Here is a 72,089-nt window from a genome sequence, read left to right as displayed (position 1 = left end):
TGAATTACAAGAGCTTTGGGACAGGGCAGAGCATACCGAGCGGAATCGACAATGGTTCCTCAACCGAGGGCTTGACTCCGTGAGTTTCCCTCATATGTTGTTTATAATATACTTCATGTTTATAATAATACTACACTTCTTGTAATTTTTTGTCAGGTCATCCGCCATGTCAAGGGGAGCACTGAACTTACTGAGTGTTTTGTAAACTTAATGACCGCTTCTTCTCAAGCTGGCAGCGTGAAAGGCTTTAATGAAGGGATGGAGTATGCTCAATCCGGTCAAACCTTTGAGAATCACCCACTTCATGGCCATGATGCCAAACAATAATATGACATGCGGGTTAAGGAGTATGATAGTCTGATCTTTCCGCCACAAAATATGCTTCCGGAGTTTGCATCCGCTGATGATGGTGTGAAGCAACTGCGGGACTATCTGGATGATGAGTCTGAAGATGCCTCGTCTGTGGACACTTCTCCAAAAGCTCCGGAAGATATGCCAGCCCCTAACCCATAGAATAGGTTTAGAGTTTAGGGCTAGTAAATTTTTTTCCATATTTTGTAACCATCTTTTGAATATTAATGGAAAGAAATTTTTACTTTGTGAATTTTACACTTATTTGCGAAATAATATCTTTGCAAATAAGATATTTTTTGAATTTTGAAATTACGCAAGTTGGATGACACTGATGACGTGGCGGAGAGTGGAATTTTAAGCAGCGACTGATAAGACGTGTATGACGCCTTTTGACAGCCTGTATACACTTTTTGAATCTCCCGCCTGACGTGTCAATCATCCAATAGCCCGCATTTTCTCTTTCTTATGTCAGTCAGATGGTCGCATTTATTGCAATGAGTATAAATAGGTCCTTGGTGTCTCCAATTCATTCTTATTGCTTTCAAACTCTTCTTCTTTCAACTTCCAAATCTTAAAGACTTCTTGCATACATTCATCTCATGGCAGCTGAGAAGAAGGGTACTCTGGCGATTCATGAGGTTGTCCTGAATCAGAAGAAAAAGGACTATGATGACGTCGTTAATGTATATGGTTTAGCGCCGGAGTGAGGTCCGGAGCGTCCGGCTGACGGTTCCATCGCTACTAATCCTCCGGCGGGGAAAATGGCAGTGTACACTGATTTTTTCACGATGGGAAACATCTGGTTGCCCATAACGAAGTTTATGAAGGCCATACTAGTTTCCTACGGTCTTCATTTGTCTCCGATTCATCTGCTTGGGATGTTTCACGTTCGGCACTTTGAGTTCTGTTGTCAGGCTCACGTCATTGAGCCTACAGTTGGTCGGTTCGTCGTTTTTTACAAATTAACAAACCGTGATGGGTGGTACGGGTGGTCTTCCACCAAGAAGGGTCCGTTTGGTACTGAGTGGTATAGGAGCCTTTTTGAATGGAAACCCAAGTTTTTCTGGATTCGGGAGGATGTCATCCCGTTGACAATGAACCGTCGTAAGGCTACTGACACCTCTCCATCCTTGACTGCCATGACCGAGATTAACCTTCCTTGGTATACCACTTTGACCAAGACGTCTATGCCGCTGTGGGCTATTCACGAGGGAGCATTAGTACATGCCAAGATGAGCCGCCTATTGCCATTCCCTACCTTGGAACCATATTTTGAAAATTCTGACAAGAGTAAGTTTTTACTGTACTCTTCCGGATTTTTGTTTTGTCCTCCTGACATTTTTCAGTTGCAGGTGAAGTCTCTATTCTTTCCACTCTTCTAGACAAGGTAGGAGGTATGATGGTGCGCCGACCCATCACTCCGCATGAATTACCTTTCCTTGAACGCACTCGGCCCAACCTTTTGTTCTCTACCCGTCGCGCGGAACCTGTGGTGTCCGAGGCCATGTCCGTGAAAGGTGAGAAGATGATCGCTGAAGGTGAGGGCATTCTAAAACCTCAACCTCTTACTGCTATGACTCCTGACGGGGTGATAGTACTTCTGTCTTCTAGTGAAGAATCATCACCCCGTACTGGAGGAGCACTTACTGATACTACTGATTTTCCAACTGTCTTTCCATCATCTATAGGTTTGACTCGCAAACGTGGTAAGAATTCAGCCACTAGTGCTGTTGCGGGTGATTATGTTGTCGATGTCACTTATGAGGGTGATCATCAAACGGCCGATGATGTCATCGCTGATGATGAGCATCATGCCGTTGACACGGGGGTTTCCAATGCGGCTGGTAAACGCAAGGTGCAACCCGCCAAGGTTGTTCCGTCAAAAAAGTCAAAAAGGCGTAAGCCTGCTAATTTGGAAACACTCCTTCACCAAGTTGATTCTAAGGATATCTCCCTGGGCAAGTTCGATACTTCCTCAAATTTATCAATAATTATAAATCAGACTCATGTCTGATGCATGATTGTTATTTTAAAGTAGGCCTGAAGGACTTTTCTGAAGATATTTCAGGTTTGAAGAGTTCAACAGCACCGCCGCCCCCGCCATCTCCACCACCCAATATTACTCAAGATCCTATCACATTGACGGACACCTCTCCTCTTAAGGAGCAGGAAATTGGCGAGTCTGAACCATTCCATATGTCCCCCGCTTTCAACGTTCATCGTTTTAGGGATCAAGGAGGTGTCAGCACATTCGCTTATGGGCTCCAAACTTCCCCATCTCCTGGTGAGGAAGACACTGCCCCCACACAATCCGCGTTGGTCTTTACGTCAAAACTCAACGCTAAACGACGTGGATGTGTGTTTTGAGTATCTGCGGGAAAGTCTTCCTCCCGCAGAAAGGGAGCGACAACGTCGCCGTATTCGCCAAGAGTTATTGAACTCAAACTCTTATCATTTGGCGAATACTATTTCTACTAACCAGGAAATACGCCGAGGCTGGCTGGCGATGAACGAGGAGTGGGATGACCTGGAGCTTAACTTGCTTGAAGCCAAGAAAGAAGCCCTCGGAGCTTTGACTGAGGCTAAAGAAAACTATCAAGCTTTTGAAGCTGAGAAGGCCAACTGCCTTGCTGCTGAGGAAAACAAGAATATTCTCTAGAAGCAACTAGATGAACAGGCTGAGCTGATAAAAACTCTTCAAGCTGACTCAGCAGCTAAGGACAAGCGCTTGTCCGACCTTGCCGCCAAAAGCTAGGAACAAGCCTAGGAATTCGCCGGCCATAAAATGGAGCTTATTCGGGCTAAGGCGGACAAGCAGTGGCTGATGGAGAAAGGAATTCCTGAGGTACATATATCTTTCTTTCCTCCGGAAATGATCATATCGGACATGATTGATTATATTCTAATTTAACAGGTTATTACGTAAGTTCGAAACATTGACGATCTTGGTAATTGTGTTGTTGTGCTCCTGAATGCCTCCAAGCAAGCCGGTCGCCAAATAGGCTTTCAGGAAGGTTACAACTTCGCCTCAGAAGGAAAAGTTCCAGAAGAATTTATATAGCATGGCAAGGATACTGCTGCGATACTTATTGAGAAGATGAAAACCTATGACAATTTGAAGTTTTCGATTACCGAGCAAATATCTGAGCTTGCAGATAAGGAAGACGCTATTAAGCGATTAAAGGGGCTTCTTGATTTTGATGAAGAGGATCAAGATGAAGCAGATGATAATAAATCGGGAGGCGAAGATGTCTCCTTGTAAATGTACATGTATCTCCCTTGTGATCATCTTTGTAATCTCTTTTAATCAATAAATAAGAAGTTTGTTCCCTCCGGTATACTTTTTCTTATACGTTATAATATAAGTGTTTTGCCGGACCTTCGTTTTTGTCAATAAAGGATTACAAAATAACATCAGACTATCATAAAGTTTCCATAGATCAGGCATAAGCCATATTACAAAAATTGAAATTACATAAAATCTGCTAGTCTATTTGGGCGCGCGGGCCAAAATAAAAAACAAACGAAATGGTTATATGTAACACCTTTTTAACTGTGCCACATTCCAAGTTCGTGGGACCTCAGTCCCATCTAACTTCTATAACTTGTAATCACCCTTTGACAAAACTTTTTTTATCTTATAATGGCCTTCCCAAGTTGGGGCCAACTTGCCCGAAGGTTCTTGGCCAGAATCCTTGTTGTTGCGGGAGACAAAGTCTCCCGCATCGAACTCACATTTCTGCACCCGCGAGTTGTAATACTTCTGAAGCTGTCGCTTATAATTGTGTTCACGGATCGATGCTAATTCTCTTCTTTCCTCAAGTAGATCAAGATTCATCCGGAGTTCTCGATCATTATCATCAATCAACAAAACTCTTGCGGATGGAATCCCGATTTCGGCAGGGATCATGGCCTCGGTGCCATAGGTTAAACTAAAAGGCGTCTCAGAATTACTGGAATTCTTTTGGGTGTGAAAGGCCCAAAGTACATGGGGCAATTCATCAACCCATCCCGTCTGTTTAGTTCCTAACCTTGCCTTAATCACTTCTTTGATTGTTTGGTTGGTTCTTTTGACCTGACTGTTTGTTTGCGGATGAGCTACAGACGTAAAACTCTGAATGACTTGGAGTTCCTTCAACCATTCCTGTAGTCCGCTATCAGCAAATTGGGTCCCATTGTCACTTACCAGTTCTTGTGGAAGACCAAACCGGAAAATGATAAATTCCCAAAGGAATTTCTTAACGCTTGATGCTGTTATTGATGAAACCGATTTGGCTTCCACCCATTTGGTGAAGTAATCAATGGCCACTATCAAGAATTTGACTCGTCCAGGGGCTTCTGGAAATGGTCCCATAATGTCAATAGCCCACTTCTGGAATGGCCAAGCAGATGTTACCAGAATCAATTCATTTTTTGGACGCAGGGTATTGGGAGCATGACGTTGGCAAGGATCACACTTCCTGATTTCTTGCACAGCGTCTAAATGCATCCCAGACCAATAATACCCAGCGTTCATGAGTTTTGCCATAGTTATTCTAGGACCCGTGTGTAAGCCAAAGATGCCCTCATGGATTTCTCGTATTAAGTAGTTCGCATCTTCGGCATCTACGCAACGCAACAGTTTTCCTAAAAATAATCTCCGGTACAACACGCCATTATTCAATTGGTAATTCAAAGCTTTGTGCTTAATCTTCCGGGCCTCAGCTTTTTCTGTTGGGAGGACTCCGGATGATAAGTAAGCCTTGATCAGTTTCATCCATGACTTGACGCCGTTTGAATTACCAAAACTTGATTTTGTGAAACGGACGGGTGATCCAGGACTTCAACGCGAATATCTTTAGCAAAGTGCTCAAAATTTGTCGAAGCTAGCTTGATAAGAGCATCCGCAGACTTGTTCTCACTCCTCTTGATGTGGATAACATTGAAGGAGGAGAATTGGCGAATTAAGTCCTTTGCTTGCGAAATATAAGAAGCCATAACGTCGTTTTTTGCTTCATAATTTTCATTTATCTGCCCCGCAATCAGCATGGAGTCCACCCGTGCTTCCAAATGTTTTACCCCGAGCTTTTTGGCTATCCTCAAGCCTGCCCGGAAGGCTTCATATTCCTCCTCATTATTAGTATTTTTGAAGTCTAATTTTATGGCGTATGTGAACTCATGGCCTTCGGGGTTGACTAACCTAAGGCCTGCACCAGACCCCTCACTGCTTGAGGATCCGTCCATGAACAACGACCAGACTTGTCCCTGTTCTGGAGGTGCTTGGGGTTGTTGCTCGATTAAACATTCTTTCTCTTTGTGCTGCGGAACTTCGGTAACAAAGTCCGCAAGCACTTGTCCCTTGATTGCTGGTCTGGGTTTATATTCGATCGCATGTTCACCCAACTTAATGGCCCACTTTGCCAATCATCCAAACAATTCAGGTTTACTCAGCACATTCTTGAGTTTATACCAAGTTAACACATTGATGGGATGACCGTGAAAATATTTGTGGAGGCGTCGAGCAGCATAAACCAGTGCCAAGACTAGTTTTTCCAGCATTGAATATCTAGTCTCTGGGTCCGACAATGTTCTACTGACATAATAAATTGGTGTTTGAACATTCTTTCTGTCTGTCCGTAGTACAGCCCCGACGGCGATATCAGAAGCAGATAAATATAGTGTCAAAGGTTCACCCGCATACGGTGCTGTCAGAGTAGGCAACTCCATTAAGAATTTATTAACCTCTAAGAATGCTTGTTCGGCCTCCGTGGTCCACTTGAAATGTGCCTTTTTGAGGCAATTTCTTAGTGTTGACACGAATGGGTAAGACTTGGCCGCATGATTTGCTAAAAAATGATTTAGTGCCACGAGTCTTCCATTAAGTGTCTGAACCTCTTTGAGGGATGAGGGAGAAGGCATTCGGGCCACTGCTTGGACCTTGTCCGGGTAAGCTTTAAAGCATGTGCATGTAACTACAACTCCGAGGAACTTCCCTTTCTCCATCCCAAAGGAGCACTTGGCCGGATTCAATTTCATATTAATACTTCTTAAAGTTTCAAATGTTTCTTCTATGTCTCTCAACATCTGATCTTCTTCAATGCTATTTATCACTACGTCGTCCATATAGACTTCCAGGTTTCGACTTATTTGATTTTTAAAGGCTTGATCCATTAATCTTTGGTATGTGGCACCCGCGTTCTTTAGCCCGAAAGGTATCATTCTGTAACAGAATGTCCCTTGATCAGTGCGGAACAATGTCTTGTCCTCATCCCCCGCTACCATGTAAATTTGATGATAGCCTTTGTAGGCATCGAGGAAGCATTTGAACTTGAACGGGGCCACGGTATCTACCTTTAGGTCAATTTCTGTTAATGGGTAGCAATTTTTTGGGCAGGCTTTGTTTAAATCTTTGAAGTCTATGCACATCCACAATTTCCCGTTGCTTTTTGGAACAATAACCGGATTTGCCACCCATGTTTGATACTTGATTTCCGTATGATACCAGCATGGAGAAGATCCTACACTTGTTCATTCATAGCCTTTGTTTGTTCCGGACCCATTTTTCGCTTTTTCTGTACAACCGGGGTAAATAACGGGTTTACCCTTAATTTGTGTTCCGCATGTTCCGCGGGACTCCGGTCATATCCGCGGGTTGCCAAGCGAAGATGTCCATATTTTTTGTTAATAACTGTTTCAAAAAGGTCCTCACTATTTCTAAAATAGCGGGTCCAATTATAACTGTTTGATCAGGGAATTTCTTGTTCAAAACCCACTTCTCTGGTTCGGTTCTCTGAGCTTGTTTTGGGACCTTATTAGGTCTTGAACTCTCAGTTGCGAAGCAATGTCGGTTGACATAAATTATTGCCACACCAGTGCGAGTTGGGACTCCTACTACACCGTGGGCTGTGGATGGGTAAGCGTTGAAGTCACCAATCGCTTCTCGTCCCATAATGATGCCAAGTTTAGAGGTTGCTGGTAAGACCAAAAATTCAACTTCCTTAGTTCTTGAATGAACTCCGTCGCTGAGTGTTACCGGAAAAGATATTACACCCCTTGGGTGCATCACTTCCCCACCGAAGCCAGATACGGGTGCGTGAATTGGTTTCAGTCGCTCTTTATCGTCTTCATCAAGTTGTTCGAAGCACTGTTCATACATGATGTCATATGTACTGCCAGTGTCGAAGAACACATATTGCGACCGGTAGTGACCAAAAAGAGTAGTAATTATCAACGGATTCTTGTTACATGGTCCTCCTTTGATTCAAGAAAAAATCACAGGCTCATTATTCTATTCCTCATCTAAATACTCCCTTCTTTATCCACTAACCCAATGTCCACCTTGAATCATATGAGCGTTCAAATCTTTAACTTGCCTTTTGGCTGGCCCGGGCTGTCCCTTGCTGGAGGCTTGCCAGTCCCTGGTCGTGTGCCTTTGACCAAATGTTCGAGTTTGCCATTTTTGACAGCTGCTTTAATTTCACTCTTAAGGGCCATACATTCATTCGTGTTGTGTCCAATGCCATTACGATATGAGCAGTGTTTTTTGTTATCGAGGAATGACTTCCTTGGTAGTGGTTGAGGTTTCTGGAAGATCAAATTTTCAGTAGTGAGAATTTCTGAAGGAGTTTTCGACAATGGAGTCTAATTGTTAGAGGACCGAGCTGAAAAACTATGCTTATTCTTATTGTCGATCAGGGATCTTGCATCAAATTGTTTTGGTGACTCCGAAGTTGGTTGTAGTCTTGACCAAATTGTTCCCTTGGCCTGTCTATTTGGTAATTTCTTTTGACTACTGGAACCCAAAGTTTTTTCAGTTCTTGCAAATAACTTGGCTGCCTTCATGATTTCGTCCCAAGACTCAGGCATTTCGTCTCTTCCTGTGAGAGTACGGATCAAAGCATCACTATGAACATTCTTGCGGAATGCTTCTCTCAGCATATCCTCGCTAACCCCACCAATGTTAAGGTTCTCGTTATTAAAACGAGTAATGAAGTCTTCGATAGACTCATTATTTCGCCTTGCAACATCCAATATTTCTGAGGGATCGTGGGTATGTTTCTTTTGCTGACTGAAATGCTGAGAAAATTTTGCTACAAAGTCATTCCAACTTTAATCTGTCCGTCCGGTAACTTTTCAAACCATTCTCACACAGCTCCCGTGAATGTTAACGCGGACATGTGGCACCAATATGGAAGAGTCCAACCATTGACTCCTCCAACTGCCACAAATCTCAGCAAATGATCACTGGGATGTGTCATTCCATTATATGTTCCAACAGATGTTGGAATCTTTGCATTTATTGGAAATGGAGCTGTCGCGATGCTTGAAATAAACTTTGACTTCTCCGCAAAGGATTTTGGACGATATGGTTTAGAAAAATCATGCTCGGCATTACTGTAATACTCCGCCTGACGAACAACTGGTCGCGGGTAACTAGACTCTCCATATGAAGGGAGTCGGCTATCCTTGTTGTAATAACTACCTTCAGGACGATATGTTGAATCGTGTCCGTCCAGTTCGTCCTCATAAGATGGTACCCGCATATCTATGCGAGGGCGAGGACGCAACCTTCGGATCTCGCCCAAATTTTGTTCCATTGGCTGATTGTGTTGAATGTGACTTCCCCTTATGGGAGGAGAAACAGATCTCCTGGGAGAATCATCATATATCAGGGTACGAGCGTGGAAATGCTCGTTCCATACCCTACGTTCGTATTCGGCTTACAAATTATCTAGTTGGATACGAAGCCATTCGTCCGGAGACAAAAGTCGTTCAGATCTAGAGCTATTATGGCTAGCCCTTCTTGGATTATAATCGCCGAAATCTTCTTCCAAGCCTAACTACGAGTGACTTCGGTGGGCATCCCTCATAATTTGTTCCATATTTCCCAGATAGGAACCTCCTAGGGCCGTAAAATGTCCTTGGTCTGTAGGGGTAGGACCAGTTGGTGTAGTGACATTTCCTGTGTCTACCGAAGTAGCACCTACTAGTGAGGTGAAATGTCCCTAAGCCGTCGAACCACCTAAGGTAAAACCTCCAGGGTTTACGACATCGGTTCGTGTAGTAGCGGTGGTGATTCGAGCAAAAACAGATGTTTCTCCTTCACGTGTTTCTGGGTTGACATCACGTGAAGACTGCACCTGGTTCCCGTCGGCCCTTTAGCAAATTGATTCATATTGTAAAATGAAAAGAAAAATTTCTTGCTATTCTAACACAAGCACGAATGGCGCCAATGAAGAAACACGGATCTACTCCCTTAGATGGATCCTAGATCAAATGAGTCCACAGGGTAGGATACGGATAACTGCCAATACGATATGAACACAATTCCCAATATCCAGTGACGTGAACCTGCAAAACAGACACCGTGAGCTCGTTACGGGAAGGACAAGAGGGGGGGTCTTCCGGTAACCACCCTCCGGCGTGAGAATAAGTACAATTCTGACGAAGATAATGCACTTAAGTAAATAGTGAGAGTACAGTGAAAGTGAATGAATACCTTAAGAAGATTGAAAGGGTATTTATAGCCGAAGGATGTGGGAAGGTGATTGGGCCAACTGTCCCTTTGGAAGATGCTCTCGTAACCACCTGGACACGTGTCCTCGTATGATAGGTTCAATTTATACATTGCATGTGCATGCATAACAACCTGGACACGTGTCTCTATGAGACTGGTTGATGAATAACCTCCTGGCCATGTGCACAGTTATAACGGCCTTTCCAGGTGTCCTTCATTGGTTGGTCGAGAGATCTTGTATTGCCCAAGAAAGCATCTTGGTAGATCTTCTAGAATGTTATAAGTTGATGACAGCTGTCCCGAGGCATTGCCTCTTGGTCCTTTTCTACGGACGGGTGCCCCATCTTGAGGATGACTCTTGAGGGTTCTTGGATGCTTCCGCATGCGTTATGTAAGTCTTTCTTCCTCAGACGGTTAGGCGGGTGATCCGTATGTCCCGCGGGTGTTTTGTGAGGGGCCCTCAATTGACCCGCGGGTGGTACTTAAGGGTATTTGGGCCTTTTTGGTACCCTACCTCTATTAACCGTTTTGTTTTCCGTAGCAATCGAATAAGTTACAAAATAATTTTCTTATTAAAATGTAAAATATTTACAAACGAAATATCCTAAAATGAAAAACATAGAATAGAAATTCTTTTTTGTATTTTTGTTGAGTTTGAGCATAGAATCATATTGATTGAATTGCCCTTCCATCTCAGCTTTATATTTCAGCGATATTATGACTGGCGTTAAGTCGGTCATTGATATTGTTTCCCACCTAAATCTTATAACAAGCCCTCAAGCATTTTTGTGATATGATTAATGGTTCAATTAGTGTACAGAATATCAAATACTATCAGCCTCTAATCCCGATTCAAGCTTAATTTGATTTTTTCCAAATCACCCCAACTTGACTTAAACCATTATAGTGTTGATCAAAATTTTAAAAATTTTAGAACTTTTGAGCATTGCATCAAGTTTCCTTTACTGTGAGTGAGTATGCCCGAGTCCATCTGTAGGCTTACACACATTGTATCCCCTGGGGTCCGTTTCTTATTGGTAATGAGACGCGCGCAAGGGAGGAACAGATGTATGGCTAACAGCGGATTTTGATCAAGTCGGTAATTTAGATTGTACGAAGTACAGCAGTGATCAAGTTTAATGACTTTGGGTTTGCTCTAAAAGCGAGTGAAATATTAATGCTTATGAATACCCAGATGATTAAGCCGCATAAAGACTCACAGTGTCCAGAATCTTAACGCTTGTTATTTACTTTATTAGATTTTTGGGTGATCAACAGCTATAAGGCTTGAGTATGACCGGTTATTACATTTCTGCCATCCTCACCGAGATTTTGGCTAGAGACTAACACCTCTTTCAATTTGGCTTTTCTTTATGTTTGTATCAAATATTTTACTCTAACAACTTGTTTAAGACCTATCAATGCACCAATGATTAAGGACTCAGTCTTTTAAACTTATTTCTTGCTGGATTTGGGGTCAAACAATCAATGTATGATCATTTTCTCTTTTTGCTTCAAAAACTCAAAATTTTTAGGAGCATAAAATAAAATGAGTTTAATCGCCCCAGTTACTTTCAGTCTATAGATTAATGGCTATCCTATCAACCTACAAGTAGATATCAGGACCTAAACATGCAAGCATGCTCCACAAACTTAAATAACTAACATAGTTTTCAGCGAGAAAATAACATAAAAAGCATAACGAACGCCCCAATTACATTCCAATGTCAGGTAAATGACTATCCCGGATATTTACAAGAAATTATTAGGACCAAACATATACAAGTACATGTCCTTCAAATAGGAGCAATTGACATATTTTTCAGCGAACGTACGCAAAAATCTTTTTGGTTTTTATCTTTACATACATAAAACACATTCTTTTGTCTTTTTCGGATTTTTTTTTGTATAAACAAAAATTCACAATCTTTTTGATTTTTTCAAATTTTCTTATAAATAAAACTAAAATTTCACAATCTTTTTGTCTTTTTAAATTTTAAAATGTTTTTGGATTTTTCAAATTTAAATTTTGAACCATAAAGACATGAAAACTAAAGACTTGAAAACACACTATTTTTGAATTTTTTTTTATTTTATTTTTCAATGTTTTTGGATTTTATCTATATAAACGAAAAGCACAATCTTTTTATATTTTCTATATTCACCCCCTAAAAGCCAAAACAAAATAAAATTTTAAAGTAAAAATAAACTGAAAATAAAGATAGTTATCCTAGTTTCAGGATATCAGCAAGAGTCTTTAAGCCATTTAAACCAAACAAAAATTGAAAACGTGTTTTGTCAAATGCTTTAGTAAATAAATCTGCTTTTTAAAAATCGGTATGTACTTTCTCAAGGTCAATTAATTTCTTTTCAAAACAGTCCTGTATGAAATGATATCGAATTTTGATATGTTCCGTTTTACAGTGTTGTACGGTATTTTTGGTGATGCTAATGGCAGCAGAATTATCAATTAGAATGGGAGTAGTAAGAAACTTCAAACCGTAATCGCGAAGATGTTGTATCCACAAAACCTGGGAACAGCAACTCGAGGCTGCAACATACTCAGCTTCGGCGGTTGAAGTGGAGACTGTTTTCTGCTTCTTACACTGCCAGGAAACAAGCCGGCTTCCTAAGAATTGACATCCTGTTGTGGTAGACTTGAAATTAATCTTGCAACCTCCATAGTCTGTCAGAATAACCGGTAAGTTCAAAAGTATTGTCCTTGGGGTACCATAACCCGGTGTCAGGATTGCCCCTCAGATATTGAAGAATACGCTTGACCATTGCCAGGTGAGTCACTCGGGGACTAGCTTGGTACCTAGCATATAAACAAACAGCAAACATTATGTCGGGTCGAGAAGCAGTAAGATACATCAAAGAACCAATTATAGCTCGATATAGGTTAGGATCGACGGTATCCTCCAATTCATCCGGTGATAGATTGTGACCCACATGGAGAGGAGTAGAAGGGGTTTTTTCGGCAGTAATCTTGAATCGGCTCAAGACGTCGTTCACATACTTAGTCTGGTGAATGAAGATTTCTTTCGCAGACTAATGAACCTACAACCCTAAAAAGAAGTTCATTTCTCCCATCGAACTCATCTCGAACTTGATTTGCATTGATTTCTTGAATTCCTTACACAACGCGTCGTTTGTTGACCCAAAGATTATGTCATCTACATAAATCTGAACGAGGAGAAGATCATCACCAATGTTTTTGTAAAATAAAGTGCAGTCAACAGTCCCACGTATGAAACCATTATCCGTAAGATGGTTGGCGAGCGTGCCATACCAAGCTCTCGGGGCTTGATGTAGACCATATAGTGCCTTGTTTAAGCGATAAACTTGGTCAGGATAATCGGGGTCTTCAAAACCCGGAGGCTGTAAAACAAACACTTCCTCGTGAAGTTCACCATTGAGAAAAACACTTTTGACATCCATTTGATAGACTTTTATGTTCTTGTAAGCTGCATATGCCAGAAAGATTCGTATGGACTCCAATCTTGCAACCGGAGCATATACTTCAGTGTAGTCAATACCATCTTGCTGATGGAAACCTTGCACCACTAATCGTGCCTTGTTTCTCACGATCACCCCACGATCGTCTTTCTTACACTTATATATCCACTTAGTCGGAATCGCCTTCTTGACTCTAGCAGGTTTATCGATAAGATCCCAAACACCCAAACGTGCAAATTGCTGTAATTCTTCTTGCATGGCTTCTACCCAAGAAGGATCTTGAAGGACCATACTAGGAGTCGTTGGCTCAACTTGGAATAGGAAGCAAGTGAATTTAGCAAGATTTACAATTCCAGACGAATGTAAATCTGCATAAGCACACAATACATTATTTCCACTTAACGAAGCAACTTGATGACGTGTTTGAACTCCCATATCAAGTTCTCCAATAATGTTTTCTATCGGATGATAATTATAAATCCTAAGAGGGGGATTCTCAGGGACATCAAAATTTTCAAATAAATTAGTGTAATGTTCACCCAACTCGTGAGATGAAACATCACTACCAAGTTCAATAACCTGATCAACAACTAGAGTATCATCAGAAGAAGTAGATGCATTATCAAAGAGAACTGGAGAATCATTATCAGGATCTCCAGTTGGAGCATCAGTTGGGGCCTTAACATCATTTGAACTCGAAAATCTTGGAATTTCCAGTTGTTTTTCAAAGTAAGCACGAACTAAGTCTTCATCTGGTTGATCAGTTGTTGGAGTAAATGAATTAAATAAGCCATCATAGTCAAACATCCAGTCGGGACCTTTCCCTTGAGGAGGAGTAGTGTACTTTTGACAATCCACGTGATACCATTCCTCAACACAACCAGACGTGAAGTTAAATACTCTTTTCTTAGGAGAAGCATAACCCAAGAAATACCCTTCAATGGCTTTTTCATCAAACTTTCCCACATCCTTTTTCAACATCGTACAAGGACACCCAAACGGTTCCAAGTACTTTAAATTAGGTTTTCGATTATTCAACAGCTCATAACTTTTCTTCTTGAGTCTCTTAATCGTAAGAACCCGATTGAGTGTATAACAAGCAGTATTCACCGCCTCATTCCAAATTTGGACAGGAAGTTTTGAATCAGCAAGCATAGTTCTAGCAGCTTCAATCAATGTTCTATTCTTTCGTTCAGCAACCCCGTTTTGTTGTGGTACGTATGGGGCATTGTATTCTCGATGAATTCCCTTTTGTAAACAAAAGAGATCCAATACAGTATTCTTAAATTCAGTACCATTGTCACTTTGAATTCTCTTCACTTTCTGTTTGTATAGTGATTCGATCTTAGTGATTAGATTCTGAACAAGATTCGGTGTTTGATCTTTCGAACTCATAAATAAGACCCATGAGTATCTTGAATAATCATCAGTAACTACCAGGCAATACCAATCTCCAGAAATACTCGCACGATTCACTGGACCAAAAAGATCCATATGAAGTCGCTCAAGAGGAGTATCAATGGAATTTAATAACTTAGAGGGATGCGACTTTTTCTTCTGTTTGCCCTTTTTGCAAGCAATATAGTGATCGGATAACTTAAAGTTCTTCAGAGACACACCTTCAACTAGGTCATGTGCAATTAGATAGTTCATCTTACGAACATGAATGTGGCCCATTCTACGATGCCATAGAATTGAGTCTTTATTGGTTGTTTTCGAGATAAAACATGTTTCGATAGATGTTGATACTTTAGAGCTAATATTTAAGACATAAATATAATTTGATCGAGGTGATCTCATGATAACCATGTCCTCGGGAATCACATAACCCGGTTTCAAAATCAGACATTCTTTATCAGTAAATATTGTAGTGTATTGCTTGTCACAAATTTGTGACACACTCAATAAATTATGGTCTACCTTGTCACAATAATTGACTTTTTCAAAAGTAATATGCCCATTCAAAACATCACCTTCTTGTGAGATCATACCCCCAGAATTCCCAGCAAACGCCACATAACCCCCTTGGATATTTCTCACATTTGTTAAGAGGTCGAGATTTCCAGTAATATGACGAGAACATCCACTATCCATAATCCAGTTTTCACCAGAAATGGTCTTGGATGTACCCTACACACAAAGAAAATGATTAGTTCAAAAAGGCAGCCCAGGCCTCAGTCTTGGGCAACTTTTGGTTTTCTTAAGAAACATTAAACTTAGCCGAATTCAACTGTTGTTCAGAAACTTGATAATAAGTTACAGGCTTCTTAGACTTTCGTCTTAGATAAGCAGCTTGAACTACATTTGAGTTCACATTTTTGTATAACGGTTCAGTTGGAGTAAACTTTGGTTTATCATGACCATAAGTTTCATTCACATGAACAACCTTTCGAGGATTCACTTTTGAGAACATGATGTGAGTATCATCATCATACGACACAGGTCGTTTCAGAATCTCTTTTATCAAAGGAACTGGTTTTGATTGTTCTTTGACAAATGGGTGAAGATTCTGAGAACTCTTCTATCCACATTTTCTCACCACATGACCTTGTTGACCGCAAAGGAAACAGCTTCGCATGTCCACATGATTGTGTTGAGATTTAGCAGTAACGTATGACACAGAAGGATGATGATGACTCACGTTCTTGGTAAAACTCTTAGCTAAATCATTAGATGACTCCGATTTCTTTCTCAAATAAAAATCTAGGTTAGAACAATTTGAAAAACTTGAGCATAACCTTTTTACTTTCAGCAGTGTTACCCATACTCCTCATACGAATGTGTTGGAATAATGAGGCACAAATCTTTATGCTACTAACTTGAAGAAAGATGTTTTCGGGTAAAGCCATAGTGAGAGTAGGATAAGCTTTCGTTTCAATTTCTTATGCTTTCTTTTCTTCAACCGAATATTGCGAGATAGTTTTAGGTGTAAAACCAATGGTCTCATCCCCAATCATTGGAACGGTGTAAACCTCATCTAAGCAATATGAACAGTCATGGTGAACTGACCCTAGATGAGCACGGAAACGGGGTTCCCATTTAGCAAAATCGCTAAATTTCATTAAACGTGGACACTTTGAATGTGAACCGATCTCGGTATCCAGTTGCAACATTTGTTGCATTAACCTATTTTGGGAAGCTAATGCATACATACCAGCCATGTTTGCTAAATGACAATTTTCTCAAACTCCAAGGGTTAAAATTGAAAGTTATATTAACTAACTGTAAACAGTAGAAGTAACGAACTATGAACAGTGGTTAACGAATCACAACTTAATGAAGTTAAGATTGTTCAGATGACGAATTAGGAATGATTTTAACGAATTTGAAACAGTAACTTTGACGAATCTGGAAAAATCTCTATAGCAAATTGGTTAACTAAACAGATGGTTTCCTTTAACGAATCACTAAGTGTAATCTTAGCGACTTAAGTAGCGAATTAGCTACAACTGATAACGAATCAACTTATAGCGAATCAGGTAGTTACAACGGTTGTAACCAACTACTGACAACAATTGCCACGTGGAAAAAGTTGTTATAATAACAGTTAACGAGGTGAGACATGTGTCACACGAATTGGTTGACACGAATTAATAATGTAACGAATTGAGTCACGAATTAGCTGATAACCCTAATGAATCAGCTTAAGACATTAACGAATTAGCCAGAAATGTTAACGAATTGACTTGAATCTTCAAACACACATTTCCCAGATTTCTGGAAACGTATGAACACTCAACCAAATATCAAATCTGTAATACTCACTCGATACACAACCAAATTGTCTAATTAAACTACCAATACACTCGGAAACACCACGCGAATCCTAATCGCACCATCTCGTACATCAAATTATCATACATCACAGCCAAATTGACCAAAACGTTTACCCTGTTTTCGGCCAAATCCAAATCCAAACCAACTCAGTCCAACATCAAACCAAATTCCAATTCCTTCCAACCAAACCGCACTAATACCTTAATAATCTCAAAACTAATCCAATCAAGCCATATCCAATTCCAAATTACACTCATTTCGATCCAAATGTAACCCGAATATAAAATTAAACCAAAATACCAATTAACAGTCCATTAATAACCAATTAACACTCAAATCAAGAGCAATCGAACACCGAAAGCTCTGATACCACTTGTGAATACGTTAATCCAACCTCAGACCTCAGATCTGATATATATAATTAACAAGATTACGGATCTAGTTCATGATTACGCTTGATTATATGTTATACGTTATATTAATTGTAGATATGTGTATGTATAATATTAGGTTGAAGCTTGAGAGAGTAATTCGGAAAAGGTTCGATAATGTAAACTCCAAACTTAAATTAACAGAGGTGAACACCTCTATAAATAGAAGATGGATCTAGTTCGTTACACATTACGTAACGAACTAGCTTCCACTTCGTTACATACATAAAATATGATTAACTTAACGAATCACCCCCTGATTCGTTAAACATCCTTAGCGAATCAGGAGGGAACTTAACTTAAGTCTAGTTCGTTAAACATCCTTAACGAACTAGATGTTAAACATAACAAACTAGAGAAATAACTTAATATTTATTACATAAATAAAACGAAAAATGCATTAACGATAGATACAAAGACTCGAGACGCAAAACCGTGTACTAACAACCAACCTATTTCCAAACACTTTGCTCTATTTTTATCCAAAAAAAACTTAACACCTTTATCTTGTCGAGGTTAGTTTCGATCTTCAATGGCTCGTTCTCGAATATAAGTTTTTTCCTAGCTCTCCAAATGCTCCATATAGCCACCATCATAATCAACTTCACAATTTGCCGCTGATGTTCATTACTAATCAACATCATTTTGAAGTTGGGATTTTTAATACGGTTTTGGATATCCAAATTCAAAAATTTGGAAATCAATTCAATTAGGTAACAACTACTTTGCTAGAAAATATGTCGGGTTTAAATCCTTGTGACCGGATTTCTAAGTTAGACATATCTAAGATAGTGACATTTTTTAGATATATCTGAATTATTTTAGTACAAAATAAGTAATACGCAATCGAATGGATGATAATTATTTGAACAATGCTCTAGTTTATGCAATCAGAAGAGAAACATTTGATAAAATAACGAAAGACTATGTATGACTCGATTCCCAGCTTTCAAATGCCAAAGAGGAGAGATCATCTATTATGTAGCTGTTTATTTGTTATCGTCTTTTTTTTTTTTATTTACATGAATCTACGATAAAAATAAATAGGTTACCTCTGAAATTTTGTTCTAAATCCGTCACCGCCCACGGTACCAAAATCATGTTATGTTCAATACTAAACATCTACATGGATTACAAAATTCCTCATTTGTGATCAGGAAGATTATTGTTACATATCAATTACAAGTATTTATTCACATATTTCAAGCTTTTTAATGATCGTAAAATCCATGACAACTTTTATATTTGATTTTCATTTTGTTCATGATTTATGTGTTCACGTCCTGAAAGAATTGAAGTTTCTAGTCCAGACATGTCTCTGCCCGAATTAATATAGTTGTTAGATTCTCGCGTTAATGGAATTAAATCAGATAAACAGCTTGAGAAAATCATTCGTGAAAAGGGTGATTCTCCACTTATGAGATTTGGGATGCCAAAGCTTGTTGCAGCCAGAAAGCCCAAAATGAAATGTTCTGGGATCGGCCCAAGAAGCATTAGAGAAAGACTATAAATTCGTTGGATGGACCCGAGTCACTAAAACTTTAAACTTGCTAAGAGTATTAAGATTTTATTAGAAAGCAATGTTTGATGGAGGTAAATAGTATATATTAGTTGCTATTTTAGTATTTTGGTTTTTTTTTTAAACAAATTAAACTGAATATCATAATATAAAGAAACATAGATATTACATCAACATAGCAGGTAGGCGGGCAACAAGTTGCGCCACCACCTCTTTCTGAATTGCAAACCTTAAAATAGTCATGTATAACTTGTGATATGCATGTATAACTTGCAGAAGATGAGAAGCTGCATAACCAGCAGTGAGATATTACAAGAAGTATGAGTTGACTGATGTTGCACAAGCAGATGAAACTGTTAAGCATTTGGCAGCTCATAATGGACAAAGCTCGATGACTACCGATTTAATTCTTTTGTTATGGGAAAATCACCAAAATAGTCATTTTTAACAACCTTTTCCAACTTCAGCCATGGTTTTAAAAAAATAACCAAAATAGCCAATTTTTTTGGTCGGATCCAACGTAAACAGAACCTTCTCTGTTGGATTAGGCGGGCCTCTAAAATCTCACCATGTGTCATGATGCATGGTCTACTTACAAAACATGAAGTTGTTTCGTCATCCAATGTAAAAGTTTTTCATCTTTCCACGTAAAACTTCATCTTCCGACGTAATACTTCGTATTCTACATCTCAAACCTCAAACATTCGTAACCAACCTCCAACTCCATCTTTCTTATACTCCACAAAATCAAGCATATCCATATTGTAAATCGTTTAGTTTTTCAAGGAGAACACAACCATAGTGTTTGTTTCCATGAATAACATTTGTTGTTGAGAAATTTGCGCGAGAAAGTGACGAATCCTTGAGTTCCTTTTAGAGAAATTTGATGGAAGATTAATCCGTCGGATCCGAGGGTAACATGAATTAAACCATAGGACTCGACGGTTTACTTTTATGTTGGTTCATCACTTTTTACGTCGTATGATTTTTTACGTCAGAGGTCAATACCCAGCTTGGCCTTTTTTTGTTACAAAAAATTCCCTTCATTTTTATATTTATAGGCAACATACTCTAAATAGCCAATTTAGTATCCGTGTAACAATTTCCGTTCTGAGGTTTACATATACTTATCATTTTTGTTATAATGAAAATTGAGAATGATCTTTGATTCAAAAGAATAAATCAAGAAAAGTATAAATCAAGTATGTATCAATTTGTATTTTTTTTATATCGTTTGGCAAACCAAATTATGACTGGTCATTTGTACATGTGATGACTTCTAATGGGCTGAATTAATTGACTTAATTCATCGGACGGATCCGACGTAAAAAATTGGCTATTTTAGGTTTTTTTGAAAAACCATTGCTGAAGTTGAAAAAAAGTTGATTAAAATGGCTATTTTAAGAATTTTCTATTTTATTATTCATGACATAGTTAACTACAAATATTTTTGTGCAACAAACATGCAATTGTTGCTTTGATGAATATATTTTAGGCTCGTCTCTACAACTATGTGCCTCTTAAATATCCATAATTAATAAAACATGTGAGATCGTGTGTTTTTTTACCCAACTATTCAGAATTCAGTAACAAGTTATCTATCAGATTTTATACTTATGCATCGACATATATGCACACATACATTCATACATTTGATGTTGATTATAAATTTCAAATTTACTTTAAAATAAAATTTATATTTTGAGAAATCATACATATTTTATGATTTCTAATGTTGGGTAAGGCAATGTATATAACTCATAAATCATTCACTTGCCACGGATTACATGGTGAAACAAAAAACAAACTCAAAAAAATATTAGTTAACACGTCAAAATACAACAATGCATACACTTACCGTTCCCTACAACCCTAGTATCTTATCCAGACTTGCTTGAATTATGTAATCGTTATATTTCCGCATTAATGTTTCCGTCCAACGTACCGGTAAAGTACTAGTTATAACGTAGTTTTAATGTAGGAAACGTAAGTGTATGTTGCTTTTGGACTTCAAAATCTTGTAAATAGGGTCAAAAGAATAATATGAAAGCCACAAATTCAAAGTTTCTTAATACAATATTACAATGTAAATGGGCTACCAATTTGGTTGGGCTAGACCTAGGCCCATCACAAATTAACAAAGGAAAGGAATTAAAAAGCACGTCACAAATGGGAATAAAAGGGGGTTACACTACTGTTGGTCGCGAAGTAGCGAGGTCGCTGGAGGCAGAAGCCTTGGCTGCGAAGCGGAGAAGACGACACTAGAGTGTTTGGTGCAAGGAGATCGCAATCATAACCAACAAGGAGAGTTTTCTCATTTCTTTGTGGTCTTTGTTTCGTTGAGCAATTTAAGGATTTGTAGTTCATAATTTTTAGTGAAGAATTCGATAGTGGCATAATGTTTCCTTTGTTGTTATGTTTGGCTCACTCTTTTTGTAATAACCATAGATTATACAGTAGAAACTCTATAAAATAATATACTTAGGACCATCAAAATTTATTAATTAAAAGAGTTATTAATTAATTGATAAATTAATAATTATTAATTTATATATTAATTAATATTTTATTAATTTATAGTAGAATACTTAGTTTACAAACACCTTTCAAGTTTTCACTTAATTACTGTATACAATGCATGTATATCAAATGAACGGCCCAATTTGAAAGAAACCTTCAATCTCCCACCTTATTATGTTTCTTGTGTTCAATGTATCACTTTATAGACATTAAAAATATTTCTTGTTGAGCTATGAGAAAACAACACCAGAAATTATTACCATGCTAAGGAAAATTAGAGACGAGATTCAAGGGGAAATTAATTTTAACAAAATACAAAAGAAAATTGAATCATTTTTCAAGAAACCTTCATAAATCATTCATGTAATATGCTATATATAAAGAATTAGCTAGAAGCTATCGCTTCGGGTCGAAGCACTAAAAGAAAAGGACCGGGAAAGGCGGCGCCAATTGGAAAGCAAGAGTCATGCTTTTAATCCTCCCCTTTGAGATCTCCCAACCTAAACTTTATTCAGAGGTGGTGGGTCTTTCAACCGCCTACTCTTATTAATTTATATTTTATATGGGGTCTAAAAAAATTATCAAAAATGTATTATCTTATAATTTTAGCGAATTATTAATTTAGCACCCTATCCTCGAGTCGGGACCGGCAAAAAATATTATCTTAGAGAGTTTATTAAATAATCGAGTATTAATTTATCGAGTTTCTACTATAGGTTTTGGATATACAAATCTATTTAATATAACTTATGAATAACGCTAAAAATTTGAATGCATGTTTGTTATCTGCTAGTGAATAATTTTAGTATATTCACATGTTTATAGTTGCGATTAAATTTTGTTTTTCAAGAAAGAAGTTAATTTTGTTGAATCTATTGTCATTCATCTGTTATTGTTGTTTACATAATTGGATACGAGTAATTGAGATTTACGGATTTCATATTACATAACTTGATTTTATCTAAGACGAATTCCCGGCATGTGTTCCTTGTCCAGTCATAGATTGAAAGGTCAACATGACCGTATTCCCTTAGCAAAGTTTTAAAAAATTATTATGTAACTTTTAATCCAACCTTTGAAAAATGTCATGTCTATGTAACCATTTCAACTTGGTAAATAAATAAGATTATACATAGGTAGCGTTTGGTATGTAGGAATGAGAGACGGAATGGAATGATCCATTGTAAGGGAATGGAGAAAAGTGTGTTTGGTTAATAAAAGGAATGAAATGACTCATTACCTAGTTCATTACATTCCCTCTAAAATACCCCCAATTTCATTCCATCCATACCCTATATATATATTTTTTTCATTTCATTCCCTCATTCACCTTACATCACCTCCACCACCCTCCCACCACCATCAACACCCACTACCACCAACCACCACCATCGCTGTCCACCAAGCATCGCCATCAGTGCTAGCCACCCACCACCGCTAGCCGCCCGACACATTTATCAACCATCGCCCCACCATCACACCCGCCGCCCACCATCATCGCTGCCCACCACCCGTCCACTGTTACCGCCACCACGCAAACCCCCCCCACCCCACTACCACCACCCACTTCCAACCACCGTTATATATTGTTGCCCACCACCACCCGCCACCGCCAACCACCATCGCCGCCCACCAATGCCACGACTGCCACCTACCGGCCACCCACCACCACCACCACCACTCACTACAATTTTAATTTTAGTTTTTTCTTTTTTTCCCTACCTACCAAACAATGCAAAGTAATGATTCACTTCATTCTTATGTGGTAACCAAACATTTCATTGGGATGGTAATAACTCATTCCATTCCTTTGTTAATTCCATTACCACGTTCATTTCAGTCCGTCGTCCATTCCATTACCTCATACCAAACGGACCATAGTGTTGCCAAATCCGAACCTGAAAATGATCACAGCGTGTTTCCCTGTTTGCTTCGGTTTTATCAGAATCAATATATCATTAAGTTTTAAGTTTAAGTTTTCATAATCGAACGAAACGTAATATTGATCACATACTTATTATGGATACGATACCTTCCTTACCCTATCTAGTTAAATTTGATTGGGTTTTTGCATAATCGAAACGACACAATCATCGTTTTGTCATTTGTATTTCTGTACTACTTCTTTTTGTGTCTACTAGACAGCATAAAGCAATGAATCATTCTATTCTCATATGTTAACCAAACAATACAAAGAAATGATAATGATCTATTTCATCCCCTTGCCATTTTATTATCTCGTTATTCTATTCCCTTTCCATTCAATTACCGTTTTCTATTATTAGTGTAGTTGAGGATTGATCAAGTTAATCGTATATTAATCGAAATAAGTCAAGATGAGAGGTGCACACTTATTTGATCTTGTTATGTATTAATGACCTTATTAGTACTTAGGAGCAAAGCCCTAAGTAATGGAGGTTCCGCGATTCATTCTACCCGTTTGCACAAGGATGGCAAGATGGCTGGAAGTTCGGTTCGCGGCCCTTGGCAAAAAATCTTTAAAATCGAGAAGAAATTTTTGGATTTGGGTCTTAATCTTAATTGTTTCTTTGAAAGAGAAGTAGGAATGGGGAACAATACTAGATTTTGGCTTGATGCTTGGCTTTGCAGGTTCACGCTCAAAGATATATTCCCTAATTTGTACAAATTGGAGGTTTTTAAAGGGTGTCTTATTAGGGATAGAGTGGTGTTTGATGGGAATCGGGCGGGGAATTTTGTTTGGGGCTGGTCAAAATTGCATCTTTCTGAAGAGAACTTGGTTGATGCAGAGGATTTGCAAGAGATGGTGTGCGGCTTTTCCTTTAAAGTGGACAAAAAAGGCGGTTGGAGATGGACCGGTGACTCCTCGGGTTTGTTTTCGGTGCGCAGTTTGAGAGGTTGTATGGCTATCATTTATATGGGGATGGATCTCCTATTTGTAATTGGAGTCTTGGATTCCTATAAAAGTCAACTGCTTCATTTAGAGACTTTTGTTAAATAAGATACCGGTAGCGATTAATCTAATTGCTAAAGGGTTGAACTCGATATACCCTGAATGCTCAAGGTGTCACTCTGCGCCTGAAACGTCGGCCCATGTTTTTCTAGATTGTCCTAGAGAGAAAGAAGTTTGGAGGGCAGTCTCTCTATGGTGCCATTGGGATTTAACTGGCTTTGACTCTTTTGGGCAACTGTTGGAGGTGGCGAAACAACCAGATGACAACTTGGGCAGGCGTATCTTAGGCTCGATTATTTACTCATCTATTTGGTTCATTTGGAGGCAACGAAATGCTAAGTTATTCAACAACGGGATCTCGTCGACTTTGTTTACGATGGAGGAAATCATGACTAATCTTTTTGGTTGGATAAAGAATAGATCCGGTCATAAGGATATTGTTTGGCTTGATTGGATTAAGGCCCCTTTATCATGTTTTAAGGCATAATTGTTTTTTAGGTGTGCATGATTTTATGGTTGGTTAGAACTTAGCACATGTATTTGGTTTGGACTCTTTTCCAGCAACCTGCTGGTGTTTTCTCTTTTGTTTTATTGAATTCCAAATTGATGTTCAAAAAAAAAAAAAGATATTCAAAGATTACCCGTTTTCAGTAATTTCCCAACAATTACTCCATACTAAACAGAAGTCCGTGCGTGCGAAGTGGATATATGTGTGTATAGTTCTGGTACATTTGCTTTCACACAGGTTGCTTGATTATTTGCACCAAGTGTGCATCTATATATTAAACGATCATCTGGCTCGTAACCAAATTGAATAACATTTTCAAAATAAACTTTGCTTTCTCATTAAAATTAAGAAAATGATTACACTAAAGTGGCAGTCAAACGGACAACAAATTACGCAGCTACAATTACAATAAGTTTTGATTGTGTTCAACTATTTATGTAATAGACCAAGCCTGGTTTTGTGGGTCGATCGATCTCGAACTCATTGGCTTTATAGCTCATGTTTGATCATGTATTTTCGCGTGGGCGTTAGTAAAGATCACTTAGATATTAAGGCAAGAGTTTGTTGTGCAGTCTGTAGAGCCCTGTGCTTGAAGTTGTTTTGATCGAGACATGTTTTCTGTTGAAGCGAAAGTTTAGTTTTGTTAGCTTAGATTTGTATTATTTTCATTTTAAGTTTTATTGTACTAAGATTAATCCAAAGTTATAAATTCCATTACGTTAGGCTGGTATCGTTCGGTCGTAATTAGGACCCAATTTGGTGTGGTATGACATCAATCACTTGCAATTAAATTTTAATTTGTAACATCGAAATAACAATCTAACTCCAAGAAAACGGTTACATTACAGACTAAATCCAAGAAAACGTAAGTTTAGACTAAGTCGTAAGTTGACCCAAACCACATGGATCAATTGTGTAATTTATCAGAAAAACAAATAAATTATTTTAACGCATTTCTCCTAGAAAAGTAAAAGAAAAAGAAAAACATTATTATAACCATGTTGTATAGTTAATGGTTACCACAAACCTTTCGTTATCAACTAGCGAAATGAAATGATCATGCATACATTTAACATCAATAAAAAATAAAAGACCAAACCTGCCCCTATAAACATACAAATCCAATTTACTAACTAAATTATATATTTCAATGCTTATTGAGAATATCAGTTAAACTCAATTTGTCGCATTTTAGAGAGAATAATATGTATCATGAACACTTTAGCTGTCCAAACAAAAACAAACTTTAAAATATTCATGGTGCAAGGTCTACATCAACATTAATGTCATTATTATATATTTATATCGACATCTACCAAATTTTATATACCTTGTTATAAAATACGACAAATAATTACCACTAATATCCATCAATTCGGCAAAAGGCGTTACAATATACAAAAAGAACTTTGATACGATGCTTGTTAATCCATGATAAAGACCGTAGAGGTTATCCATTAAACACTCATCGTCAACATCGATCCTTCTTTCTTCAAAACCACTCTTCCATTTGCATGTTGCACATAAACTAACTACTAATTATTGTGGTAATTATTCGGTTAAGTATTATTACAATAAGATTATGATGTTTTTCAAACTTACTTACGGACTAAATATGCACTTTCGATGACATTTGACCCGTTTCGTTTCAATCGATAATTTCAGTACCAGCCCCTATGTACAACATAGTAAAGACCTAGCTTAGGGCCACCATATATTTAAGGCCTTTATTTTGAAAAAGATATATGCGTGTATATGTTGTTTAAAGATCTTTTGACCATATTGCTTGATAATTCAATCTTATTCCGGTGGTAAGATTTTATCTTTATTTTTATGAAGCCAAGCCCCAGGTTTCGAAACCATTTATATATTGCTTCAATAGGTTCATTGTTTGGGTTTTGTTTTTAATGTGATTTTGTTGGATTTAACAAGTAGGTAAAACTAGAGCTAAAAACATTATGTTTAGCAATAGCAAAGTTACTTGGTCGTTTGTGTGATAACAAAACAAAATATTCAAATCTGTTTGTGCAGATTTAATTTTGTTTTCCTAAAGCTGTTAAATCATCATCATCATCATCATCATCATCGTACTCAGTATATCCCACCAATAGCAAAACTATGGTAGGGTCTGAGAGGGTAAGATGTAGACAACCTTACCTCTACCCCGTAGGAATAGAGAGGCTGCTTCCGGTGAGACCCCCGGCTCGATAGTAGTTTTGCATCAAGCCTTGGACATAAGGCACATAACACTCAACCATCGGGACATCGCCGATTGGTGCATGTACCCTTGTCTTTCGGCTATCAACGCCACCACATGATGCCTGATTAACCTTCCGCCACTTTTAACGTTATTTTCACGAAATTAGTAAAATAACGTCAAAATTAGTGCAATTTCACTTTTGCCCACCCGAGGGTTCACACATATATACATTATATGCGCGCACCGCAAGCAGGGCGATTCCTAAAGCTGTTAAATGAATTTTCAAATCTTTAATTTGGTTCCATATTTTATCGTAAATTGTTGTTTTCTTAAACCCAAACCCAGCCAATTTTAGGTCAAACTCCTATGATCAACCTTTGCGATAATCATCTTTATTTACTTAGCTGAAAGAAACAACTTATTTATAAATAAGTTAGGTACTATATAAGTTCGTTCTACAATTGTTTTTGTAATAATTTTCATGTCAAATTAAAGTCAAAAGTACGAACATAAAATTGTAAGAAAAGGACCCCCAATTTTTATTCGCTTTAGGTCTCTAAAATGCTTGGGCCGGCCCTGGATACATTGGCGGATCCAGATACAAACGGGTGGTTCCCCGGAACCACCCGAGTTTCGAAATAATAGTGTACGGATATATATAAGACGCGTAGGAACCACCTTATAAATTAAGAGGGAACCACCTAAAAAAAATTCCTGGATCCGCCACTGCCTGGATAATTTAGTTTTGAAAAATTTATATAAGGGCTGTTTGTTAGTATACGACTTGGACACTTGAAATTTCGGAGAAGGCTCTGATCTTTCTATTTGCAACCTCTTTTGCCTAGACGTACGTATGGTGATTCCACCTATAGGTATTTGTTTTCTTATGTCACATTAGAAATTAATTATGCAGATATGTTTTATTTTGTATGCTATTCTGCTGTACAACATCTGTCGCAGCTTTGGCCGTTGTTGGTTGCTTGACTGTTGGGCATATGTGATGTACTTGTGATGATTTACAATTTCAACTTAATGTTGCACGGAATTTTTGGGTGACATTACAAAGCTTATTTTCATGGATGCGAAAGAGGTGTAGAAACAAATCTTGAAACATCTCTTGGTCTTTGGTTAATCGGGTCGGTTTACTAAGAGTTGGATTCGTTTTTAATTTGGTAATGTTGCAAGTTTTGAAGAATAGACTATGGAGTGATTTATATATAGTTGTGTCGATTTGATTGTCGGTTTATTTATTTGGTATGGAACTAAAGATAGGATACACGGGTCTCCAGTCGCATAGCACAAGAGACTAGCAGTTAGTTATAATAATAATAGTAGTGATAATAATAAGATAGTAGTAATATAATAATTACAATAACAATCAGTTGTTAGTGTAAATTTCAATAGAGTAAAATAGCAAGGAGGGTTAAAATGTATGGAGTAACTTTTTTAATAGGGCGTAGCTATAAGTAGTAATTACTAATTACAAATATATGGATTATATCGTGTTAATTATTCAGTATATGTAATATACGGGTACCTAATCTAGTTTCATATATAACAAGAGTATAAATGTTCCACGGTCTTGTCTAAGTCTGAAATCTTATGCTGAAGAATTATTAAACCGTCAAATCATTAAAGCCAAAGCATGGCTTAAACCGTTAATCCATCAGTTCCACTATTCCAACCATTTTCTTTCACTTTAGACGCTTCGATTAGTGATAACAGTTAACGAGCAATATTTCCAAATTATAATATGAGAAAGAGGGGGAATTTATTTGACTAGTAGAGGTAGAAATTTAGATGTATCGGTTATGCGTGAAGACACTATACCAGCCATGTCTTTAATAAAAGATGACAGTCCATGTGACAAAAGAATAGATAACCAACTTCTGATTACATAATTAAATTGTATTGATTTTGATATCTACATTAACCAAACCTTAGTCAAGAAACCTAACAATTCGGATATCTATTAACGTGTGTATCGGGTGAAGGTATTAACGCGTTGGGTTGGAGGAGTAGCAGGTTGATATTATTCAACATGAACATGATGTAAATTTTGTTTGTCAAAAACATCATACTTAACTCACACACACTTAATTTGAGAACCCAAATAGGTGTTGGAAAATTTGTTACGTGTGCATTAGTAGGTTGTTATGACACAACAAATGCACACTAATAGACATTGATGAATGAGATATCGATGTGTGATTGTGTGTATTTGAAAAAAAAATACTATAGTGGTGTATCCCACATCGGTGGGATGGAGAACTTGTGCCTTGTTTTTCCTCTATAAATAGAGAGGTAAACTAAGTTGCAACACATACCAAACCTTACACACAACACAAGCATTGTTGCAAGGTTTTTCCAACTTCTTCTTCTTCTACATTTCCGGTTTCTTTTATTCGAACCTTTTCAGGTTTACAGTTAACTCCGGCAGTACTACTACTCCGGCTGTTTTACACTGGGAAACAACGAGTTCTCTTGGGAGACTCGAAATATTGTTTTAAGGGCCCCGTGTTCAACACGATCCTCAGCCAAACCGTTTACATTTTTGTATTGTATTTGGTATATTTATTTGATTCTGTATTGTATTTCAGATTCTTGTATTATATTGTATGAGTAATAAAACTGTTTGTTAATTTTCTGTTTATTTACGCAATTCATGAATTCGGTTCCTACAATCTTAAAACAATATTTTTAAAACCGTTTCGTGAAAACTTTGTTTAAATTTTCAGAAACTATTCTATTTTGATCCAAACCAGTTTTGTTTCAAAATAGTATATGTTTTAAAAACAGTTTTTTCTTTTCTGTTTTGGTCTCAGAATCAAGAATTGGATCTTCAAAGTTGGATTTAGAGAGATTCGTTTTTGGTTTAGCATTCATAAATCAGAAAAGGCTCATTTTTTGGGCTGTTTTTGGCTATCTAGCACGAGATAGCTTATCGTGAAAACTTTGTTTAAATTTTCAGAAACTATTCTATTTTGATCCAAACCAGTTTTGTTTCAAAATAGTATATGTTTTTAAAACAGTTTTTTCTTTTCTGTTTTGGTCTCAGAATCAAGAATTGGATCTTCAAAGTTGGACTTAGACAGATTCGTTCTTGGTTTAGCATTCTGAAATCAGAAAAAGCTCCTTTTTGGGCTGTTTTTAGCTATCTCGCACGAGATAGTGTTATCTCGCACGAGATAAAGCTATCTCACACGGGATAAATTTATCTCGCAAATTTCAGAATTTTCTGAATCTTTTTTTCTAAGTTACTAACTTGGTCTGTTTTCTATGTTTAAGAATGACAGGACCAACCCCAAACACTTCTAATGCTACCCCTGCTGTCCATTTGACCCCAGCCAATGTGTGAGCGACCACAATGGCTAACCATGCTGAAAAACCCGAAAAGTTCACGGGTGTCCACTTTAAGAGGTGGTAGCAGAAAATGTTTTTCTACTTGACAACCTTGAACTTAGCACAGTTCTTGGAGAAAACATCCCCCATACCCACAGCCCAAGATGATGCCCAAAGTGTGAGTGCTTTGGACGCTTGGAAACATTCTAAATTTCTATGTCGCAATTACGTGCTCAATGGTTTGGCGGATCCATTGTATAACGTCTATTGTGGGATAAAGACTGCCAAAGAACTATGGGAGTCTTTAGACAAGAAGTATAAAACTGAAGATGCGGGAACAAAGAAATTTGTTGTGACCCATTTTTTGGACTTTAAAATGGTTGACTCCAAGACTGTGATCACCCAAGTCCAAGAACTACAAGTTATACTTCATGAAATTCATGCAGAGGGTATGACACTTAGTGAAACGTTCCAAGTTGCAGCCATAATTGAAAAGTTGCCTCCTAGTTGGGTTGAGTTTAAGAATTATCTTAACCACAAACGAAAGGAGATGACTATTGATGAATTAATTGTTCGTCTTCGAATTGAGGAAGACAATAAAACGGCTCAAAAATCAGCTCGTGTGGAGCCAATGGCTAAGGCCAACATGGTTGAACTTGGACAATCTTCTAGGGGGGGGGGCATAAGTGTATGGGTAAAATGGATAAGGGAAATGGAAAGGTGAACCTTGGACCGAAGAAGGAGGTTGTGAAAAAGAAACATCAATCTTCAAACTTCCAAGGTGTTTGTTACAATTGTAATGAGAATGGCCATCGTGCGAACCAATGCAAGAAACCTAAGCGTGAGCGTGCGCATATGGTGGATGAAAATGGTGAACCGTTGGTGGCAATGATCACCGAGCTTTCGGCAATGATTGAAGAAATCAATCTTGTGGGGGACAAACCGCAAGGATGGTTCATTGATACGGGTGCGAACCGTCATGTGTGTGGTGACAAGACCTCTTAAGCACCTTTAAGAAGGCTGCTAGTGATGCTAAGTTGTTTATGGGAAATCAAGCAACGGCCGACATCAAGAGTGAAGGGAATGTGATCTTGAAGATGACTTCGGGAAAAGAGCTTACTTTGAGCAACACTTTGTATGTGCCTGAAATTCGTAAGAATTTGGTTTCGGGTTGGTTGCTTAATAAGTTTGGTTTTCGTTTAGTGTTTGAGTCGGACAAGTTTGTCTTAACTAAGCGTGGAATGTATGTTGGTAAGGGCTATGCCCTCAATGGTATGTTTAAACTTGATGTAACCGTGATTGGAAATGAAACGAATAAGGCATCTACTTCTGCTTATATTATTGAGTCTTTAAATTCAAATGTTTGGCATGGTATATTAGGACATGTAAATTTCAATTCACTTTGTCGTTTAATTAAATTAAAAAGCATACCAACATTCCACATTGATACAAACTCGAAATGCGAAACATGTGTTGAATCCAAACTTACAAGATCATCCTTCAAATCGGTTGAAAGAATAACCAAAAAACTTGATTTAATTCACACCGATGTGTGCGATTTAAAAATGTGCCCAACAAGAGGGGGAAACAAATATTTCATCACGTTTATTGATGATTGCTCAAAATATTGTTATGTATATTTACTTAAAAGTAAAGATGAAGCAATAGAAAATTTTATCTTGTTTAAAAATGAAGTTGAGTTACAACTTAACAAGAAAATTAAACGTGTGAGAAGCGATCGAGGAGGTGAATACGTTTCACCATTTGCGGATTTATGCGCACAAAGTGGCATAATACATGAATTAACCGCTCCTTATTCTCCACATTCAAATGGCAGAACGAAAGAACCATACATTGAAAGAGATGATGAATGCCATGTTGGTTAGTTCTGGGGTGAGCCATGACATGTGGGGGGGGATGCCATTTTAACGGCAAATTATCTTTTAAATAAGATACCTCTCAAGAATAGGGACGAGACTCCTTATAAGTTATGGAAGGGAAGAGAACCTTCGTACAAATACATGAAAGTGTGGGGGTTCCTAGCTAAAGACACCGTACCACCTCCTAAGGCTTTTATGATTGGTCCCAAAACTGTTGATTGCATTTTCATTGGATATGCTCACAATAGTAGTGCACATCGGTTTTTGGTACATGAATCCAAAAATCCATATGTACACATAAACACTTTCATGGAGGCGAGCCCCAATATTGTCTCGTATTTTGAGCACATGTTTCCTAAGTTAGGACACACACATGAGGCCTCATCATCACGAGCGAATAATGTAGGTGCAAGCTCGTCAACACAAAATGACGACTTGGTTCATGAAGGAACACATGAACGGCCCGAGACTGAGGATGGTGATTTAAGACGAAGCAAAAGACAAAAGGTTGCAAAATCCTTTGGTCCTGATTTAGTAAGCTTTATGGTTGAAGGTAAACCTAATACCTACCATGAAGCGATGACCTCACCTGAAGGACCTCAATGGAAAGAAGCAATCAAGAATGAAACTGATTCGATCTTACAAAATCATACTTGGGAATTGGTAGATCTTCCAATTGGTTGCAAACCACTTAGATATCGTTGGATATTCAAAAAGAAGATGAAAGCCGATTGAAGTATTGATAAATACAAGGCGAGGCTAGTGATCAAAGGTTTTAGACAAAAGGAAGGTCTAGACTATTTTGATAATTACTCACCTGTAACACGTATAACCTCTATAAGGTTGGTGCTTGCAATCGCGTCTTTACGAAGTTTGGAAGTGCACCAAATGGATGTAAAAACGGCTTTTCTAAATGGTGATTTGGAAGAAGAGATATACATGGAGCAACCTGAGGGTTTCTCCGCCCCTGGTCAAAAGGGTAAAGTATGCAAACTCATCAAGTCTTTGTATGGCTTGAAGCAAGCTCTAAAACAATGGCACCAAAAGTTTGACCAAGTCATGATTGGCAATGGTTTCAAAATTAATGAGTATAATAAATGTGTTTATGTTAAAAACACAAAAGGAGGTTATGTTATTTTATGCCTTTATGTGGATGACATGCTTATCATTGGGAGTAATGATAAAATGGTTCAATCTACAAAAGACATGTTAAAGGCACGATTTGACATGAAAGACATGGGTTTAGTTGATACTATTCTTGGAATAAAAATCATTAAAACCAAAGAAGGTTTTACTTTGAGTCAAGCACACTATGTCGACAAGATTCTTGAAATATTCAACAAGGAAGAAAAGCGAGTGGCTCGTTCTCCTGTTGACACTACTCTACATCTATGTAAAAATAGAGCTGAGCAGGTTGCTCAATTAGAGTATTCAAGAATCATTGAAAGTCTAATGTATCTCATGACATGTACGAGACCCGATTTAGCATACGCGGTGAGTAGGCTAAGTAGATATACTAGCAATCCAAGTGTTCAACATTGGAAAGCTATTATAAGGGTGCTTAGGTACATAAGATACACAAGAGACTATGGTTTGCATTATACCAACCATCCAGCTGTGATCGAAGGGTATACTGATGCGAACTGGATTTCAGATATGAAAGATTCCAAATCAACAAGTGGGTACGTGTTCCTACTTGGTGGGGCAGCAATATCTTGGAAATCATCCAAACAAACTGTAATTGCTAGATCCACAATGGAGTCTGAATTCATTGCCTTAGACAAATCTGTGGAAGAGGCAGAATGGTTACGTCAATTCGTGGAAGACATTCCACAATGGCCAAAGCCATTGTCGGCAATTTGTATACATTGTGACAGTGAGTCTGCAATTGGTAGCTCTCAACGTTCAATGTATAATGGCAAATCAAGGCATATGAGACGTTGACATAACACGATACGACAACTACTGTCAACGGGTGTTATCACGATTGACCATGTGACGTCAGAACATAACATTGCAGACCCGTTAACAAAAGGCTTAAGCACGGATAAATTTTATAAGTTGTCGAGAGGAATGGGACTAAAGCCCGCAATAAAGTAAGTATGAGGGAAACCTAACTTTGCAGACTGGAGATCCCAAGAGCTAAGTTCAATAGGCAAACTTAATCATATGACCAGAGGCAGTCACTGTGGGGGAGTACCCCAAAACCAAAGGGAGTTTTGAACTTCTTAGTCCTTTCTCCTAGGGGAGTACCCTAAAACCAGTGACATTTGGGAGAGATTAAGCATATTAAGGTTAAGTGAAATAACCATGATGCTTTTAATGATTCATGGGAATCACCTATGTTAGAGAGAAGTGTGGTTGCTTCGAATGGAATTGGGGGGAGGCGCAATTTCCTAGAGCTCTCGCAGAACCAGGACCGTGATTCATAACCATAACGGACACAAGAATGAGGGGTTGACCAAACCAGGGAGAGTATTGTGTGAAGGCATATTTTCGTCTACACAAATGGGGGTCTGTTCAAAGTCATCGCGACTACAAACCGCTAGGAAGCTAAGTATGCTTCACAATGGAAGGTTCAAAGGGTAACACCTACTTATCCGGCAATACTCAACTGCTGAAACTTACTTCGAAGAATCGATTTCCATTCATGTGGGGGATTGTTGGAAAATTTGTTACGTGTGCATTAGTAGGTTGTTATGACACAACAAATGCACACTAATAGACATTGATGAATGAGATATCGATGTGTGATTGTGTGTATTTGAAAGAAAATACTATAGTGGTGTATCCCACATCGGTGGGATGGAGAACTTGTGCTTGTTTTTCCTCTATAAATAGAGAGGTAAACTAAGTTGCAACATACACCAAACCTTACACACAACACAAGCATTATTGCAAGGTTTTTCCAACTTCTTCTTCTTCTACATTTCCGGTTTCTTTTATTCGAACCTTTTTCAGGTTTACGGTTAACTCCGGCAGTACTACTCCTCCGGCTGTTGTACCCTGGGAAACAACGAGTTCTCTTGGGAGACTCGAAATATTGTTTTAAGGGCCCCGTGTTCAACACGATCCTCAGCCAAACCGTTAACATTTTTTTTTGTATTTTATTTGGTTTATTTCTTTGATTCTGTATTGTATTTCAGATTCTTGTATTGTATTGTATGAGTAATAAAACTGTTTGTTAATTTTCTGTTTATTTACATAATTCACGAATCCGGTTCCTACAATAGGTACACACCTTATAGTTTAACCTATTTATTTAAGTGTGTCAAATGGTTCGGTGGATAGTATTCAAGTTGTAAATGTGTTAATTAGATTAGTGAGTTATAATATCGTTTAATGGGTTAGCAGGTCGTTATGCTTAAATCAACAAGTTGATAAATTAATATGTTTAATTAAAGGCTTATGAATTTAAATGAAGGGGTGGTGTAGCACCCGTGATTTTTTTTCATTTCATAATACATTTTTTGTTTGTAAAATAATTAAATATGATTATACACAAGTATTATTATTTTTTTTTTAAACTACCAACTAAGTAACGTCGGGTATTCCGTATGCGGCCTTCATTGGCTAAAGGTAGCCCGAGCCGGCCACTAGTCCGGACGGACGGAGCCCATAGCGGTCCACCTATTGAGGGATTTACCGGATAAAACCCGACCCCCCACGCCCGTCAAATGGCACGACAACGAGGAGCCGGTAAAATCGGGTGATATCAGGACTCGAACCATGGCAAGCCATGTTCATCCCTCATATCTCCCATATAAATTGATGGTAGTGAGATTTGAGCTTCTTACCTCTCACTAGTAAAGTGACTGTTCTACCATTGAGCCACAACCAATTTATATACACAAGTATTATTAAATACTGTTAATTATTTTATATATAAATTCAAGATTTCCTTCTAGAGACTATTCATCGTGAACATATAATATTTGTATAATCAATTCGGACACATACTTACACAATAATATTTTAAATAATTGCGAGGTGTTTGAATTTACTTAACTTTAAAAATTTAATATTGAAAGCATTATGAACAAGGAATTATCAAGAGTTGATGAATGTCTTATTGATGGGTTATTTAAGCGTACGTTTCACGTGGTAACGGGAAATACACCAAATAAACCTTTACCCATTTTCCCGTGTCTCATAGAATCATAGGTTTGTTATTCATCTAACGTATACTACTTCTCAATATTTTTGTACAGGTTGGGTACTAAACTCATCCTTATACACATTATCTATACTTCTACCGATTATAAGAGACATGCGTCATGCATAAGCCACGGCGTCAAAGCGATTAATAACACGTCCTCTTATAATAAACATTCTCTGACACATCGGGAATGGGAGCGTCAAAGATCTCCAAGAGCATGGGGCAAAAAGGAAGGATATTCATCGTAAATAACGTCCAACCAATAAGAGATAAACAACACATAGTCAATAGTATTATATAGTACGGCATGTCAACATCAAATGGCCAAGACGCCCACCAACTTCCTGGAACACACGTGCAAGGGACATGAATGGTGGAGAGCCTGACAATGCAGTTGGTCACATCCTCTCTCTCCTCTTCAACGTCTATAAATACCAACCTACCTTTAAATGGTAAAAGATCTGACATCTAAAATTCTCAACTCTCACTTAATACTTATTACAAATAGTATATTGATTCTCACACCGGATGGTGGTTACGAGAGAATCCCTCCCCCACTCTCATTTCCCTCGTAACGAGCTCACGGTGTTCTATTTTGTAGGTATACTACTCATTTGCCCCAGGAAGGAATATAACCCATCGAAGGAAATACTAGATCATCACCATTGGACTAAGTAATTAGACCTAATGGGGGATTTCGTGTTTCTTCAATTCTCTTCATAAAAAATCTATGGGAGCTGCAATTTTTCAAATGGTTTGCCAAATATACAAATCTACGATTTTAATCTATTAGTTTCAAATGTGATATTTTCATATTTGAGGTTTGATTTCACTTTCAATCAACCTGACCTCGCCAACTCTGTTAAAATGGGTCGTTAAAGCCATCAACATGCCCCTCATGTAAGGGCATTTTTGTCATTTCTTTCCCAATACTAAAACCCAACCTAATTCCCAATCTCTATTTCATATTCATCTATCTCACTTCGTCTTCCACATCGAACACCAACTCTCAAACTCAATAAGAACACAAACACATGAACAAAAACCGTAGTTTCCACTGACAAATCATAAAAAAATGTCATTTGATTTTTTCTAAAATTTATAGTTAGCCTAAAAAACATTTTTTGGGTAAAAAAGTTAGGGTAAAGTTAAAATACAAAGAGAGACAAAAATGTAAGGCCCCGAACCCGGTAGCCTTACTTTAGCGTCGGATTTACTCATAAACACAGTTCTTACAAATCAGAGTTCATTAAAACTTTCGCGGAATATAAAAACTTTCATGAAACGTTACAACAATCCAAAACTTGTCTTAATTAAACATTCTTGTCTTTCAAAATAAACGTCAATTACATTAAAACATCTTGAGTCTTAAAATGCCAGTCTCCTATTCGCCCACCATGTGCCCGCTCAAGCTAGTTGTCTCGTTCTACTCACCTGCGTGCATACTAAAAGTCAGCTACGCTGAGTGAGTTCTAGTTAATCGGACGCCATACAATACATACACATACATACATATCCGAAGATACATATCCATACCTAACTAGTTACCCTTCTGTTCTACATACATACTTACTACCATACATACATACATATCTACAATCACTAACCTCAGTCTACCGAGAGTACGTTCATAGTCCGCCGTCTATACCTGTACTCAAGGTCGTGAACACGTAAAAGGTCCGCAGTCCTTACCTATGTTCACCATTTATGGTACGTGCAAGGTCCGCAGTCCTTCCCTATACCATCCTACATCCACAACACGTACAAGGTCCACAGTCCTTCCCTATGTTGCAACCTAAACCATAGCACGTACGAGGTCCGCAGTCCTCCCCTATGCTACCACAATACAAATACAGCACGTATAAGGTCCACAGTCCTTTCATATGCTGATGCCTATCTATAATACGTATAAGGTCCGCAGTCCTTAACTACGTTGTCGTCTATTATCTGTAACACGAATAAGGCCCACCGTCCCTATCTACGCTTACATCTATCATCTACTTTACGTATAAGGCCCGCAGTCCTTAACTACGTTGTCGTCTATTATCTGTAACACGTATAAGGCCCACCGTCCCTATCTACGTTTATATCTATCATCTACATTACGTATAAGGCCCGCAGTCCTTAACTACGCCATCACCAGCCGAGTCTATGTCCGACAAAAGCTAGAGGGATTTGCCATCCTAACTTACTATGTCGAACGTAGAACTCACATACCATTCGTGTACCTGTATACACATACTTCACATATACAATAATTACATTATAGCATAAGAACACTCTAGGCGTTCTTTACATCATTCATTTAACAACCATAACTCTTGTCGATACGTGCAATATCCGAAGATCGTTCACGCCCCGACAAGTATTCATTTGTAATGTTCATACATCTTCGATATATAATATTCGTACCTTTATTTTTGACCTGACAGTACGCGCAATATCCGAAGATCGTTCGCGTACCGACAAGCAATCATTCCTATCCATCACATATATCACATATGGCATACACTTATCACTTAGGATAAATGTATTAACAACACATCGAGTATGCACACAGCCCCGAAAACATAACACATAAATGGGGCTAGAAACTCACCTGAATCCTGTTACGCTCTCCGTTAATCGTTATTCCCTTCTTGAGCTGTGCACGGCTAACTGTATAATATTTACATGTATCAATTAACTACTACTACTCATGTTGTATTTCTATCTTTATACAACCCACAACGAACGGGGGTCCGGGGGCAGCGCCCCTGGCAGCGGGGTCTAGGGGCGGCAACCCCTAGCAGGGTCCAAGGGGCAGAGCCCCATGCTGGGGTCGAGTTGCCAGGTCAGCTTGGAAAAATTTTATTTACATTAACTGTCTTAACACATTTTCCATTAGGTTTTTAATTTATTTTCTAATCGAACTTGACTTTAGGCGAAGTTAAACCTTAGGCGAACTTAGCTTTAGGCGAAGTTAAACCTTATGTGAACTTAGCTTTAGGCGAAGTTAAACCTTAGGCGAACTTAGCTTTAGGCGAAGTTAAACCTTAGGCGAACTTAGCTTTAGGCGAAGTTAAACCTTAGGCGAACTTAGCTTTAGGCGAAGTTACCAGCTAGGCGAACTTGTCCATAGGCGAAGTTAAGCTTTGAAGGCGAAGTTACCAGTTTGCAGGCGAAGTTATCAGTTTGCAGGCGAAGTTGCCCAGTTCGCAGGCGAAGTTGCCCAGTTCAGCTACGGGTTTGGTTTTTATCAAGCATTTTGGCGATTTTAATACCCTTGTTATGGTTCGACATCAACCACTAACGTTCCCTAACCATTTCGTTCGTATATATATCCCGTATATACTATAAAGCTTGGATCTTTAAGCTTAAGGACATTCAATAAAACATAAACTTTAAAGGTCAAGAACATACCTTTTGTGCTCGTTTGGATCTCGTTTAACTTGTTTAATCACAGCTAATCGTTTACTCTCTCTCGGATCTTGCTAGTTTCTCTCCCTCGGCCGCCGGCCGTATATGGCGGTGTGTGGTGTGTGTGTGTTTTGGAGTGTGTAGAGATTATGATGGAAATGAAATGAGGGTTTAGGGTTTTAGGTTGGTTTAGGGGATATTTATATCCCTTAAAGCCCATGGACCTAAAGCCCATTCTCATTTAACCCATCTCAATTAATCTAACTTCATGATCCGTTCTTTACTCGATATTAATTAATTAATAACGCGGAAATCACTAAACGTAACTTTCTTTATTCAACATTATAAATTTTAGGATGTTACAAAAAATTAGAAGTGTGAAAATGAATTTTTTGCCACAACCCCTCAACAAAAAATATCTCAAAATATAAATAAAAATTGAAAAAAAATTAAAAAACCAAAATGTTTTCCCCGTCATTCCCAGTCCAAAAAAACGACGAAATGACATAATGTCGAAAATGAACAAACAACACAATGGTAAACAAAAAAAGACACAATATGTCACAAAATTTAACACAATGTCAAACAAAATATAACACAATAGTGAGTATTATAACACAATATCAAGAACAAAAAACACAATGTTAAGGAAAAAAAACATAATCAATAACGAAAATAAATACAACACAATGATAAATAAAAAGATACAATGATGTTTTTTCCTCAACATTGTCTTTTTCGAATTTTTTTTCTTTTCTTTTTTTTTGTGAACGAGGAAGACGGTGGAAACCTTTTTAGCGTTTTTTTTTTCATTTTTCGTTATTAAATTTAAGTTATGAGTTATTTTTATTAATTTTTTATTATTTTTTTAAAGGTTTTTTTTTGTTAGAAATCATTCTTATCCTTCTTATTTTTGTCTCCCATTTGTAGAATAACTTGACCCAAAAAGTTAATAATATGTTTAAAAATCTAATATATATATATATATATATATATATATATATATAAAATAAATTAAAATATAGGTTTTTAATAAGTTACAATAAACGTTTCCACAAAACCGGTCATGGAATAAACCACCAGAAAAATTAAGTTTACATATGTTAAAAGAGATAAACCACCAGAAAATATTAAAAACAGATGAAGCTTACCTTTGCAATTAAAACCACATTAATTGATTAATAACTATGTAATGTCCTATTTTGAGCCAGTGATTAAAGCATAACCTAAGATGTTACGGAATCCAATTATAAACTATGTTGGAACGAAATGAAGTTACCTTGCAAATGAAGCTACATCAAGCCTTTGTATAAGAGGTACATATTACTCCAACTATTAACAACAATTCACATACATATTTAGCATTACAATCCAGAGTATAGGGAAACTTAAGCCGCTATGAACCGTTACTAAAATTATAATAGGGTCATATTGGTTCAACTGTTAACAACAAGTCAATAACTACTTAACATTATAATCCAAAGTATAAGAGCAAATGGTAAACTGTTTTTCACTAATTTGTTTTGACCATCAGTAGCATACAGAGGAATAAACAACAAAGAGTATTCACATTTGACGACTACATTGTTAACATAACATAACATGAACAAATTGCTTATTTATCTAATTATAATCACCATGTACACCACCCTTGGTCGTGGTCTTTTTGTTTTGACCAATACCTGAAACTTGAAATTAAGTCAAAGTGACCTGTTAGTAAGTTCCCAAAATACTCGTAACGTATCAAAATCAACCTATAATGAAAATGTATAAAACCAAACTTCTATTTTGTAAACTAGACTCGTTTGCAAATCATGGACCCGAATGAAATCTCTAAGCCCGAACTTGATTGGCATTACCTACAATAATTTATTCCAAAAGAAAAAAAAAAACATTCTGATCCGTTTTGACTTTCACTTGGTTAAAAGCAAAGTTGAATTCACATGGTTATAATCAAACTTTATAATTGTTATTTGTTAATTTAAGATGTCGTAAAGGTAATTGTTTACAATGATTCGACGGTGCTCCACGAACCGTGTAGGGCCTTGCATATTTTTTTTTTCTGAAAGGCCAACATCAAAGAAAAAAAACAAGCAAACAAAAGAGGAACAACTTGCTAGGAGTAAGACACCCAAACATGCAAGGAAAAAAAATAAACAGCTATAACACCAAACAACCAATTCAACCTAAAAAGGAAAGTTAACAAAGTTGAATCGACACCACTTCTGACTTCTCTCATTCTAAGCCTGGATTTTCGTTCCTTTGTCCGAATAATAATAAATTATAATAACAATAATACATAGCAACCTCATTACAGTCATCTTAAAATAAAAATTCTAATGTTCATATTATAGAAATAGTATACAGAGAAATGATCAAATTAGTAGAATATATGGGTCAAAATTGGACATATATATTATGAACAAATTTAAATTCGGGATGACAGCTTAATTTTCCCATCCAAATGACCTTTTATTAGTACCGTCTGAGACAAAATGGTACCGCTTGTATCTTTCACTCAACACCACCCTCACAAAAAAAAGCAAAAAAAAAAAAACATGTTGATGGTGTATGATCTACACCTTTCATTAATGTCATCATATTGTATTGACATTAACCAAAGTCTACATGCCTTGTTAAAAGTACTAAAACAATTACTATCTTACATTAATGTCATTATTTTGTATTGACATCAACCGAATGGCGATGGATGTTACAATATGCAAAAAGAACTTTTATATGAAGTGGTGTGGTCAATCAATCATGATAAAGACCGTAGACATTATCCATCACAACTCGTCATCAACATCGATCCTTCTTTCTTCAAATTCGCTCTTTCATTTAAAAAGTATTTACCAAGTGTTTATTGAATAGTTACTTTTTTCTTACTCATAAGTCCTAATTTTATTGGGTAAATGTTCATTTTCTTAAAAAAAAATCTGGCCATGTCATAACAATAAAGTAAAACAGTGTTCGGGATTTAAAAATGTTTTCAAACTGGGAATTTAATTTACAGATTAAACTTACATAAAAAGCATTTTAAAATAAGTAATAAATTTATTTCTTTTTCCTAATACAAATGTCACATCCCGACCAAAGGCGGCGGAACATGTCGGGTGCAACGTGATTGGACAAATACACAAGACACTATTTAAAGTAAAAATATTTTATCATCTCATTTTATTTCATAAATCAATAAACAACACATCTCGTTCATACAAACAAATTGAAAACAAGTAACAATTATATTGTTCGTTTTACTAATATCCTAATAGTCTTGGTAACGTTTTTCGTTAAGTCCTCGAGTCAACAAAAGTCAAAAGTGTAACATTTCATAAAATAAAGTTTGTCAACACAAAGGTTGATGATCAATTAATAAGTTTGAGCATATAAATACATAGTGATTGTAACACCGCGTCTCAAACCCTATAGGTTTTAACTTAAAATACTAACTTTTATAAGTATAGGGGCTAAACTGCAAATTCTGAAAATCTTCTCCCTTCACGGTACGCGACGGGGTAACACTCAACCCATCGCGTAGCGCGATGGGGTTGCTGAGTCATGGACACGTGTCCAACCACGTGTCAACACGTGGCACGTTGTGACAGGCCACGTGTCACAACCAGATAAGGCGGCGCTATTTTGCGGCGCCGCGGTACGCGACGGGTCCCAAGGAACCTATCGCGTACCGCGATGGGGACACATTTTGGCTATAAAAGCGGGGATGACGGGCATGAGCTCAAATCATCCCAAAAACACCTTCACTTTCACAAACATAGCCTCGAAAGACGTGCCATGTTGCCGTAGCAAGCCGACGTGCTGTTTTCTCGTAATTCATGCAAGAAACAAAGTTGGAATTAAGCTAGCAATCACATAAGCGAGTAGATCAAGTCTTTCCTTATCTTCTTATCATTCTAAGCAACCAATCTAAGATAGGAGTTATGTTTAAGTTATTTGAATTATAGCTTAGACTATCAATCGAGGTTATGGCCTTTAACCTTGATCGTATTTTACAAACATTCATTTACAATTATGTTTTCATAAACGTTACTTCCTGATGAAGTAATGTTAAACGAAAGATATATTTTGACGAGCATGTAGTAACTGGAAGGGGGATATCACTAGTAGTAAGTTTCTTGCCTAAGAAAAAGTAATTCGTACAAATCCCAATCAACCGAGGGACCCGTTTACTTACCTGGAGAAACTTACCAACGTGATAGAACCTATTAGGCCAAAGCATACTATATCAAACGTCACATAAAACTAAGTGTTTTCATTCACAATCAAAGATAAACGATTTCAAGGTTAAGCTTAGTAATCCTAGCTTAATCAAGAAACACCATTCAAAAGCATTCATACAAACCTATTTATGTATAGGTTAATATCATTCACAATCAATCAATCAGTCAAGGTTTTCAACACTGACGGTACAGGTGAATACGTTAACCTTTTCAATCAGACAAAACATATTTATACTCAATAAGACGAACGGGTGTTTGTCTTAACGAGTCAATCAATGTCTACATGAGATCGAGTAATCTCTAAAACGTTATAATACAAAGTAGAGAATAAAATCAACTCAGACCGAATACGCATGTGTCTAGATCCAAACATAATTGTTAAAGCTCAATCAATCAATCAAAGGCAATGAAGCCGCGAGCTTAAACGGTCATGACCAGTTCTCAGTTCAGGGCCGTTTGGCTCGGGGAATACCGTTGTGTGTGTAAGGCAGTGGTACATATACCGGAAGTAGAAATATTTCCGCTGAGATTGTCAAGAAAACTACATTTGTATTGTAAACGTCATTCAAAATGTTTTATTGAGTCATACGTATTCACCAGCATATAGTTGACGTATTTTTCCAACCCATTGCAGGTAATTAAGTATAGGTAGCATTAGCAAGGATTGGAGTCTTAATGAAGATAGAAGCGCGTACAAGATGACTCAGTTTTTTATATATAATCCTTGTAATATGAAAACATATCTTTTGTAAACCAATACTCGGGTATTCAATTCCCGAGTAAATTTTCAATGTAAATTAATATTAAATTCAACCTAAAGTCTTCCGCTAAAATTAACCCATAAACTCTGATATATTTACAAAACAGGTACCAACTTGTGGTCACACGCCTAGGCCCTAAGTCGGGGTGTGACAGTGATAAAAAGCCACAAAACTTGTATACGAAACAATAAATAAAATCAATAACTTGGATAAATAGATATCGCTAATAGAATTACGTTAGCGACACCTAGCTATAAGGGGATGCCAAATAGTCTAGGATTTTATAATTATCGTTAATTGCATTACGTTAACGACACCTTGCTATAAAGGGATGCCAAATACTCTAGGATTTTATAGTTCCACCAGCCAAAAGCGATAAACACATAGGCATATAATCATAGAACACCAAATCGAGCAATTATTTAAGTAAAGTATACAATAATGTTTGTGGGTTAAGTTTCAAGTATAAAGCATTTAGTTGAATAAGTATGAAATGTCACCCCAAAACAAAAGATGGAAAACGGAGTATGAAAGTACTCACGTTCAAGCTATAAACTTGATTTGGTAAAAATGGCGAGTAACCGGAAGGATGAGGTTTAACGGGCAAAGTCTAGGTGAAAGGGAGTCTTGAATTAAAAGGGTTGTCTTGAAGGTCTTTAAATGAAATAAATGTTGAGAAATGTAAACAATTAAAGTTCAAGGTTTAAAAATGTAAATATTTAATAAATTGTAACAATAGTTCTTTAAAATGTAAGCTTGCTCGAAACCGAGTTAAAGTATCTAACCTTAATATTTACTTAACCTATGTTAAGTAATAAGGTGGGAGAAATGTAAAAATGCAAGTTCCTTTGGGATAAAGATACTAAAACGGGTCTTAACGAGTGTTTCGGGTTGTTGGTTCGTGTCTTGATAATTGGTCAAACCCAAAGTCAACTTTCCAAAATAATGAATGTTATGAGGTAACTCAATAAAACTTATTAAGACTTAACCAAGTATGTAGTTCTATTGTTTTAGAACTAACAACGCACGTTAAATGAGTGTTCGGTTTTGTCGGTCCAAACTATGTTATGAGATCAAGTTGGATCCAACAATTCCAAGTACTTAAGAAAATAATTAAAATCAGTTTGTAAACTATTTTTAAAGAAATATACAAGTCTTGATAGCTAAAAACACACTTGTGTGTCTTAAGCGAGTAAAAATTGGACCGGTTCGGTTTCCATCTCACAACAAGTTCATAGATGGTTTCCACATGCCCAAATATCATAGATCTTGTATAATAATATACAGATGAAAATATTTAAGTTTTACAACCAAAAAGTCAACACCAAGTCTTTTAAACAAAAGTTCGGTTTCCATCTCTCAACGAGTTCATAGATGGTCTCCACATACCTAAGACTTGTAAATGTGACAAACAAACTAAAATGAGCAGATTTTAAGAAAGATTAATAAATGTATAAACAAGTTATATAAGTATATATATATCAAGGACACGAAATCCTCCATGAAGCCTTGCCTTACAAGGTCCGAAACCTCACCGACCGGAATCGGAGAAGTAACTACCAAAGGTAAAAAGGGGTATTATATTATATATATGTTGTGTCATCATAAACAAGTATTAGTAAGACTACATAAGCTAATTAGAATGAAAGATTAAACTAAGTTTGACTTTTGGAAGTCAAACCTTCAAGAACATATAAATAAACAACTTTGGATCTTTGATGTTTTAGAGAGTTTTTGGAGATGTAGAAAGTGTAAAAATGAAGGATATGGGTGTGTATATATAGGGTAAGGGTCAAAGCTTCTTTGCAAGGTTCTCTTTCATATTTGCATGTAAAAGATTGGTTAAACAAACAAGCAAAGCACAAAACAACAAAAGAAAACCGTAGCATGTGCAAATACCACTGGGCGCCGCGCGACCATGCCTCTCTGCCCTGGCCACGCGGAACGCCTAGGGTGGGGTGGTTTGGTCCAGCTCGTCTTGTGTGGTTCGTTACGCGTTCCGGAAGTTCGTTTTTGATGTAATTTGCTTGTTTTAAAGGCGTTTTCGAATCCGTAAAAGAGGTTTTTCAAATTAAACAAATGAGAATGATTTAGTAACATAAAAATCCAATATTTTATATGTTTGAAACGCTCAGGATATAGATCGGGTCGGTTTACATGATAAACGAATACACAAACGAATACAAATAGGACCCCAAATTGACGAATGTCACAACAAAGATTTAGTCTTATATAAAGCAACTAGATTTAAAACCCGTGTGATACACGAGATGTTTAAAAAAATACAAGTAAGATATAGAAATTAAATAATTAAATTAAAAAATAACCTATATTTTATTAAATTGAATGGTTTATAAGCTCAAATTATATTCTCTAATGTAATATTCATACGAATACGTTGTGTATTGTTACGCAATTAATTCATAATCACGAGTATGATGCACCTAGTGATTTTATAGGTTGTAATTATAATTTTAAAGGAATAACGAATTCTAATAAAAGACGATAAGATGCTTCATTATGAATGACATAAAAAAAGAATATCATATATAAATTATACACGCTTTTGTATTACCGTTTCAAAAGAGATAGATGTAAACTTCATGGATCCATATAGATTGAAAGAATACGTGAGAATAAAATGGACATTCATTCATAATTTCTTCTTGTCTTTATCATCTTAGATGTTTAAATATCGTTTATTGAATTTTACCACATTCATCTACTACACTCAAAAGAATGTAAATTGATTTAATAAAATGAGGGTAAATTTGATTTTATTAAAGATATAAATATTTTTTTATTATATTAATATAAATACCCACATATTTTAATCCCTAAATTTAGGCAATTAATTATTTGATTAAAGAATGAAGGGTCAAGTTATCCTACAAAGAGTAACAAAAATTAGAAAGATGAGAATGATTTGTAGCCACACAAAAAAATCTCTTAGAAAAAATTTAAAAAATAAATAAATAAATAAACCATACTCAAAATTTAATAAAAAAACAAAAAAAGTAAAACTACAAAAATGTTTCCACCGTCTTTCTCGTTCTCATAAAAAAAACACAATGGTAAGCGAAAAAAGTCGTTGTGTCTTTTTGTTTATCATGTGTTTTGTGTTTATTTTCGTCATTGATTGTGTTTTTTTCCTTGACATTATGTCTTTTTGTTCTTTATATTGTGTTATATTATTCAATATTGTGCTATATTTTGTTCATCATTGTGTTATATTTTGTGATCTATTGTGTATTTTTTAGCTATAATTGTGTCTTTTGTTCATTTTCGTCATTGTGTCTTTAATCTCGGCATTGTGTCTTTTCGTCAATTTTTTTTAATTTTTTTTGAATGAGAATTATAGCGGAAACATTTTAGTTTTTTGATTTTTTGTTTTTTATTTATATTTTGAGATATGATTTTTTAATTATTTTTTTTGAATTTATATTTAAAGGGTTTATCGTGTGGTTACAAATTGTTCTCATACTTCTCATTTTTGTCTTTCTTTGTATATTAACTGATATTAATATGTTTTGATTACACTGACGTAAATACCCTTTACATAAAAATAGAATAATAGTTTGAGCGAAAAAATTTATGCTATAAATGAATCTTTAAGTGACATATGTCCTCAGTTATTTTCTTTTATTATAATAGATACGAGTTAGTGTGCAATTGGTTCATTATTGTTTTGTTTAAGAGAGCACACGACCATCATTGGTGGCTCCTTTTGAAGCATTGATTTGCTTTCGCATGTTTCTTATTCTGCAATTTTTTCATCTTCTAGATGATGGTTTAATGAAATCTATTGTTCAAAAAAATATATTTTTTACAAAACGCCACTAAATTTAATGAAGATCATCGGCGGTGACCTTCGAGTTCATCTTAGGTGATGGTTAAATCCAACTCTCCGGTAACCTTAAATTGCAATTAATATGGAGTCCATTGAATTAAACAATTATGTAATCAGTTGAGTGAGAATTTAGCTAACGATGCTGCAGGTTATATAACCCTAATCGCCTAACATCACCGTTCAACATCTCACATTCCTCCACTGTCGATGGCCACCACCGCCTCCCATCCCCACACCATCGCCACCAACCTCTTCCATCATCGTCGTCGTCTTCCATCATACGTTATTCACTCTAATATGAAACCCTTTCGATTGCACCAATATCTTCACTTTAGATGTTGCACCTGCTCAGCTTCATTTCGCAATTTCAAAATTTTATCATAAATTTTGCAATCGAGTATATAAACGTTAAATTATTGTTATTATGTATATTAAAAGAAGAGGTCGTTAGGATCCGGTGTAACTTTTGTTGAAAATGAAGTTGTATTCAAACTAGAGTTTTTTTATAATACAAGTTGTACGAGGTTCGGTACCAACCGAACAGCATCATTGCCACTAGCGATATTAACAATACATGTATCGGTACTCGTTTTTATGCTTCCAATTAATATAAACCTCGCTTCAATATGCTTTTGGGCACATTATTATTATTATTATTATTATTATTATTATTTTAAATTTTTTTTGGTATGGACATGAGATTGAGACACTTAAAATATAAACTTATTTTAAAATGGTCTAAGGCTACGCGTTATCCTTTTTCAACATGACCGCTTTTATAACAGATTTTTAAAAAAGAACATTTTGACCAAACTTTTATTCTTGAATATAAATTGTTTTCTTAGTATAGTTGCCTTTTTACTTTACATTTAAAACTTTTATTTATTGAAAAGAATTTCTAACTCAGAAGATCAAATCAAAATTAATTGGTTTTTTTCCCTATAACACAAAAGTACCTATTTACTTTTGACTATCTCACCACTAAAATCCACAAACATGGTAAGCAGGCGTTATAATATATATAGAAAAACAACTTTCATTATTATAATTATCCTATGCTGGTTAGTCCACGATAAAGTCCGTAGACTTATCTTCCTACTCACTCTTCTATTTACAGGTAAACAAACTAAAACTAAAACTACTATACAGTCATCACATCACGTTACGTCACGTCACTCTCCTCCCTATATAATAACATAATATCCGATTTCCGATTATTATTATTATTTACTCTACAGATTGATTGATATCTCCGCCGATAACAATGGCGTCTGACGAACTACAAGTCAAGGATTCAACGGCAACGGCGGTTTTTGATTCCGACGCTGCCAAGTGTCTGGTTAATGACTTGCGAAGCACGTTTCTCGCCGGAAAAACGAAGAGTTACGAGTGGAGATTGTCGCAGTTGAAGAGCTTGTTGAAGATGCTGGACGAGAACGATAAGCAGATTTGCGATGCTCTGTTTTCTGACCTAGGCAAGCATGAGATGGAGGCTTACATTCATGAGGTTCATTTTCTATTCAATTAGATTTTATTTCATATTAATTATTCATTAGATTAGATATAGCATGTATATAATAATTATTGATTAGTTTTAATTTAGTAATTATATGTTGTTATGAACTTGTAAATCTGTTATATAATTAATAATCTGTCTGTGTGATCAATTTGTTATGATGATCGGTGTGTGTGTGTCCGTACAGGCGGACACAGGCTTTTGATTATCAAAGTTTGACGTAAATTTCTATTCTACCTAATTTCCTGAACTCAGCAGTTTTATTCAGGTGTATAAAAATGGCGTTGACAGAATGTTGTGAAGGGAAATGATGTACGGACAACGTCACAACACTGATGTTGTGTTTCCTTAAGGCTGAGGGGTGTGGGGGGCTCTAACGGGGGCGCGAGTGGGGGCTCCAGCCAATAATATTATGACGTGTGGCAGAGAGAGAAACTGGATAAGATGGGTGTTGGAGCCCCCGCTGGAGCCCCTGGCCCTGGTGTGGAGGGGCGCGAGCAGGGGCTCCAGCGGATTTTTTTTTATTTTTTTATAAATATATTCAAAAAACGTATTATTAAAAAAACTCATAAATTATTAAAAAAAACACACATTTTTTTTAAAATTCAAATTACAAAAAAAACATACTAAAAATTAAACAAACAATAATACTTAATAATAACACTAATCTAATACAAGATCATCGGGTCGCCTTGCCCACAAATGTTCAACCAACTCATGTCGAAGCTTCCCGTGTATCTCACGGCTCTTGATCAAAACTCCCCCTACATGAAGAAGCAAATCATCCTCTTCGGAGGAGTCGGAATCAGACGAGTACGACGACATTATTTTTAAAAAAAAATTGGGAAGATGGGTTGATTTTGGGTTTTTTTTTGAAGTTGTGGTAATTGATTTATATGAAATTGGTTATATATAGGAAGAAAAAACTTTTTTTTTATTAAATTATGAGCCCAACGGCTCAATTAAATGGTCCAACGGCTCTTTCACGTCTCCCAAAGACCCTTTACGCCATATGCCTCCCGCTAGCAGGCTTGCGCCCGCCTTGTTTTTCGCGCTCGCGCCCCTCTCGCGCCCCTCTCGCGCCTCGGTGGTGTGGTGCTCGCGCCTGGGGGCGCGAGCAGAGGGGCTCTCGCGCCCCCGCTGAAGCCCCACACCCCTCAGCCTAAGATATTAATTGTTTCATTTTTATATGTTGAGAATGCATTAAATGCTTTTCTTTCTTATTTTTTTTAAGTTTTCTATACTGATGAATGCTTTTGTCTTTCCTTTTGTGGTAGTACTTTTGTGCAGCTAGAATTTGCAGATTGTTTGTGATTTAACAAACAGTGAGGTTTTTTGAACTGACACGAAACCTCTAATTTTAGCAAAGTTAATAAGTTTGTTGAGACTATGAATTTATTATATTTATGTTCAAAATTCTCTATTGAACACAAATAATTTCTTGTTTTCGCATTAGCTAGTAATAGTATAGCCAAAAGTTGCAGATTGTTTGTGATTTAAAAAATAACCAGTGAAGAAACATTAAGTGACCCCGGCAGATTACGGATAATCTGGGGGTTAAGTAGATATTTCCCACGAGGGTTAGGTCTGGCAAAGATGGTTGTTCTTCTGATGACCTGCAAAACAGACACCGTGAGCTCGTCACTGAGAAGGGGGGGTACCTCCTTGTGACCACCCTCCGGCGTGAGAATCAGACTAGATTGCTCTTGAATATAAGTGTATATTAAGAGAAATTGCTAGAGCAGATATCAGATAATATATGGAGATATAAGATAATGATACCGTTCCAAGGTGTTGGAGTATTTATAGCCGAATGTAGGTTTTCAAGCAGGTACAGCCAGCTGTATAATATTCCTTTTCTACCAACTGTGGGCTACGCACGTGCCATGCTGGTGGTTGGTGGGTAGGCAGCGGCTGATAGTGACATGGCCGGCTGTGTACTATTCCTTTCCCACCAACTGCAGGCTATGTACGTGCCACGACAGGGGTTGGTGAGTAGGCAGCGGCTGATAGTGACATTAAGTACTGGAGCGTGCTCCTCGTCGTACTGTTGTCAGTGAGCTGTCGTTGCTTTGGTCAGATCTTTTGTCCATACCTTGGCAGGTATAGTACAAAAGATCCTCCAGTAGCGTACGGACTGGCTCATTTGGGCGGGAGTATTCCCGGCTTTGGGCGGGAGTATTCCCGGCTTGCTCATTCCTTCTTCAGGTGACATTACTGAATTATTTGAGAGTTAGTGCCTTGTGCGTGTAGCCTTGTTGTTAGTGCGGGTAGCCTTCCCTGATGGCTAGTATCCGCAGCTGCGGGAACAGGCGGGGTACGTCACCATTGGGAGGCTTTTCCTGCGGGAACAGCTTGCGTACTGCGCGTAAGGACGTCATCTCTCTGAGCATGGTGGGTTCTGCGGATCCAGTTGGTCTTTGCACAGACGTCCCTCTTTAAGGTGAGTCTTGCGGGTCCAACTGCGCAGACGTCCCTCTTCAAGGTGAGTCTTGCGGGTCCAACTGGGCTCTGCTGGGACCTACCTCTTCAAGTCCCCCAGTCCAATGTTCTTCTCATGAATTGTTAATAAGTGAGGTGAACTTTTGGACTTAAGCAAAGGGTTTTGAAAAGGGTTTAGTCTTAAGGTTCTCCGCGGGGATTCTTCCCGCGGGTTTCCTAATGTCACGCAGAATTTCCCACTTTTCTGCTTGATCTTTGGGTATGATGTGGGTAGGTGTGTAACCTCCTCGCAAGTCAGGAGCGTTGAGTTTTAGTTGTATAGGTTCTCCACGAGGTTTTGGTAGTTTTAGACATAGTGATCAATTATGTTTAAACAACCAATTCCATCTTGGAGCATCAAACAATCTAGTTCTCAATGTTCCCGCTATGCGGGGATGTTATATCCCTTTCCACAAGCATGGCCCAGAAGATCCTTCTTGGTTTCAATTCCCTGCGAGTGCTAAGTATGTGAAGGGTTTCGCCTTGACACTGTACCCGCACTCGTCTTATAGTTACTTTACTTCCAAGGTATTCTTGGCTTCAATTCCCTGCGGGTGCTAAGTATGTGAAGGGTTTTGCCTTGACACTGTACCCGCACCCGTCTTATAGTTACTTGGTTGCCAAGGTATTCTTGGTTTCAATTCCCTGCGGGTGCTAAGTATGTAAAGGGTTTTGCCTTGACACTGTACCCGCACCCGTCTTATAGTTACTTGGTTGCCAAGGTAAGGGGGTGTATTCCCTCTTATTTTTGAATCTTTTTGAAATTCGAAGAGTTGGTGAAAGGATAAGAACAGTCCAACTGTTGAAGGGACGTCAGCGTGGTGTGATGGTTTCTTCTGACAGTTTCAGGACGTGCATGAAGTTATGGTGACGTGACCGTATATGGTCATTCCAGACGCTTTTTCAGGCGCGTGGGCGTGAGTTTTCGGGCGCGTGGGCGCGAAGTTTACGGCACGCGTCCTGTCAACAGCTGTTGCCTGCGTGCTCTTTCCACTTGTCATAGTTTCATTGCACATGCGCTTCCTCTCTCCGCATTAAATTCATCGCATTCATTGCGATGAGTATATAAAGGGAGGAGAGGATGCATCTCAACTCACAGTTTCACTTCTTCTTCTAAGCGATTTCCGGCGAATACTCTAACTTTTCCGTCGAGCATTCTCCTGAAATCGTTCTTTCATACCTCCAAGATGTCTTCTACTCATGATCCTGAGGCTACTGCCGAGGAGTCTGACGTGTACACGGAGAACCCAATGTCAGCATCTGACAAAGACGATAAGAGTACTGCTGGCGAGTGCCAGTGTGCTCTTTCCGTCGACCTGTATCACTACATCGTCAAGAATTTCATGCTCGAGCCTTTCGAGCCTGAGTTTCCTGAGCCTCACCAGACGGTGTACGATGCCCCCAAGGGCAAGATAGGGGTGTATGCTGCATTCTTCATCTATGGGAATCTCAGGTTCCAATTGACGAAGTTTGTGTACCGTGTTCTGGAGAAACACGGTGTACATTTGACGGAGGTGCACCCGATGGCGATCGCAAAGGTTCGCCACTTTGAATGGGTGTGCCACATTCTGGGCGTTGAGCCTCGCGTCGACCGCCTGATGACCTTCTACTCCTGGAGGTGCATCCAGGGCTGGTATACCCTGATTACTTGGATCAAGGGTTTGAAGATCTGTGCTACCGAGCGCAGTCTTCGGTCTTGGAAGCGGGAGTTTTCTATATCTCTGCCCGTGTCGTCCCCATAGCGATGACATTCAAGAACGGGAGAGCACTCCCGAACCTTCACGCCTCCAACTACCAGGAGGCGGAATGGTTTACCAAGATCTCCCGGATCCAGACTCCGGTTTATCGCTTTGCGGAGTCTGGGATGGTGATGCTTGGGATGAGCCGGGTATGGAAGGATGCTGGGGCAGAGGCGCCACAGAATCCCATCGTTCTTGAATACGGTTCGAATTCTATTCCATATGGTATGCTCCATCTCTTTTTGCTGATTTAGGGTTTTTCTTCTAACTACTTTTCTGTTTATTTTCAGAGGGGAACAATTTGCAGTCGCTTCTGCAACCGTGTGAGAGCGGTGGTCCCGCTCGGTTGGGTACTCGTGCTCTCGACGAGAACGAGTTGCCCATCTTGGAGCAAACGACGGATCGGTTTGTGGAGGTCTACCCGCCAGGCCACGAAATTCTGAGCGCCACGCGGCCAGGTAAGGGTTTCATTAACCCTCGCCCTCTTCATGCTCAAACCTCTGCTGGAGTTTCTCTAATTTTGTCATCTTCTGATGAGGAATCCGCAGACGGTCCTTTCTTCGTGAGGAAGAAGAATGCTGCCGGCGTGAAGGGCAAGGCGAAGGTTGCCTCCACTGCCGATCAGGGGAACCGGTCTGACTCGAAGACCGAAAGTGAGGAGGCGGCGGGGAACCCTGGTGGTGGTGAGACAACTGTCTCAGAGGTTGAGACAGCTGCCACCTCCGTGCGACCAAGTTCTACGACGGTGACTGGCGTGAAGAGGCCAGTTCCATCGGGTTCGTCCCCGCCCGTCAGAACCTTCAAGATTAAGAAAACTCGTAAGTACTTTTTATTTATCTTACCCGCAATTCTTTTCGCCATTGTTTTTAATATCTTGTTTTCATGCAGGCGTGGATGTAACCACATTCCAAAGTGATGCGGGAAGGAGCAGTTATGGACCCACGAAGGTAGGTTTGGTCAACCTACCCGAGGTGATGACCCAGGCAGCTGCGCCTGTTTGCAGTGTTGGTTCAGTTGCTCATCTCGTTGAGGCAACTGTTCCAATTGTGACGTCATCTCCGCCGGCTGTCAGTGCCATCTTTACTGCATCCTTCACTGAGCCGGCGGTGATTTTTTCTGCGGGCTCCTCCGCAGCGGCGGCCACGGTTGTGAGTTCACCTCCAGTGAGTTCACCTCCGATGGTCTCTACCGCGGCGGCTTCAACCGTGCCCCCGGCCGGTTCATCAGGTATGTTCGGCGTTGGGGCTTCTAGCCAATCTCTGCCTCCTTCCCATCTGCCTGACCTATTGGATGGATATCCCTTAGGTTCGGGTGATGGGTTTGGCGGCTACCGGCCTGTTGTCAACCCTACAGGTGCGTAGGGTTATTTTGGCCTATTTTTTAATCATCTTTTCCTAACTGCTTTTTGTTTTTGCAGTTTCGGATTCCAATGAGGTGTATGTTCCGAGGTGGAACATCCGCCGGGGAACAACCCTTCGGACGGCTGTGGACTGCGTCGAGTGGGCGCGTCACGCAGCCCCAAGTGGTGCGTTGGGGGAAGCTATGTCTAGCTACCAGGAGGGTAGGTTGACGAACGAGCTTCGGATTCTCCTTGCCCGGATGCAGCCGCGCGTCGAGTTGCTTTGTCGTGAAAACGACAAGTTAAAGGCAGCGCGTAGCCAGGAAGTGGCCCAGGCACGGGCTATCCGGGAGGAGAACAGGAGACTTTCCGCCATTGCTTCGGAGAAGGAAAAGGCCTTCAAGGCCCTCGAGGTTGAAGTTCAGGCCCGGCTCGAGGCCCGTTCCAAGGCTACCCAAGCTGTTAACGAATAGCTTAGGTTGGCTAAGGAAACTGCGCGGAATGCGACCGAGAGGGCCACCAAAGCTGAAGCTGTTGCTGAGCCTCTGCGCGCCGAGAATGAGGAGCTTAAAGCCAAACTAGAGAGGCTCCAGCAGGCTCATGATGCCTTGGCCATGGAAGACGCCAAGAAGCTCCAAGAGATCTTGGACCAGAGGGGTATGCTTGACCACACTGAGCGTAAGCTGAAGGGCGTTGAAGAGGCTGCTGCTAAGGAAGTGTTGCTTGCCAACCTTAACAAAAGTGAAGCTGAACGCGCCCGTGACCAAGCTCAAGCTGCCCTCCAGGAAACTCTGATCACCAAGGAATGGCTTCTACGAGAAGCGTTGTCGCAGGTATGCGTAGCTTCATAATGTCTTTACGATTTTCTTTATACTTAGAAAAGTTTTTGATATATTTTTTTTTCTTTTTGTAGGTTGTGCATCGGATCTTCACGAACACATCTTATGACGATGTCATGAGCGCAGCCCTCAACGCTTCCCATGAGGATGGGGAAAATGCTGGTTTCCTGCTTGGTCTGGGGTTTGTTGAGAAGGGCATCCCGCCTTCCAACTTCCCTCTTTATGACGTGGACACTGAAGCTGCCTATGACCAAGCAGTGAACCAGTATGCTGTCTTCCCGCATCCAGTGGTGGAGAAGGTGAACGAAATTGCTGCTGCTGATGATGGGCTAACCATTCTCAAGACTTTCCTTGAACCGCTACAGCCAACTGATGGTGCGGGTTCGAGTGGGTTTGGAGGGAGTGGTCCTGAAGTTTGAACCTTGAGATCCCTTCCCACCGTTAGGATAGATTTATATTTCTGTAGGCGGGTAGATACCCGGCCATTCTTGTAATGTTTGAATTTTTTTATGAAATATAAATGTTTGTGCGGGTAGGACCGCCACTTTCATTGGATGACTTGCTTTATAAACGTTATATGACTTGCTCATGCATATTATAATTTAATTTGGCACTTGTTTTGCCTCAAACAATATATGATTCGCTCGTGCATACTTCAGTTGAACTTAGCAATTTTCCAAGTGTTTTGAATAAGTTAACCGTTCGACGCGTGGTTGTCAATAGGTTAGTGTTCAGTTTCCTCTATCATGATTGTGCGGGTAGGACCGTCACTTTCATTTAGTGGGATGACCAACCTTTACCTATAACTGACCTACGTGAAGGTTTTCGTTAGAAATTTTTTGCCGTTTTTTGTGTTTATGCGGGTTTTGCCGCCGTCCACACGCAACGACTTACTTCCCCACTTATTTATGCGGTGAATACCGGCATCAGTGTTTTGAATAAGTTAAACCTTTCGACGCGCGGTTGTCAATAGGTTAATGTTCAGTTTCCTCTATCATGATTGTGCGGGTAGGACCGTCACTTTCATTTAGTGGGATGACCAAACTTTACCTATAACTGACCTGCGTGAAGGTTGTCCTCATCTCTTAGAAATTTTTGCCGTTTTGTGTTTATGCGGGTTTTGCCGCTGTCCACACGCAACGACTTCCCCACTTATTTATGCGGTGAATACCGGCATATCAGTGTGGAAAGTTCATAAGTATAAATGTAAGACCATCAGCGTCAATGTAATAAGGAGAATCATTTCCATAAGAAGTGGCTCTGGGCCTTTTCTTTACAAGTTTGGAATTGATCTACATGCAACCTGTGTAATTGAGCTCCCTTCCATGTTCTTGGGATGGGGGTGTCATCGAGCCTTTCGAGCCGATATGCACCTGGTTCGGAATCTCGTTGTTTACGCAGTATGTAGTCTCCAACATTGAAGCTGCAGTTTCATTCGTGTTTTCCCCAACTGGGGTTCTACACGCATTAGCCTGCTCAGCGTTCATTGCGCCACGAGGTGCGTGAGTTTCCCATCTCTGACAAATGCTTCGATGACGTCCTTCAAGTCTAAGCATTCCTCGGTGGTGTGGCCTTTTGTCCTGTGGAAGTCACAGGATTTGCTTTGATCAGAGTTTGGACGCTGTCGGATAATTGGAGCCTCTCGGTGGCGAATATCTCGGTGATGCTTTTGGTGAGTGGCGTCCATCTGGAGTTCCGGTTCGAAAACTGCATGTTATCCCTTCCGCCTAACCGAGGGTGTGAGCCGGATGAGGTGTCAAAGTTTACCCTTGACTGCCAAATGCCTAGCTTCCTCTTTTTGTTTAGTCGGGCGGTAATGACGTTGTTTTCTCTTGTTTTCTGAGTGTAGAGGTTTGTGCTCTGGGGAAGATCTCTACCCAGTTGCTTTTCCGTTTCCGCGAAGCGTTTAGCTGTTGTCATGATGGCATCCCATGTGGATGGCATGCCGTCTTTACCCGTCAATGTGCGGATAAGCTCTGGGTATTCGGCGCCTTGGATGAAAGCTGCGCGAACAAGATCTTCGCTTATGGTGCCCAGACTCAGTTTCTTTGAATTGAAGCGCGTGATGAAGTCTAGTAAAGACTCATCTTCTTCTCGGATGCAGTTGAGGATCGTCCATTGCTCTTCGGTATACTTTCGTTGTTGGCTAAAGTGTTGGCTGAACTTCTGCTGGAAGTCTGCCCAATCGTAGATGTGGTAGACCGGTAGATGGTCGAACCACGCTCTGGCTGCCCCAACAAGCGTCATTTGGAACATGTAACACCACGTGGGTTCCGTCCAATTGCTGACGGTTGCCCCCGCTATGAATCTGTTCAAATGATCGTCTGGGTCAGATATACCATCATGTGCCTATATTGGACATTTGTTTGGCACTTCTCGGGGCAATTGCTTCCGCAATGTCCCTTGCAAATTTGGACGTTCCCGCATTTGCAGCAGTTGGTCTAAAGGTTTTGGAGAAGTCACGTGGGTTTCGTCCCGCGTTTTTTGGTTTGAAGGTTTCTCCAAAATTCCTTCTCGGTTGGAAGTCCGTTTCTTTGCGCTTCCCTTTCGTTCTATGACGAGGGTTTGCGTCGCTGTCGGACTCCTCCCGATCATCGTCCCAGCATTCGCACTCATTGCTCATGTTGAGCTGTTGTCGAGTGCTTCCGAATTCTGTCGGCTTCTGGCAGTCAGCAAATGATCACGGATCTTGGCGATTTTATCGGTTGTCTCTTGAACAAGTTCGGGTCCTGTGATTTGAGTTTCACCCACTTCGCTCCAACAGATCGGGGAGCGGCATTTACGACCGTAAAGTGCTTCAAATGGGGCCATACCGATACTGGAATGATAGCTGTTGTTATAAGAAAACTCGATCAAAGGCAGGTGTGAATCCCAATTACCTCCAAAATCAAGAACACAAGATCGGAGCATATCCTCAAGAGTTTGAATAGTTCGCTCAGACTGACCGTCAGTCTGAGGATGATATGCCGTACTCATGTCCAAGCGAGTTCCTAGCGCAGATTGGAGAGATTTCCAATCGTTCATCCAACTCAGCTTGGAATTCCCTCTGACGTGCTTCTGCCCACGCTTTAACTTGATCAAGTGTTTGGCGGGGGAGTCTCGTCTGTTGTTTCTCCAACTGGGTATCGGTGAATCCCAGTGAAGGATTGTTTACTGCACTTGCCCCGGCTTGGGTAACCGGGGTAGTGTTCGTAAAATTTACTGCACTTGCCCCGGCTTGGGTAACCGGGGTAGTGTTCGTAAAATTTGTGTACTCGCCGGTGTTCCCCCCAGTAGCTGGGGTTTTAGTTACCGGGGTTTCTTGGTCACTCGCTGGCATTGGGACCGGAGTAACGTTAACCATCTTTCCAGAAGTTTTGAAAAAACTGAAAAAGAATAAGTTCTAGCTTTTATGCACGGATGGCGCCAATGAAGAAACACTAAGTGACCCCGGCAGATTACGGATAATCTGGGGGTTAAGTAGATGTTTCCCACGAGGGTTAGGTCTGGCAAAGATGGTTGTTCTTCTGATGACCTGCAAAACAGACACCGTGAGCTCGTCACTAAGAGGGGGGGGTACCTCCTTGTGACCACCCTCCGGCGTGAGAATCAGACTAGATTGCTCTTGAATATAAGTGTATATTAAGAGAAATTGCTTGAGCAGATATCAGATAATATATGGAGATATAAGATAATGATACCGTTCCAAGGTGTTGGAGTATTTATAGCCGAAGGTAGGTTTTCAAGCAGGTACAGCCAGCTGTATAATATTCCTTTTCTACCAACTGTGGGCTACGCACGTGCCATGCTGGTGGTTGGTGGGTAGGCAGCGGCTGATAGTGACATGGCCGGCTGTGTACTATTCCTTTCCCACCAACTGCAGGCTATGTACGTGCCACGACAGGGGTTGGTGAGTAGGCAGCGGCTGATAGTGACATTAAGTACTGGAGCGTGCTCCTCGTCGTACTGTTGTCAGTGAGCTGTCGTTGCTTTGGTCGGATCTTTTGTCCATACCTTGGCAGGTATAGTACAAAAGATCCTCCAGTAGCGTACAGACTGGCTCATTTGGGCGGGAGTATTCCCGGCTTTGGGCGGGAGTATTCCCGGCTTGCTCATTCCTTCTTCAGGTGACATTACTGAATTATTTGAGAGTTAGTGCCTTGTGCGTGTAGCCTTGCTGTTAGTGCGGGTAGCCTTCCCTGATGGCTAGTATCCGCAGCTGCGGGAACAGGCGGGGTACGTCACCATTGGGAGGCTTTTCCTGCGGGAACAGCTTGCGTACTGCGCGTAAGGACGTCATCTCTCTGAGCATGGTGGGTCATGCGGATCCAGTTGGTCTTTGCGCAGACGTCCCTCTTTAAGGTGAGTCTTGCGGGTCCAACTGCGCAGACGTCCCTCTTCAAGGTGAGTCTTGCGTGTCCAACTGGGCTCTGCTGGGACCTACCTCTTCAATCAGGTTTTTTGAATTGACGCGAAACATCTAATTTTAGCAAAATTAACAAGTTTGTTGTGATTGTGAATTTATGATGCAATGTTTTAAATTCTTTATTGAACAGAAGTAATTTCTTGTTTTCGAATTAGCTAGTATAGCCAATTTGCAGATTGTTTGTGATTTAACTGCCAGGGTTTTTGAATTGACACGAACCATCCAGTATTAGCAAAATTAATAAAATTGTTGAGATTATGAATTTATGATGCAACGTTTATGTTCAAAATTCTTTATTGAACAGAAGTAATTTATTGTTTTCGAAATAGCTAGTGCGCATTTGTTGAAGAAAGAGGAAGGATCTCATTTAAGTTATTGAGGCTACCAAATATAGTTGGAATGGTTACATTAGCAGTTGCATTGTTGAATATATTCAGTCCCAATTCTGTGATGATAGTTAGCCTTATTTCATTCTATTGTGCAATCTGTTCTATATCTTTATCAGTCTACATCATTAAGGGGGACCTTTTGAAAATCGTTCGTTCTAGAAGTATAATGGTGGAAAACATGCATTAATCATAATTTATTTTTGAATTATGTTGGCTATAAAAGTTCATTTGACTTGTGTGTGGGCATGTATTTTAAAAAAGATTACGTGATTACTTTAGAGTAATTATTTTATTCGTAAACTTATGAAGTTGAATCTTTTCCTAGATCATTAATATGTTGCTTTTTATAATGCTTATTGCTTCTTCATTGTTATGCAACTTTTTCCTCACCCATGTTAATTATAGTTATTAATGCATTATTATTAAGGTTTATTAGTATATTACCCGTATGCCCAAGTTAGGTTTTCTATGGTTTATGGCTTCTCTTTCTATATATTGAGGTTGCCCCCTTCATTGTAATTGTAACAATCAGATATCATTTCAGTCTCTTTTAGAACCCATAAGTTTGGTCTCGTAGCTCTTTGATTATTGCTAATTGAATATTATTGGACGGGCCATTTTATCCTACTGAATTGCATCCATTGCTTTATAATGCAGATTGCTATGATAAAGAATTCATGCAAGTTGGCCCTGAAGGAATTAAAACATTGGATGAAACCAGAAAAGGTAATTGTGTTTACAATTTAAGTGGGACATAATACTTTCCATGTAGGCGTAAAATGGATTAAAGAAAATACATAATGCACATTTATTGACGATTCTTTGCAGGCGAAAACCAATTTAGGCACTTTTCCTTCCTCGGCAGAAATAGTTCCAGAACCGTTCGGTGTTGTATTGGTCATCTCAGCATGGAACTATCCATTATGTATGTTAATAATATATCTGAGTTAATATATATATCAATGTTCGTTTACTAATCATTTACCCCCCCCCCCCCCCCAACCAAAAAAAAAACAGTGTTATCTGTGGATCCAGTGATTGGAGCAATCGCAGCTGGGAATGCTGTTGTTTTGAAGCCTTCTGAACTTGCTCCTGCCATGTCATCATTGCTGGCAAAACTTTTAGGAAATTATCTGGACAAGTCAGCGATAAAAGTTGTTGAAGGTGCTGTCCCTGAAACAACTGCGCTTTTGGAGCAAAAGTGGGATAAAATATTCTATACAGGTCTTTCTTTGTTTCTTAGATTTTAAATATAGACAAGACTAGATTTTCTTATGTTTTTCTTGTAATTTTGCCGTTTACTGAAATGAACTGATCTCAATACATTTTAATCAATGACAACTGCTGTTAAAACCATGATTATATTTAAATAAGCAAAAAAAATGCGACCTTGTAGGAAATGGGCTAGTGGCACGAGTTGTCATGGCTGCTGCTGCCAAGAATCTGACACCTGTCGTTTTAGAACTTGGAGGCAAATCTCCCGTTTTGGTTGATTCAAACATTGACTTAGCAGTAAGGAGCTTTCTTCTTTACGTGCAAACTCGTATGCTTGTATAGTCCAGCTGGCAATTTGGACCTGTTAACTTGTGAACGGGTTGATCCAGGTTATGTTTTATTTTTAACAGGACAAACAAGTAATCAAAGAGGTCAAATGTGTTTAAAGTCCCCCAGAGTGTATTATGTGCATTTATCCTAAATCACATCATTCAAAGTTAGATTATTATTGAAATAATATAATCTTAGTAATTATATATGACACTGTAACTATGTATAAAAAAATTTGGGCATGAGTGTTTTAGGTCAACCCAATCTGTTTTGACCCGTAACGAAAACACTCCTTTTGACGAGTGAGCCATTTTGCCACCTCCTATACAGTTCTATCCCACATGGCATCTACTTTCTTCTGTCTTGACTTGTTATCTGCATAATATAGGTGACAGCGAAGCGTATAGTTGCAGGTAAGTGGGGATGCAACAATGGACAAGCTTGTGTCGGTCCTGATTACATAATAACAACAAAACAATATGCTCCCGTCTTGGTACATACCTTTCTTTAACGCTTCAAATTATAATTTAGAAACAAATCTTAGTTAATCTGGTGATAATGTCATTCTGCAGATAGACGCTTTCAAACATAATGTGAAAAAGTTTTTTGGGGATGATCCTATGAACTCACCAGATATATCTCGAGTTGGGCATGAAAATCACTTTGCTCGGTTGAAAAAGATGTTGGATGATGATAAGATTTCTGGAAAGATCATTCTTGGAGGTCAAACAGACAAAAACAACCGGTGAGATTTGTTTATTCCTGCTGCTTGGGCTTGTAAACGAACCGGCGGGAGTTTTGTGTATGTTCGTTTATTTAATAAACAAACGAACATGAACACATGCTCGTTCGTTCGTTTATGATTATTTAAGGTTGTCCCTTTATGTATACATTTAAATTGTTAGGCCCGTTACTATTAATTTAGTTTATTATTTTTTTAGGCCAAACAGATTGATATTCATGTTTTTGATTGGTGGTTTTTAGTTATGTTGTTTATATTTGTGCATCTATGTTCAGTTACATTCGTTCATTTATGTTCGTGAACCGTTTGTTTATGATATTAATGAGCGAACATAAACGAGCATGAACAAGAAAACCCTGTTCTTTTAACTGTTCATGTCTAATCGTTTATTCGTTTGAAGTTAAACAAACGGACACAAACATGCCCTGTGTGTGTTCTTTCGATTCGCTTACAGGAGGCCTACTGCTACCAGCTTGTTAGTTTCGTAGTTATAAAAGTGGTCAAATGAAGGTTTATATTATTGCATGTCAAATGGGTAAAAGTCACTGAAAGTGTATTTCATAGGCATAAAACCATCTAAATCTTACTTATAAAAAAGTTTATATTATTATTAGAATAATATACTTTATGTAATCATATCTGACTCACTAGTTTATATAAGAAGTGATCCGAGTCAAACACGACCGGACCCATTTTGACTTGTACGTAAAACTTACCTAATTTTACTTGTTACCCAACCCTGCCCGATTGCCTCGTGTACTATAATTAATCCTACTTCTGTTACAGAAAGATTGCTCCGACTATTGTACTGGATGCACCAGAAGACTCGCTGATTATGAGTGACGAGATATTTGGTCCTTTACTACCTATCATAACGGTAAAAGAATTTGATATTTTGTTCAGATTATAAAGTAATTATAGGTTATTAATCTTTCTTTTGGTTTATATAGGTCGAAAAAATTGAAGATGGCATTGAGTTTATCAGATCAAGACCAAAACCGCTTGCTGCATACCTATTTACCAACAACAAGCAGCTCAAAGAAAACTTTGTTAACAACGTCTCTGCGGGGGGTGTAGTTATTAATGATGTCACCTTGCACGTACGACTCAATCTATACCAAGCTACTATTATATGTTACTCGTTTAATAACTTATTTTTAACGTCTTGTGTTTTTAACGTGCAGCTTATGGTTGACACATTACCGTTTGGTGGAGTTGGTGAGAGTGGCATGGGGGCATACCATGGTAAATTCTCATTTGATACTTTTAGTCACAAGAAAGCCGTTCTATACAGAGGCTTTTTTGGAGACGCACCCGCAAGGTACCCACCGTATACACCTGGTAAACTTAGACTACTCAAGGCAATTTTTGATGGTAGTCTGTTTGGCATCATTCGTGCTGTTTTCGGCTTTTCATAGATGTGAAAAAGTTTAAAAAACTCTGTGAATGTATAAGTGTACTACACTTTTATAATTCCTTCTTAAAACTGTTTGAAATCAACATGAATCTTGCAAGATATTAAAGCATTCGGATCTTTGTTCTTGTGTCAACTGTTGTGGAAACTGAACTGAGAATATTATGTTTAAGTTTCCTCTTGTGTCTTCTTGTTTTGGTAAAGGCATGCCTTGTCCCGGAATGGTTTTTCTGTAGCCAGGAGTAATTATGTCATTGATAGTTATATATGATTCTTGCTCGCCTAGAGAAGGGACGGTGAGGGTACACCCGGTCAACGCGTCTACTAAAGGAAGGTCCATGTTTACTTCCAAATCGTCACCATTCCGTTTAAAAACCGGGTGCGGTTTCTCGTCTACTACGAAAGTAATATCAGCTGCACATGTGCCCGGTGTCTCATTTCCCATTCCCTCGAACGTGATTTTCGTTCCTTTCTTCCATCCCGGCTTCACTTTTATCGTTAGCACTTCCTCTTCTTGGATTATTTGCCTTCAAAAGTGAAAATAAAAATAAACTTTGTTTATTCATATGTTTGGGTTTGTGTTTAAAAGCACAAACCCAAACACCACTAATAGCAGCAGGCATGTAAATGCATACCCCTCACTTGTTAGCACGTCACGTCGGATATTACCTTCTTTACGCACCCAAAGCACAATTCTTCGAGGTTGCACTCTAGGCGTTTAACCATATCGGGTGGTTTTCGGAGTCCGTTAGCATTGGTATAGATAATAGTTGAGTTGCTTCTTTTGGAAAAAGAAGGGGCAGTGTGGAAGGAGTTTGACTCCATGTTCTTCCTGCTAAAGCTTCTTAGCAAACTATTCACGGGCCGGAGACGGCCTGGGGTCTTGCTTCTTTGGCTTTGGCTCGTTGATTTGGACCGGCACATCGGCAGACAACCCGAGCTTGCGGTTCTTGAAAGTCGTGGCATCGTGACTTTAGGGGAAGTAACATCTTGTGTTTCATCATCATCTCCATCTCTTTTGTCATTTACATCAACCTAACAAAAGGGAAATGCACATAAAACGATTTACAATGGCAACCGGTTTTGTATTTGATTATAAACTTAAAAGATAAACGCGTAAAGGTTGTTTCTTGTTCGGCAAGAAACGAAAGACGAATGGAAATGGAACCTGTAGGTGTTACTTTTGATCTTTACGGTGTGATCTCTTGCCAAAACGGTGTTTGGAGAAAAATGATTTGCATGCTTTTCGAATGCCTCCCATCCTTGTATAAAAGCAAATCCCATGCAAGACAACGTTCATAACATGAACATAAACAAAAAATCAAAAAGAAAAAAGAAAGAAAATTTAGGGATCCAGGCTAACGTGATTGCCATTGTTGGTTGTTTACCCTAAATAACGGGATCTTATAAGTTATAACCATATAATCTTCAAGTATATTGTGTGCTTGGTGTATCAAAAGTTACAAAATTTATATATAATAATGTGACGATCAATGATGACCGGTGACGTGGAAAATATATCATGTCATCTATATTGTGTAACGCCACGTCATTTGTTTCTAATTGAAGCATCGTAACAAGTTGCCTCTTATAGCGACCAATAGCTAGCCTTTGCTTTTCTCACAAGGAGTTTGTCTTGTTTGTGATTACCAAGTGGAGACTTTCTAGGCGGCCATCCAATCTAATATCAGTTGGTTGGTGGTATTTAAGATTTAATATTTCATATGAACTTGCATCTCTCATATTCACGGTAATGTGAGATTTGTCAATGGCATGAAAACCGCCACCTTAGACTACTCCTATCGAAATACTTTGGGTCGGTCGATTGTGCAAGTGCCGGCTCAACCATGTTAGAGGCCTAAAGCTAACTAAAAAATTAAGACCTTTTTCCAAAAGGTCATTTTATGAACTTACATCCAAAAACTGGCTCCAACAACTCGGTCTTGGATCCTTAGTGAACAATAACAAATAACAACTAAACTAGTGAACCTCTCTCTACGTTTTGCAAACGTAGAGGGACACGACGACCTGCGTTAGGTTAATCGGAACCCTTAAAGCCTGTTAGCCTAACCAGTCTATTCAATATCATTGGTCTTATAATTGTTGTAACAACAATTTGGCGCCCACCGTGGGGCTACGCCGCTTACTTTATCTTAAAGACCAGTAGTGTAGCTCCATTTTCATCAAAATCATCATGTCGGAAAGTGAATCTCCCGAAGAAGTCGACCAAGTGTCAAGAACACCGACACCGAACGCTAGCCAGCAAGCTCCGGCTGCGACCACACCTCCTTCCATTCCGGGAGGTACTCCGACGGGACCTTTGTTCCTCGAGTTTTCACCTTTCCGAACTCCAACCCCTTCACGATCCGGAGTTCCTTCTCCTCACGTAAGAACCTCAAACCTCCCGGAGCGTGTCGACTTGACACCGGAAGGGGTATCACAACATTTCTTACAACTAAGATATCTTCTTAACCAACACGTGAGCCAAGAAAGAGAAAAAGGGATAAGAATAATGTTGGATTATGAGGATCTGGAACCCTCACTGTCACTCGGACATCCACCTTCCCCTTTAACCAGCTCACGACCGGCTGCTTCTCATTTAGAAGCTGGTCCAAGTGTGACCTGCCAACTTTTTAACCCAACTCCTTATGCCTACGGGAGGCCAAGCCCAACGGCCTACCCCTTGTTCACTTCACAACCCCTGAGGGATGAAACCACTCTCGCACAAATATGGCAGTCACCAGCTTTAAGTGTTCCTCCTCCTACAGCCACTACATGGGTGCAGGCCATGACGGTCTTGCCCTTGGCTCGAAGTGCAACAATGAGCACCCCCATGGGAACAAACCAAATAGCAGCAACTTCTGAAAGCCTTTAAGGCTTTAACCTCATGCCTCAGATGATGGCTTAAATGATGGCACACTTCCCTTGGACCCAACTCATCAACCAAGCGCTGAGTACTCACCAAGGAGCAACAAGTCATAATCTCGCTACAAGGGTAGAAGAAGACCTAGCAAAACTCTATAAGCCCGGTAACCTATCTTGTTTCTCTCAACAAATCGCCGATTATGACTCACAAACGAAAATCAAGATGCCATCCCATGTAAAAACATATGATGGGACCGAGGATCCCGAGGACCACCTCCAGATCTTTAACGGTGCTGCCAGAATTGAAAAGTGGTCCTACGCTGAATGTTGTTTAATGTTTATGCAAACACTTGTCGGATCTGCCAGGATATGGTTCAACGACCTTCCTGCCCAAAGCGTTCGAAGCTTCGATGATCTAAGAAGAGGATTCTTGTCCAACTTTTCACAACAAAGGAGGTACGTCAAGGATGCCACGGTGATTTTTCAGATAAAACAAAAAGATGATGAAAACCTACGAGAATTCATCGAAAGATATAAGTAGGAAGGGTTAACATATGTGGGGGCCGACGAAAAAATGAGGGTGGCTGGCTTCTTGAACGCCATCACCTCTAAATACCTCACAAGGGACTTTAACAAGTGCCTGCCTAAAACCCTTGAAGAAGCCCTCGAACGAGCTGAGGCTCATATCCGAGGAGAAGAGGCTGTTGATATCAAAGAACAAAGAAAAAGAGCTCCTAGTTGGTGAGGCAACAGCCCCAACCGAAAGAGAGGGAACTTCAGTCCCTATGATAAACATCCAAGGAGCTCATATCAACAAAGGCCTGAAGGTCGAAACCTTCCAAGCAGGGATAAAACTTTGAACTTCACAGCTCTAACCAAGACCCCTCAGGAGATATTTGCTACCGAAGAAGTGAAACAAAGCTTCCGACCTCCTCGACCTTTGCCCAAAAGCAAGAAAAACGAAAGCTCCACCCAGTTCTGTGAGTTTCACGAAGAAAAAGGTCACCGCACCAACGATTGCTTTCAACTCAAGAGAAGAATTGAGGAAGCTGTTAAGTCCGAATAATTGGCCCATTTGGTAAAGGGGGTCAAGGACAAAATGGCCGAAAGAAAAATCAAAGAAGTGAATATGGTGAATATAGACCAAGGTGTTCCCCACAAACGACAACGCTTGGAGGCCTGGGAGCTTCAATGCGTCTGCTTCCCACCACCTCAAGGTGACTTACTCTCAAACCCTTTGATGGTAGAAGCGAACGTGGGAACAATCAAAACAAACAAAGCCTACATTGACACAGGGGCGGCCAGATATATCATGTTTGAAAGGTTCTTCAACCGACTAAGCATGGAAGAACGGCTTCAACCCTCCGGGTCATCTATAAAAGGTATCGTCGATATACCCTTAAAGCCTTTGGGCCAACTAACCCTTGATGTCTGTTTTAGTGAAGGCAAGATGAAGAAAACCAAACCACTCACTTTTGTGGTTATCAACATACCTTCCAACTATGATGTAATCATAGGAAGGCCAGGACAATGTGCGTTCAACATGGCTGTCTCGGTTGGTCAAGGTGCCGTAAAGTTTCCCACCGAGAGGGGAATTGCAACCCTTCAACCTACCCAAGAGGTTTACACGGTCGAAGTGGAGAGTTCAAAAAAACGAAGACAACGAACAAGGTTGGTGCCCGAAAGACATGAAGGGCATCCCTCGAATCATTGCAGAGCATGAACTAAAAATACCCCCCGATGTCAAGCCTGTTGTCAAAAAGAAGCGGAGCCTAGCTCCTGAACGAAGCTTGGAAGCATGCCAAGAGGTTGAAAAGCTTGTCCTAACTGGGATCCTACGTGAGGTCAAATATCAGTTTTGGGTTGCTAATCCAGCCATGGTTCGAAAGCCCGACAAGTCTTGGAGGTTGTACATCGACTTCAAAGACTTGAATAAAGCATGCCCGAAAGATTGCTATCCCTTACCCGAGATAGACCTCAAGGTTGACTCTTTAACCGACCATCCCTTTAAGTGTTTTCTCAATGCTTACAAGGGTTATCATCAAATTCTCATGAAAGTGGAAGACGAAGAAAAAACCGCATTCCACACGGACAAGGGTATTTTTTGTTATCAAAAGATGCCTTTTGGTCTACGAAATGCCGGAGCAACCAATCAACGTCTGATTGACAAAGCGTTTGCCAGCCAAATTGGTAAAAACATGGAATCTTATGTCGATGATCTGGTAATCAAGAGCAATACTGAGCATCAAATGCTCGATGACGTACAAGAAACCTTCCAAAACCTGAGGAAGATCAACATAAAACTCAATCCCGGAAAATGTTCATTCGGGTTCGAAGAAGGCAAGTTTTCGGGACACATTGTAGGGAAACAAATCATAAAAGCTAATCCCAACAAAGTCCGGGCTGTTCTTGAAACTAAATCTCCACAAAGCAAAAAAGAAGTGGAGAGTCTAAATGGAAGGCTTGCAGCCTTGAAACGTTTCACCTCCAAGCTCACTGAGAAATCCCTTCCCTTATTCAAAGCACTAAAGGGTTGCACCAATAAAAAAGACTTCAGGTGGACGGAAGAAGCCTTCAATCAAATGAAACAACACTTGGCTTCACTTCCAGCTATTGCAGCTCCCGAAACGGGAGAACTGATCTCTGTCTATCTCTCGGTCGCTGAAGAAGCATTAAGCGCGGTCCTGACCATCGAACGAAACAAAGTTCAGGTACCCGTTTATTTCTTTAGTAAAACGTTAAAACTAGTAGAGATCAAATATCCTCATTTGGAAAAACATGCTCTGGCCTTAATTCAAACTGCCAGAAGACTTCGAAGGTACTTTCAAGCACACCCTATACAAGTGGTCACTGACCAACCCATCAAGAGTGTGCTTGAAAAGCCAGAAAATTCAGACCGATTAGCCAAATGGGTTGTGGAACTAGGTGAACACAACATCACCAATGTCCCAAGAAAAGCTGTCAAAGCCCAAGTCTTGGCGGATTTCATTGTAGAAATCCCGAAGCAAGTCATTCCTGAAATAGAAACAACTGCCACTGAACCTTCTGACCCTAAAGCCTGGAAGCTTTTTACCGATGGAGCTTCCAGCATTGAAGGGTCAGGAGCTAGGCTCATTTTAATCAGCCCCGAAGGGTTAGAATTCACATATTCTCGCCGACTTGAATTTCAGACCACCAACAACAAAGCTGAATATGAAGCATTGATCGCTGGTCTGAAAATCGCCAAAGAGATGAAGATCCAAAAACTACAAGTCTTCACAGACTCGTTGCTTGTTTCAAGTCAAGTCAATGATAGCTATGTAGCAAAAGAGCCCAACATGAAGAAGTATCGTGAGAAGGCAAAGGAAGTAATGAACACGTTTCAAGAATGCACTATCAAACAAGTCCAAAGATCATAAAACAAAAGAGCCGATGCCCTGAGCAAACTGACATCCCTCACATTTGCACACCTCACCAAGAAAGTATTAGTAGAAGTGTTAAAAACTCCCTCAATTCAAGAATTGGAGGTTCAAGATGTAATCATTGAAGAAGGTCCCAATTGGATGACTCCCATAGAAAATTTCCTCAAAAATGGTGAGTTACTTCTGGACCAGACGGAGGCTGAAAGGGTTCGAATCAAGTCCCAACAGTATGTGTTGCAAGGAGAAACCCTTTATAAAAAAAGGTTACCTTGCACCACTACTAAGATGTGTGGGCCCTGAACAAAGTCAATATCTGATCAAGAAGGTTCACGAGGGGATATGTGGAGCTTATTTTGGGCCAAGAACGGTGGTTGCAAAATTGATGAACCTCGGATACTTCTGGCCCACGATGCACCGAGATACAACAGAACAACTTAAGAAATGTGAAGCTTGTCAAATTCATGCACCGGTTCGCAAAAGCCCCAAACATGATCTAGTTCCCATCTCCTCGGCTTGGCCATTCTACAAGTGGGGAATGGACATCGTTGGTTCATTCCCACCAGCCAAGGGTGGGGTAAAATTTCTG

General features: G+C 39.0%; 2 protein-coding genes and 1 pseudogene across 2 annotated transcripts; 2 read left to right on the top strand and 1 right to left on the bottom strand.

The window, feature by feature from the left end:
- Nucleotides 1-24,122: 24,122 nt before the first annotated feature.
- On the top strand, nucleotides 24,123-24,975 carry LOC143579700 (uncharacterized). The gene is made up of 2 exons (XM_077062932.1): nucleotides 24,123-24,473; nucleotides 24,538-24,975. The coding sequence occupies exons 1-2, from the start codon at nucleotides 24,123-24,125 to the stop codon at nucleotides 24,973-24,975; spliced, it is 789 nt and encodes a 262-aa protein (XP_076919047.1).
- A 25,047-nt stretch (nucleotides 24,976-50,022) lies between these two features.
- On the top strand, nucleotides 50,023-65,373 carry LOC143579702 (aldehyde dehydrogenase family 3 member H1-like). The gene is made up of 10 exons (XM_077062933.1): nucleotides 50,023-50,335; nucleotides 62,194-62,262; nucleotides 62,365-62,461; nucleotides 62,554-62,760; nucleotides 62,933-63,048; nucleotides 63,470-63,574; nucleotides 63,654-63,826; nucleotides 64,610-64,700; nucleotides 64,774-64,923; nucleotides 65,008-65,373. The coding sequence occupies exons 1-10, from the start codon at nucleotides 50,093-50,095 to the stop codon at nucleotides 65,239-65,241; spliced, it is 1,485 nt and encodes a 494-aa protein (XP_076919048.1). The 5' UTR covers nucleotides 50,023-50,092; the 3' UTR covers nucleotides 65,242-65,373.
- On the bottom strand, nucleotides 65,320-66,712 carry LOC143579699 (uncharacterized; annotated as a pseudogene).
- Nucleotides 66,713-72,089: the final 5,377 nt, after the last annotated feature.

Source organism: Bidens hawaiensis, unplaced genomic scaffold, assembly GCF_021521415.1.
Source record: "Bidens hawaiensis isolate Kalapana, Puna unplaced genomic scaffold, B.hawaiensis_p1.1 tig00029913_1, whole genome shotgun sequence".
NCBI lineage: Eukaryota > Viridiplantae > Streptophyta > Magnoliopsida > Asterales > Asteraceae > Bidens > Bidens hawaiensis.
This window is presented reverse-complemented; position numbering and strand designations above follow the sequence as displayed.

Bases quoted from the DNA above. Each gene is read 5' to 3' on its own strand.
- LOC143579700 (XM_077062932.1), top strand. From the start codon at position 24,123: ATGGGGAACAATACTAGATTTTGGCTTGATGCTTGGCTTTGCAGGTTC. The intron at 24,474-24,537 runs GTAATTGGAGTC...TTGTTAAATAAG, and splicing joins TGGGGATGGATCTCCTATTT to ATACCGGTAGCGATTAATCT.
- LOC143579702 (XM_077062933.1), top strand. From the start codon at position 50,093: ATGGCGTCTGACGAACTACAAGTCAAGGATTCAACGGCAACGGCGGTT. The intron at 62,761-62,932 runs GTCTTTCTTTGT...GCGACCTTGTAG, and splicing joins GGATAAAATATTCTATACAG to GAAATGGGCTAGTGGCACGA. The intron at 64,924-65,007 runs GTACGACTCAAT...TTTAACGTGCAG, and splicing joins TTAATGATGTCACCTTGCAC to CTTATGGTTGACACATTACC.